Source organism: Diadema setosum, chromosome 10, assembly GCF_964275005.1.
Source record: "Diadema setosum chromosome 10, eeDiaSeto1, whole genome shotgun sequence".
NCBI classification, from domain to species: domain Eukaryota; kingdom Metazoa; phylum Echinodermata; class Echinoidea; order Diadematoida; family Diadematidae; genus Diadema; species Diadema setosum.
The window spans coordinates 24,930,097-25,002,185 of NC_092694.1; the positions used below are offsets into that span (position 1 = coordinate 24,930,097).

The following is a 72,089-nucleotide window of genomic DNA, read 5'->3' on the forward strand; positions in this document are numbered from 1 at the left end:
GAAGATCGACTTATGCGAGTTTAACTGTAGGTGTTGATATAGCTTGGTTAGTGTGTCCTTTGTCGTTGTGGAGCCTTGAGATGTCCTTTTGCAACCGCGAGCCGTGAAAATTTTCTTGGGGAAGATCACTCCTGCAACGAACTGAGAATTTATTCATTGCGCTATTATATTTTCTATAATAAGTCATGTAGCACGTGTTAAACTCTACTTCAAGTACTCGACACACAGAATAGCTACCGTGCAAAAAACATAAGAACAATGGGATTCGATCGATGTGGTACACCTAGTCATCATTTCATCACTCTAAAGTGCTGGAGGGATACTGTGTAAAATACAGTGTACTTTTTACAATCATTTTAACCCCTAAGTGTCACATACAGGTGAAGCCATTACGTTCAACATTCCATATCATGTTTTGTGCACAAATTGCCTAGGGTAATTTGATGTTTTTCAAAAGTTGATCACATTCTATTTTGAGTATGTTGCCAATATTTTAGGATGCCGCATAGCATGCTGCTGGTATTTGAGGATGTTGCACAAGAATTTTGGTATGTTGCAGCGTAATGCTCAAATTCCTCATGAACCATACTGATTAATGGGTTGAAAAAAGAAAGAAACCAAGAAAGAAAGAAAGAAAGAAAGAAAGAGGAATACCTTACCCTTGGTGACATGGACAAGCGGGAGAAAGTATGACACCAGTAGATGGACTTCTCTGCACCAGAATTCAGCCAGGAGGATGCCATACACGTATTGACGTAAATCAGCGCTCCATGAACTTGTACCCATGAAAGAAGCTAGCTAGGGGACAGCCTGATCGATGGTCATGGATGGACTTCAAGTCTTCTGTGGAGAAACCTTTTCGTGTCAGCCACTGGCACAATCAGTCATTGATTCTGATGAGGAAAAGAAAATAACACAACATAACGATAACAGTGATGACAGAGAGAAGTGAAATATTAGGTTAGGCAGAAAAATCACACAGGGAAATGAAGTAACATACAAAATACAGCATTGGATGATTTAAAGTTTGGTGCTTGTGCAAGTTCCGAAATTACTGCTAGAATAAAAGACTCCCAAATATTCTACAATGTCGCATAGCATGCTGCTGGTTTTTGAGGATGTTACACAAGAATTTGGGTATGTTACAGCGATATGCTCAAATTCCTCATGAACCATACTAATACTGGGTTGAAATAAAGAAACAGAAAAAGGAATACCTTCTCCTTGATGACATGGTCAAGCAGGAAAAAGCATGACATCAGGGCCCCGTTTTATCAAAAGATAAATTTAACGTTAAGTCAAGATAATCTATGATTAACCTCTCATATTAACTCTAAGTCCACTTAATCTATGATTAACTTCCAAATCAACTTGAAGTCCGTTTTATCAAGACACCCAGAGTTGAAATCAACTCCAACTTACTCCCAAATCAATTATAAGTTTTCTCAACCGCTCCAAATCCATGATAACTTTACAGTTGATAAAATATCAACTCTAATTAGAGACAGTTAGATAGACTCAATTGTAAGGCAATTTACAGAAGAAAGATGACCGTCACACTTTCCTAGTCTAGCTGGGGTCTTGTCACAAATGTTTGTCTGTTAAGTGCTCACTTTCTCTAACATTTAGTTGCGTTTCTTTCATGTAATTATGGTCTTTTCCTTGCATGAAATTCACGATCAGCACGCATTGCTTACGCGACTGCTGCACGCAAATACCCTAGACAGCAGTCTCAATCCCAGCCTGCGCGCCCGGTGCCTCGGCCCGCCAATCAAGCCATCGCCAGCAAGGGCAATTTAAAGTAAGGGTAACCGAGTAAATGGAACCGCGTCTGTGCGCAATGCATATCTTGCCACAGAACCCATATATGCGGGGAAACCAGTGATTTCTGTCGTGCGTCGGCCTACGTAGAGCTAGTTCGTCAATAAATACTAATTAAGAGTTCAGTAGGCCTACACAGAAAATAAAGAGTTTAATTCTAAGTGTTATAGCACCGATTACGACAGTAACTTAAAATCTAACCAGTGAATAGGCCTAACGTTTAATAGGCCTACACTAAGTAACGTTACACAGCGAGTCGTTTGTACTTACCGTAACACTGCATGACTAGCGGCATCTACTAGGTCTAGAATTTCGACATGTAGACTCGCAATCTATTCTTTACAACGCCGATCTGCGCCGTAGAGGTAAAAACAAGTTACTGTAGTCACCACACTCTCACAAGTTTCCATAATCCTACACGTAAACACACAAAACTTGTAATGCATAGGCCTACACGACCTTCACCCTGGACAGTCAGTTACTGTACGTTTTTTTTTTTTATATCCATGTCAATGAATACTGCGACTGAGATCTTACGAAGTGCAGTGTGCGGGATCTTTACGGTACGCGCGTACGCAGATTTTCGTTGAGCTCGAGATGTACTAACGTTAGATCTATCGACCTACTTTCGTCATACAACTGCATATTTTGCGGTTCTGTTGCAAACATACTGCTAATTCAACAGCTGTAGCGCTAATCATACTGCGGCGCACCAGTAGCAGACTACGCTCCCGTGGCTTTGTTATTAGGTGATCCGAGAATCCTCTCGGATCACCTATTGTATCTGTACGGATTCTTTATTCTTCTTCTTTATTTCTGGACAAAAGTTGTGCAGAGGTTAGCTCAGAAAGTGCATTGCCTATGAATGTCAAACTTATGCCATATATGTATCGCGTCCGAAAGACGACAATCGAACTAAAATCAAAGTGATCAGTCGAACGTGACGTCACTATGACGTCATTATGTGAAAACACATTATCATTCATATCTCATTAATGGAATGGAATTTCTAAATGAAATTTACGTCACATATATTTCAAGTCAAGCGCATTCCACTCATATTCTCAAAATTCATAAGTACGCTTAAGACGCGCGCGTACGCGCGCGTTGAAGTATTTGTATGCTCCAATCGAGCTCAAATTTTTTTTTTTGCATACGTTTTAGACCAATTAGAGCATTTTTTTAAAAATTGAAAAAAGTGGACGGACGCGTACGCGCGCGTACATATACGCATGCACAGATCATATGCAAGATAAATTTCCCGCTTTTTCACACGGATCGGATGTCTAAAATGTCAAGGAATATTTATACCAAGTTTCAAGTCAATCCGACTCAATATGACGTCATACGGGCCCGTCAAAGTTACTTGATCGGACACCATCTTGGGTATGTAAATTAGGGTCAAAGGTCATAAATGTTTCATCCTGTATCTTAGTGAATACATGTCGTATCTTTCCCATACTTTGCACACGTAAAGACCATGTTACAAGAATCATTTCACTAAATAACCACTTTTTTGTTCAGGTGCCATCTTGTCTGTGCAAAGTGGGGTCAAAGGTCATATGTACTTCTTTCTCTTTCTTCGTTATGACGTGTTATCTCTATGGGAGGGAATTTTTCTATATGTGAAAATTGACATGATTGTCTTTATCGAGCACTAGCTCACTTACCCTTCGGTGAATTTTTCCGAGATTTTAATATGTTGTAGCTGAGACTTTGCGCTATGGGATATGTGCCCTTTTTTTCATACGTTGTCGGGATTGATTATTCTTATTCTACCATCCCAACTTTATAGTTTTCTTATTTTTTTATGCTTCTTCTTCAAATTTCTATACAATACCTTATTTTTTCTAGGTGATCCGAGAATCCTCTCGGATCACGTATTGTATCTGTACGGATTCTTTATTAGGTGATCCGAGTATCCTCTCGGATCACCTTCTGTATCTGTACGGATTCTTTCTTCTTCTTCTTTCTTTATTTCTCCCCAAAAGTTGTGCAGAGGTTAGCTCAGAAAGTGCTATGCCTATCAAGTTCAAACTTATACCATGTATGTATCGTGTCCAAAAGACGGCAATCGAACTAAAATCAAAGTGATCAGTCGACCGTGACGTCACTATGACGTCATTATATGAAAACACATTCTCAATCATATCTCATTAATGGATCAGAATTTTTCAATGAAATTTACGTCACATATATTTCAAGTTATGCGCATTCTACTCATGTTCTCAAAATTCATATTTTCTCTTAAAACGTGCGCGTACGCGCGCGTTGAAATATTTGTATGCTCCAATCGAGCTCAAATTTTTTTTACACACGTTTCAGACCATTTAGAGCATTTTTTGAAAAATTGAAAAAATCGGACGGACGCGTACGCGCGCGCGCATATACGCACGCACAGCTCATATGCAATAGAAATTTCCCGCTTTTTCACACGGATCGGATGTCTGAAATGTCAAGGAATATTTATACCAAGTTTCAAGTCAATCCGACTCAATATGACGTCATACGGGCCCGTCAAAGTTGAAATTCCGCGCGCGCGTCAATGGCGATATACAGTGCAACTATGCCAAAAAACCGTCAATTTTAAATCCGATTTTACTCGTCAGGATGGACGGTGACCCCCCATTTTCTTTACCTTTTTTGAAAGCTGATGAGTTGTACATGTCATTTCATGGGGTGGCAATGCTGACAAAATGATTAAAAGATATCAAATTTCTTAATAAAGTAAAAAAAGTAAATTTTCAAAATGACGTCATCAAATTTCAAGTTCAATCGAGCGTATCTCACTTATCCTTTGCCAATTTTCACCTAAATTTCAATATGTTGTAGCTTATGAAATGCTCTTTCATACATAAACTAACAAAATTTTGATTGGATGACGGGATCACCTCGTAAAAATGGATTGAAAGTAATCTTGTCAAATTTGACCAGTTTACGTGTTATCTCTATGGGAGTGCAGTTTTTCTGGAAATGAAAATTGACATGACCATCTTTATCGAGCACTAGCTCACTTACCCTTCGGTAAATTTCTCCCAGATTTTAATATGTTGTAGCTGAGACTTTACGCTACCGTAAGTGTGCGCTTCGTATTTTTCATACGAGGTCGGGATCACGTCAAAAATTTTGGTTGAAATTAAAGCTTATCTTCGATGTATTGAGATATTTCTTTCTTTCTGCAACTTTCTTTGCAATAACTCCAGAAAAACAGCCTCTATCACTTCCATATTTTGCACATGTTTAGTTCATGTCACGTACATTTTTTTCATAATATAACAACTACTTGATCAGACACTATCTTGGGTATGTAAATTAGGGTCAAAGGTCATAAGTGTTTCATCCTGTATCATAGTGAATACATGTCCTATCTTTCCCATATTTTGCACACGCAAAGACCATGATACAAGGATTATTTCACAAAATAACCACTTTTTGCTCAGATGCCACCTTGTCTGTGGAAATTGGGGTCAAAGGTCATATGCACTTCTTTCTGTATCTTCGTTATGACGTGTAATCTCTATGGGAGGGAATTTCTTTAAATGTGACAATTGACATGATTGTCTTTATCGAGCACTAGCTCACTTACCCTTTTGTGAATTTCTCCCAGATTTTAATATGTTGTAGCTGAGACATTGCGCTATCTAAAGTAGTGTGCCTTTGTTTTTTCATACAATGTCGGGATCATGTTTAAAAACTTGGTCGAAATTAAAGCTTATCTTCGATGTATTGACAAACTTCTGTCTTTCTGCAACTTTCTTTGCAATAACTCAAGAAAAACAGCCCCTGTCACCTCCATATTTTGTACATGTTTAGTTCATGTCACGTACATTATTTCATGAAATAAAAACTACTTAATCGGACACCATCTTGGGTATGTAAATTATGGTCCAAGGTCATAGATATTTTATCTTGTATCTTAGTGAATACCTGTCCTATCTTTCCCATATTTTGCACACGTATAGACGATGTCGCGAGAATCATTTCACAAAATAACCACTTTTTCCTCAGATGCCATCTTGGGAGTGTAAAGGTGGGTCAAAGGTCATATGTATTTGTTGCTGTATCTTTGTTATCTATAATGTACACAGAATTCAGTACCAAGGTGGGCAGATATGACTCCCTTTTCTAAATGAGAATCCAAACATCACACGGCCACTCTCTCTAAACACAGATGAAACGTGTATGGTCATGCGTAGAAATTGCGATCAGGACTCGAATCATTGATGAAAAAAAAAATCGGATCACCTTAATTTGTCAGTAATGACAAATTACAATCTCTAGTGTGATTTTGTTGTTTGTTTTGCTTTATGTATTGCATGGTTTTTCAGCAGACAGTAACGGATCCAGTCTCGTCCTGTGTGTTTTGTTTTGACTAAATCAATAATTAAGTCATGATGATGAGCTATAACTATAATCGACTATTGAGTCTCTTCTTAAAACGGAAACTTACAGTTGATTTAAAGTTATAGCGGACTTCAAGTTGGATAAAGTTAGCGTTGATTCCAAAATCAACGCTAACTTTATCTTGATAAAACAGGGCCCAGATATCCACTTCTTTGCACCAGAATTCAGCCAGGAGGATGCCATGTACACATATTGATGTAAATCAGCGCTGCATGTGCATCATGTACTTGTACCCATGAAAGGAGCAAGCTAATGGACAGCACGATCAATGGTCATGGATGGACCTCAAGTCTTCTATGGACTGCAAGTCTTCTATGTTTCGAAACACCTTCTCACATAAGCCACCTGCACAATCAATCTTTGATTCTGATGAAGAAAAAAAAGCACACGACATAACAATAATACACGTATTAATGATTGAGAGAAGAAAAATAAGGTTAGCCAGAAAAATCACACAACAATCAGTCAGGTGAATGAGATACTGGTATAACATACAAATTACAAAATACAGCATCCTTTGCCATTGGGGGATTTTAAGATCAGTGCTAGTGGGCAAGTCCAAGCTATTTGATCACACATGACTGAAAATTCAAAATGGGTCAATCTACAAAAACGTGGTATCATTTTAAAGCTAAGAAGTTGAATTACATGAATTTCGAAAAGAAAAAGTAAAAGTCCTTCCGCATAATCAGCAATAAATTAATTAATCTGCAAAGATTAAAATTTAGAGTAACGCGTGGGACATTCAAAAATTCTGCATTTTAAAACATATCTTTTCATTTTTACAAGTTTTTATGAAAAACGTATGGTAAACTTAAGTCTGAATAACCAGTTATCATGACTGTGATTTTCAGTTTCTCAACTGATTAAGTATGCAAGTGAGTGATGGGCCAAAATTAGTATGTCCCACGCGTTACTTTTTTAGGTCATTATTTCTCATTTGCATAAAAGTTAATGATTTAATTCACTTGAAACTTTCAAAAGACCGAATTCACAATGGACCTTATCATATCCAAGAGATAAAAAGTTAGTCTGATAAATCACATACTTGCAATTTTTGATTAAATTTAGTAACGCGTGGGACATTTCAGTAACGCGCGGGACGATTTGTGTACAAGTCAATGGAAGTGTACTAAATCTTAGTCTTCTATGGGAAATATGTACATTATTGAGGGATTTTTTTGTAATTTTCTGAATTCTGACTTGAAATTTGGTAAAATGTTCCACTTTGGATAAATAATTCACAAAAGATCATTACATGCTATCTTCAAAGTCACATTTAAATCATAAATTAAATACTGAACGCGTGATTCTCATTATTTCTATTGTTTTGAACAAAGATACCTACTAGCTATCAAAAGCAGCCCAACATTTGAAGTTTCAATCTTAACAGTTCAATATAGGGCTAAATCTTCTGGTGATGTCCCACGCGTTACTGGTGCAAAATAGCTTGGACTTGCCCTAGAGCTAGCTCCAACACCGACGGTCGGATTAACTATTAAAGCGATACTGATCGAAGTTATTGATCCCCAGCAATAGGTGTTGAAATCGCAGCATCGCGAGGTCCGTGAGAATCGCACGACGAAAAGTGATGGCGCATGATTACACTCGAATATTAAAAGATGCAGGACTGCTTAGTTTTTAGAAACAAAGTGAGGAAGACAGATTAAAATGCCCCTAATTTCAACCATTCTTTAAAACACAACTAACTTTGTAGTTAATTTTATGCTTCCAGGCTCAGATTTATGTAGCCACATGCTTATGTAGGGCCTACGTTTCGTGGCGTGGGTGACCATTGCATTAGCATAAAATGTACATGTTACAGGCCTAACTCTACAGTGGCAACACTGAAAAGGCTACCCTGGATTAACAAGACCTTATTGTCCCCGCCGAACGAGTTCGAGCAGGGGACTATGAAACGGGATCCGTACGTGTGTGTGTCCGTGTGTCCGTCCGTCCGTCCGTCCGTCTGTCTGTCCGTCCGTCTGTGTGTGCGTCCGTGTGTGATCAAAATGTTCAATTTGCTACTTCTCTGTCATTTATGAGCCGATTTTGATTATGTTTGCTTTATATGATAGCACTGCATGGGAGCTTTGACACTTCTACACAGAATTTCAGTTGTTACCTTTGACCTTGACCTTTGACCTATATTGTACATTTTGCTTCAAAATGCTACACCTTCGCAAATTCTAACCCAATTTCGATTCCGTTTGCTTTATGTGACGGCACTAGGTGAGGGCTTCAAAACTTCAACACAGAATTTTGACCTTTGACTTCTTTGACCTTTGACCTTGATTTTTGACCTGTATTGTACATTTTGCTACAAAATGCTACTCCTTCGCCATTTCTAACCCGATTTCAATTCCGTTTGCTTTATGTGATGGCACTAGGTGAGGGCTTCAAAACTTCTTCACAGAATGTTGACCTTTGACTTCTTTGACCTTTGACCTTGATTTTTGACCTATATTGTACATTTTGCTACAAAATGCTACTCCTTCGCCATTTCTAACCCGATTTCGATTCCGTTTGCTTTATGTGATGACACTAGGTGAGGGCTTCAAAACTTCTATACAGAATTTTGACCTTTGACTTCTTTGACCTTTGACCTTGATTTTTGACCTGTATTGTACATTTTGCTACAAAATGCTACTCCTTCGCCATTTCCAACCCGATTTCGATTCCGTTTGCTTTATGTGATGGCACTAGGTGAGGGCTTCAAAACTTCTACACAAAATTTTGACCTTTGACTTCTTTGATCTTTGACCTTGATTTTTGACCTGTATTGTACATTTTGCTACAAAATGCTACTCCTTCGCCATTTCTAACCCGATTTCAATTCCGTTTGCTTTATGTGATGGCACTAGGTGAGGGCTTCAGAACTTCTACACAGAATTTTGACCTTTGACTTCTTTGATCTTTGACCTTGATTTTTGACCTGTATTGTACATTTGCTACAAAATGCTACTTCCGGCGGGGACATATACTCACCGCGTTATTTCTACTTTTCCTTGTTATCATTATTATTATTACACTAATGGCGGAGCTCGGTTCAGCAGACGACATTCTTTGATTTCAACACCACGCCCAGCACTTGACCGAAAGATTGGTCTGTATCTCGTCAACGGAGATATGTTCCACAGAGCAGAGACTGCATCTGGATTTACAGATCCCCTCCTATAGACATAGTCCGGAGGTAGAGAGCCATAAGTAATGTCAAAAAAAAAAATAAAACAAAAGACTCCTCCTCCGGACAGACGAATCTTTCACGAGTTTGCCCAGCACCAGCAACCAGAAATTTATGACATATTTTTGAGGTCATCCTACCAGCACCTATGGAGTTCAAGTTCACTTCAATTTTATCGCCAGTGCCAGTGGCTGTCAGTGCTAAAGTTAGTGCTGAGACACAATCAAAGAGTACAGAAGCTAAGAGGGCGTCTCTCGCGGTTTCGCACGCAAATGGATGTAGTACGCCATGGAGCCCCATACGGACCCCAACGGCAGCCATTTTAGTAATAATACCGCAAGCTTCTTAACACGTGAGGCTATGGAGCAAATCCTACCTTCCTTTCATTTTCTTCATTTTAAGGAAGCACACAGCGGTAGAACAGCGTTTCAGATCTCAAAATATCACAAAAAGGCTATTTTCTGTCGATATGTTAAAAAAACTGAATGTCATGACTTTTTAATATATAATCCCTCAAAGTTTGTGTTTGAGCTGACAAACGCCATCTATCTCTTTCTCTCTCCCTCCCGAAACATAGTTTGGTCTACCTACTTCAGCTCAAACTTTGTGGGACTGCAGATTGGAAAGTAAATGACATTTTTTCAAATACATTTCATGGTTAGACAGGAATGATACTTCTTTACGACAAAACAAGATCCTAAGTAGGCCTATATACATATCTTCCCCTGTATGCCCCCTAAAAAGGGGAAAAAATGAAAGGGAGACAAAAATATGAGGACCCAGTGATACGGCACTGATATTATGATCGCGTAATATACGCCCTCTAATCAATTTATTGGTCTGTTGCTTTCAGTGGCGCAATGGCGTCCGTATTTCGCCCATGAGCGTACTACGCGAATTGGCGGGAATAAGCCCTTAATAGCGTAGCTTCTACTAGTATACTCTTTGATTCACTGGACTCTAGCTGGAGCAGTTACCACTAGCAGAAAACTGTTGTTGATGTAGTTTGCACCGAACCTGATATCACCCAATTATGAGGTATGCCTAGATAATAGTAATAGGCCTAACGGTTAACAAGTTAGAACTACCACTACCGACTACCGTCTTGTAGAATTTACGTAACACATTAACACTAACAATTCAGTAGCTGAGTTAGAACAGCTCATTCCAAACTCTGGAGCTCTCAAAAGCTCATGTCATACTCTCACACTCACTCTCACTCTCACTCTCAGATACAGACCAGTCTAACTGGTAATGTAGTGTTGTCTGAACACTAGAGACTTCTAGTGTTAGACGGTCTAGCTAGCTACAGACGCTGTAGTGTAGTATGCTGGGTAGGTGGGGCGGCAGGCTGGGCTGTGTACCGGTACCCTGGCCTGGTATAGATATAGTTAACGGCAACTAAACGTTAACGTCGGCGTTAGACGAGTCCGTTAAAAATAGATAAGTAAATAAATAAATAAATAAATAAATAAATAAATAAATACCCCATATAGGTTTCTATATTATAGACTCCAATCCAGTTGGCTTAAAAGTAAAGCCAAACCCAAAGCCGTGCCATGCGAAGCATTATCCCCATCGATAGCTCACACTATCATTGATACGATCATGCGAAATTTGCACAGCAGGGCCGCGGCCGGTGTCACAGGCGATCCGTTCCGGCCAGTCGATAAGTTCCGCCAGAACTTATCGGCAGACTTTGGACGGTATATCGGATCCCCCGGATCCAATCGGCGGGATTTTTGCCTCACCGCCGATAAGATCCCCCACCGCCGATTCGATCCGGGTCTCTACCGTACAATGTATACAAATTGGTAATGGGGAAACACCCCTTCAGTAAAATGTACTCTTCCAGTCTCCCTCTACAGCCAATGAACTTCTCCAAATATCTCTGACCAGCCAACCGAACGAAGTTGCCAATTTGAAACCCGGACTACAAAGCGATTCCTTTTTTCCCCTCCCTTATCTCTTTCGTCGTCATGGTGGCCATGGTACAGTCACAGAACTCTGCTCTGTAGAGTTCTGCACGATGTGACGTTGGTCATGCCAACCTCTCTCTGATTTGAATCAATTTGAACAGAATAACCGAATGAGTTACTGTAATCGGGATGTTCGGCATGCTTCATGTTAACTACTGTAATACAAGGAGCTTCACATTAAACATACGCATGAGCTCAAATATTCCACCTTCATTTTAATGTTTATTTTCAGGGCACACAGTCTAATCATTTTAGTGCGATATAATGACCAATATAATCGCCAACGTCGTTACATGCATGCTCATTTGGTTCTCTATTTTTTCAGTTGTAACGACTAAAAATGACAGTATGAATTTTGTTTTGGTGTGTTCGGTTGTCTTTATTATAATCCGTGTGTATGTGTTTATGAATGTATGTGTAATTTGTGTGTGTGTGTGTTTTCTCTTTTGGGGAGGCGGTCTATCTATACACAGAGTTTACTTTAAACAGGCAAGGTATTCAAAAGGGATACAGTATAGTTTTGGTTGAGATGGGCGGTTGAAAATTTAACGTTTTGCAACATAATTATAAAGCACATTTGAAATAGAGAGCATACAATTCTAAGAGATATTGAAAGTACATTATACAAAATCGGTTTGGACTAAAAAAAAAAAATAAATACATGTGTAGTGGGCAGATAAGGTGGGTCCATCCTTTAATTAGAGTCTCTTTGTTTATACAGTGGGTGTCAAAAAAAAAAACGCAACAAGATTTGATTTCAAATTTGTGAAGATTGTGTTCACTTTACATCAAAGTAAGTAGCAACATCTCAAAACCATATATCTCCTCTTCAAAATATTTATGCATACACGGTCATGGATGGCTAAGTAATCATTCTTTTTAGACAATGGGTAAATTGGACTTGAGACCAAGTTTAGACACTGCAATAATCAATGCACCTTATCAGAAATTAACTTAACAAATGGAATAATGAAATTAATAATCACAACTTACCATTTTTTCGGATATCTCTTTTTAACACTACATCCCATGCCCCTCAACATGGCCACCATTCCTTCCCACACAGAGATTAGCTCTTTTCTCCATCTCACGCACTGCCCTGCGAATCATTGTGGCTTGATGGCGTAGAGCTTCAAATTCATCAGTGATTCTTTGTCTCAGAGTTGCAATGTCAGGTTGAGGGGTAATGAACACTTTGCTCTTGAGATAACCCCAAAGAAAAAAAAAAATCGCAAGAAGTCAGATCCAGAGATTCTGGTGGCCAATCCACATCATGATACAAGGCAATCACCCAATTTCCAAATACCTCAGCCAATCTGTTTCTTACTGCAACTAGTCGATGGGCTGGTGCGTCATCCTGTGCCCACCATAGGCGTCTGAACACATGCACCCCTTTGTTGCACAGGATAATTTTCCATTAATTCAGGAATCACATGTTCATTTAAAATTTGTAAGCATCCATTTTCGTTGCGGTTGTTTTCAAAGAAGAAGGGCCCTAGGTATGTCTCACCAGTCTGAACATTCAAAAAAAAAAAAGTGAATTTAAAATGATTTATGCTGGTCTCACTAACTGAAACTTGGTCCCAAGTCCAATTTGACCCATTGTACAAAAATAATGATTACTCAGCCATCCATGACCGTGTAAGAATAAATAAGATGTCATTGGAAAGAGGAGATATATGGCTTTATGATGTTGCTACTTACTTTGGAGCTAAGTAAACACCATCTTCACAAATTTGAAATTAAATCTTGTTGATTTTTTTTTATACGCACTGTAGCTACATATATCTCAGCAATTTGAAGCTAATTTGTGTAAAATGAAATCTGAATTCCTAAAAGAATTTAATGCTCTTTAGTATTGCAGGTTTCTCATTACTTGTTTGTTCTGAACACCATCTTATAGTTAATACTGTACCATCCGTTTAATCTTTTTCATGATAGGGACTGCGCCCCCCCCCCCCCAAAAAAAAAAAAAAAATCTTCTGTTAAAAGGGAATGGCTAGTAACTGATCATTGGAAATCAGTGGGAATGCTGGGGGATGATTGTTCCAATCCTTGGGGGATTCATTTAAGAGTGCATTTTTTGTTCTGTGAAAATTATTTGCTTCATAATGGTCTCATATTCAAGTAATGTGCAGTTTAATGTTTCCGGGTAGCATGCCTGTACAGTGACAGGAAATTAAACAGCACATTACTTGAATATGAGACCGTTCTGAAGCAAATAATTTTCATACAACAATAGACATATTAATGTACTCTTTAATGAATCCCACTAGAATTGGAACAATCATCCCCGAGCATTCCCACTGATTCCCATTGATCAGTTACTAGCCTTTCCTTAGAAAGAAATTAGAGTGCATGCAAAATATGGGGTATAACAAACTTACGTAAATTTTTGAATTCTACTATAGTGATACCCTAACTTGAATATCCAAACAGTGCACCTATGTCCGAAATCTGGTGTTCCACAAAAAAGTTACATTTTCTCTTCGTAAACATTAAGTTTCATTTATATAAACATGTACATTTTTAATGGAAATACATAATACATGCACACGTAAAAGGTGTGAAGCCAATAGTGGCGATGGGATAGACAGAAATGAAAAGAGATAAGAAAATGAAAAACATCTATTGTAAACTACATGTAACATGAATTGATGGGAAACAGACAGAAATATGGCCTAACGTACCCCAAAATGGAAACATTATTTAAATAAAAAGTAAAAAGGGTAAAAGCGGTAGGCTAACAGAGAGAGAAAAAAACAAACATAGAATTAAAAACAAAAAATAAAGAAGAGATTGAGAGTGCGAAGGAGAAAAATAAGGAGAAAGTAAACAAAGGAAAATGTTATTCATCTCGAGTTATAATAGCTTTAAATCAACAGCTTTAAATAAAGAAATTTTAATCCATTGTCTCATTATGGCATACGGGAGAAGCCCTTGGAGTGGTTCAGGAGAACTGAAAAACAATATTCTCTGAACGAGAATAACTCAAGTTTCAATTTATTTAATGTGGCGTCCCTCAGGGTAATAAACATTAGGTCCTTTACTTTTTATAGTCTATATCAATGACTTCTGCAAATCATCTGACATATTCTCATTTATGCATTTCGATGATTCAAATGTTTTCTGTTCTCATCAAAACCAAATTAATCTCGTAGACACCGTCAAATCTGATTTGAAAAAAAAAAGTAACTCAGTGGATAAGATATTCATAAAACCTTCAGAAAATTAAGTATACGCTTTTTTTTTTTAGTAAATCCTTATGAATATTAAGCACACATATTATTTTGATGATACTCGATTAGATCGTGTATCCTAAGTAAAATTTTGGGGTATCACAGTAGATGAAAAATTTTCGTGGAGGCCTCATGTTATTAAAATAAGTAAAATGATTACGCGTAATATTGGTATCACATTCCAACGTCTTCTTTGTTAACATTGTATTTTCTTTAATATTACCTTATCTCAAATACGAAATTTTAGCATGGGACAGCGCCCATCAAATTTTATTAGATAAATTATTGTTACTGCAAAAAGTAGGCCCTACTTCGTATTATCTGTGGTGTTTCGCCACTCACATTCATTATTCATTAAAGATATATAAGATTTAAAAAATTAAAGATTTGTTTCTTTTTCAACTGGGTCAATTCATGTTCATCTACAACACAATTGTTCTCCCCAATAGCTTTAATTCAATGTTTCCACGAAATCAATGGTTTGATGATCATCCTGCTAGGCGGTCTGAGTTTCATCTACCCCTTTTGAGAACCTTTAGCTCAGAATATGAAGAGTTTGTTCGCAAAAACCGATAAGTCCATATTTGCCAAATGGAGATATTTGCGATTAAAGGTCAAGAAAAATAAAGAGAATAATAAGATTATTTTTGCTTCTTTTGACCATAACTTCAAAAATGTACCTTTATATGTCGTGACCAATATATCATTTAAAAGGTATTATTTTGTACTTTATGACAGAGACCGTACTTCAAAATCTTAAAAAATGGACTTATCGGTTTTTGCGAACAAACTCTTCATATATTTATACACACCGGCTCTAAATTTTGATATCCCTTAAGTTCTGAAAAAAAAAAAAATCTCCATCATTAAACTCTTTAAGCGTTATTCATTTTTTTTTTTTAATTCTGGCTGAGATATTTATTTTTCATTATCATATAGGTTACAGCAAATAAAGATTCATCATCAGTATAACACCCTGACGCAATGAAAACATCACATTATAAAGTAATGACATTAGGCATTTCATTTCCATAATTTTTCCACAGCTGCATGCAGTCACGAGCTGCTGTCCGAAATACATCCTCAATCATCAGGCAATAATTGAGCAAACTGAGGCTGGACAGAACACTGATGGTTCTTTTCTACAATTCCTTTATCCAATCTATTGTCATGTATAACTTGATTTGTTTTTATGGCAATCTTACACAAAAGGACAAGGCTAGACAACATCTGTGAATAGCTTCAAGTCTAAGCTCAATCTGGAAGCAGAAGCATAACAAATTTCATCCAGATTGCATTAACTGATAATTCCGTGGATACAATACAACACAGAGATCTCCTCAGGCTCAGGATTAAATCCTCTGAATGGCCCTCTCCAAGTTTTCAACTTACTAGGCGCCATCTCAAGTAATATAAAATCGATAGACCGCGAAAGTGGTAAAAGATCATTGGGTTGGAATTGCCAGTGGTACAGGATTTACACGTGGAAAGAATGATGGTCAAAGTAAACAAGATTATGACCGATATAACACACCGTGTGTACTGTTAATATTGCCTGAACAGATCAGGTATCAGACTCTGTCCTCCTCGCACTAAGCGTACCCGTTGTGCTTTTGTCCCGGATTCCATTCACACGTATAATGCCAGAGTAATTAGATAAGTTGTTATGATTAGTTTTGGTGTATTTATTATTATTATTATTATCATCATACTCTCCCATATCCAAAGAGTATAAGAAGGTAACTATGAATTGTATGTGATTGGTCGGGCGGTCTGGCGGTTCGTCGAAAAGCTTACGTCGCGAACTTTTCTACAGCTCGCAGTTAATTCTGATGAAATCTGGGGTATATGGTGATATTGAGTGATTATCTTTATAAGTTGAAGTAATTGAGTTCAAATTTGGTGATGATGAAAGTGAGGTGTAGATTTGTAGGTATGTTTCTCGTTTGTGTTTGATAGAGAAAGCAATGTTGTGGTATTTTTTTTTTTTTTGTGTGTGTGGAGTGAATTATTCCCACAGTATCTAAGTTATGTGATTTTAAATTTGGAATATGTAATGATTTACAGGTGTACATGCAAGACACATTTGGTGTTATTTTGATAAGGCGCTGCCATGGTTATGATATATATATAAATGTATATATATATATATATATATATATTAATTTTTGGAGTGAATTATACAAATATATTGGGATATGTAGGTGGTAGTATATTGTTTGGTGTATAATGATGATGTATGAAAGGATATCATCAAATATATTTATGAGTGGAATGATTATATGAAAGTGATATACAGCCGTATATTTGTGAGGGGGTGTTATTAGTGTATGTAGAATAAAGTCACTTGTCAGGATGGCTTATTCTCACCCCGAATACATAATTTCATCCAAATGGATATATCACACAGAAACATTAAGCAAACTAAATATGTGGGCGTCAAAGCAGTGACAGACAATGTGGTACACATTGGATTACATTAATCACCTTGTTGGTGTTGAGATTTATTCAAAGTCAGGCATCAGAGCAACAAGTTTGATATCTTTTAACCATGAAAAATATAAAGAGTTATTATACATATACAAATGACTGAGATAAGAATGTACTCACATATAAGTCCACTCTGATATTCAATGAAGGGAATTGGGTTTCTACCATTCATTATTCACGCAAAATGCTCACAACTACAGTCCTCGCGGTCGACTTAACATGCAAACTGATGGCGAATCTCGTTGGAGCGCTCAGTTCATGAAGTGAAGAGGAGCCGCGAATGACGACTTGAAGACATCTCTGCGTTGAGTTGACTCACACATACAGTTGGGGGGGGGGGGGGGGTCCATGTCCAAATGAAAGTTACTTCGGGATTGCTGCACACTCCGAAAGCTGTATGTTTGGTCCTCAAAACACTAAGTAGTCATTTGACTCCTCCTTAGATCAACCAACATAATTATTACATACCGTTTCGAATGTACAGCAAAGCGTCCATAAAATATCATTCGAAACATCTATGCAGTTGTGGGGGGGGGGGGGTCCTTGTCCAAATGAAAGTTACTTCGGGATTGCTGCACATTCCAAAAGCTGCATGTCTGGTCCTCAAAACACCAAGTAGTCATTTGACTCCTCCTTAGATCGACCAACATAATTATTACAGACCGTTTCGAATGTACAGCAAAGCGTCCATAAAATATCATTCGAAACATCTTAACAACTTTGAACTGATGTACAGTAGACACGACTTAGTTATGTCAGGACGGATTTTGGTGCATAGATGCAAAAGGTTGAGTTTCTCCATTAAAGCATTTAAGTATAACAGCTCGGTCTCGGAGAAACTGGAACACGTCCTTCCACTTCACAGGGCTTGGGGAGGAGAGCAGGGAGGTGGGAATCCACCTCCCTGGGGAGAGAGACTGACCCGAAGTATCGACTCCAATATATACTACATACACTCTTTTGCTCCTACTATTCCATAATACTTATATCTGGTATCATTCCCAAGTTTTCCTGAAAAACCCTTCTCAAAGAAACTTTATACAAAAACTTTATACAAAAACTGACCATGAATGGTAAGGGAGAGAGAGAGCGAGACAAAGAGGCAGATATAGAGATAGGGAGAGAGAGGGGGAGATTGAGAAAAAGACTTAATACAAAGCATTTTACATGTATGCTGTACTCTGGTTCTTTGTACGGCATCACAGGGTGACAAACTTCAAAGTAACGTAGAACAATAGCAGTCACTTTTATGTGGTTTTCTACCTCTAAGTCACTGTCCAGTCATTGCCACTGTCCAGTCATTGCCACTAAATCCACTATTCAAGTTGGGTGGCAGTACCTCTTTTGTTTCATAAACTCATTCAACCTTTAGGTTGCGTGGTGGCACTATAATGTGTACCAAGCAGCTATTGTATCTTGGTGATGAATAGATTTCAGCTTTCTGGTTCTACAAACACTATGAACAGTAAAATGGGCAAGTTGCTCCATAAACTTATATTACATGTCTTGGCATGAAAGATACTATATTCCAACCTTCCACCATTACAATCTCTACAGTAAAGTGGGCTTGTTACTCCACCACTTTACATATTAACAGTTTTTGTATACATGTAGTTGTAAATGTCGGGCTAATGTATTATGTTATTATGGTGCATACGTTACTGTATGTTAATGTGAGTGAGTTTCATTTTGTACTCTATGACATGTCTGATTGTGGTGTTCCTGTGATGTATTTAATGTTTATTTTGTTGCGATATCCAATGTATAAAGAATTTCATCTCCTCTTCCGTTTATCCTGTACAGCATGCAGGCATTCTCTCTCTCTCTCTCTCTCTCTCTCTTTCTCTCCATCTTCCTTTAATTTTGTTTTTGCTCTAATCCTTTTATTCGTATATTCCCCTCAGTTTAGTCATGTCATTTTGTTGTGTCTCTGTTGTTTGTTTCATTTTGTCTTTTTTTCTATATTATGCATTACGTACTTGTAATTATAATAAATATTTTTGAAGATATTTTAGAGTGGTCTTAAATCTACAAGCAATGCTTTTAAGTGGACCTCTAAGTTCTCATTTCTACCCTGCAAACATAACTTTGTAATTCCGGTATGTGTGCATATCTTTATTAGTTTGTTAATTACCATTGAATGTCGTACTTTGTAATGTATATTTGCTTATGATTGCATTTTTGATTTACTTTGTGTTATGTTTAGTTGAAAAAAATGTGAATAAAATAAATAAATGAAATGAAATCCACATGCATAGCTCCATTTTAGTCCCCTGCATACACATTAACAATTTGTTTGCATACTATTAGACCAACATTCTTTTTTGTTTTGAAGTACAGCTGAACAATCATTTTCTTATCAGAACAAAGCTCACTGAAAAAAAAAAAAAAACATGTTTATCCACGCTGTACCCTACCAGCAAAACCTCCCTCTCTCTTCCTTCCCACTTCAAGCAGTCTCTTATAATGTAGGACCCATAACTATAGTATTATCATGCTCTTTCGTTGAACTATTCTTTGAAGTTTTGTCTATAAATAAAGGCTAATCGCACCACACTGTCTGTGCAACGGCTCCAGATGATCGACTCGTACGTATTTGTGCATGCTATTTAGCTAGTACATTGTAGGCCCTACATTAATTCATTTCTTGTACTTGTACGAGGCTATAATATGATTCATTTAAGAGAAAACTGTACTGACATTTTCTAATTGTCTGATAATTCTAATCTACATTTTTTTGATGCCTACTACTGGAAAGAGAGGATTGTAAAACCCAGGATAAGCCTGTAATGATTTTTTTTTTTAATGAAAACGAGCAAGCCATGGAACGATCCACACAATTTGGCCGACGTCACAGGTGCTCTTGGTGCACAACTCCGACATTAGGAAGACGAACTACATAATGCCAATTTACTGATGAAATCTCACACGAAGTACTGCAAAAGCTGTTATTTAGTATAATTGCAATATGGAGCTATAATAAACATGTTAAACAATATCTATTAATCTTTAAAAGCAATCTCTTCAACAGCTTTTTATTTAGATAAAACTTGTGGGAAAATTCCAGATATGCAAAATGAAATTGGCATCGTTATCCGAACGTGCTGCCTATAGAAGACTGTGTGTAAGTAACGTTACGCATTGATGATCATGATCGAGCGATGGTTCGCCAGTTCAAACTATCTAACGTAGATGAGGGCTGAGTGAATCTAAATCCAAATGTAGATAGACTCTCTTCAACGGCACGCACGATTTACACTAAGTGAGATGAAAACGGTACCCAGTACACATAGACTCTGAAGTACTAGAACTAGGACTAGGACTACTGAGCAGTCAAGGAGTAGGTTCTACGTGGCAGCTCCGTTTTGATGAGTAGGCCCTACACTCACTCACCGTCGACATTGCAGCTGTAGGCCCTATGTGCACAGCGCTAATAAGGCACAGCGTAACGATATACATACCCCTGCTGCCAGAACTTGAAGAAAGTCCTGACGAAAGTCCAAACGCCAGATCTAGATCTGGACCCTTGTCCTGCAGGCACTGTTGTTCCTGTGCTGGATTTTTCAGGTAAGGTGTCTGCTTTATGGATTTCCGATGTTTTGTAGTCGAGATAAATCTCAAAGTGGTGTCATTTCGTCGGCGTTTTCACGAACTGACGCTATTTCGATTTTGGTCAAAATTTTCAAAATCGAGATATTGGTACCAAATGAAAGTGCTTTCAAAACTCTACCGAATCCCAAAATTTTAGATCACAAAATTAATTATTCTTAATTTTATCAAAGAAAGAAAAAAACGACGGTACTCGAAATATCGAGAAATTGAGAAAAAGGAGTTTCACGAACCGACGCACGAAAGATACGCCGGTTCGTAAAACCCGAATTGCTACGGTGAAGAGCAATGCGGGTTTCACGAACTGTCGCAGTTGCGTTACTTTGAGCTTTGTTCAACTTACTGGCCTAGAATTAGGTTTTGGCCCTAATCCAGATCTCAGAGTGAGAACCAAACCTTCTGAAAGATGAATGACGGCCTAAGCCAGCCCACTGTCCACGAGTGAAGTGAATGGTAAGCTATAATCCTATTAAAATCATGCTCAAAATAACAGTTTCAGTTGGACTACCATAACCATTAATTGCGGTAGTGTGTAGTCCCATGTATTCAATCGCGTGATGCTTATGAAGCCTAGTCTGTAAACGCCATACAATTTCAAATTAGATCCCAAATCATATTATTTATTGTTTCTTTTCAACTTATGTCGTTACTTCTGAGACTACTGAGTACTGTAGTCGTAACGTCTGTGTGCAAGACATGCAGATTGCAAGATTTCAAAGTCTCGAAGACACTATTTAAAGCCTTGACTTTTGAGTTGAAAATGAAATCATGAGATTGACAAAGTAGGCGTAGGCTACTAAAAAAAAAAAAAAAGTCTAACAGTAAAACTCAAAGGAAGAGTAAAGAATAAAGTTAGACATGTTAGACTTTTACTTTCAATTCTAACTATTAAGTCTAAGTTAAGACTTTACTTGTAATACCGGTACCAGTTACTAAAACTAAGATCAGCTGAAGTCTAAGACCAAGTCAAATTAACACAGTTCAGAGCCATACCGGTACACGGTAGTCTAGCTCTAGATCTACATCTAGACTAGTGGTAATAGTAGGTAGAGTCCACCCATTTTTTCCCCCAATCTTTACTGGTCCATTCCTGAAAAAGTTACTGGTCAGTGTCCAACAGTGATTTTTCCTGGTCAGGGACCGTCGGACCAGTGCCAGTGTGCAGCGTTGGTGTAGATGTCATCTATGACAGTATGTGGTCTAGTGATACTACCTAAACACTACGAGTACTCTACAGGTTAGGTGGCTTTCCTGTACAGTGCAGTGTTAAAGTATACTTGTGAATTCAGCCCTAGTACCGTACTGTGTGTAGTGTATGTCTAACGTTAGTTCGAGTGGAGTACCTAAGCACAGCGGTGGGGCTTTTTTCCCCTAAAACTTGTGAATGTGGCCCAACCAAATGGCGTTTATATATTTACGCTTGATTGATAGTGATACAGTGGCGCTGTCGATTTCCACAGCAGCCATACATAATCTTTTGTCCTTTCTTCTTTCCTTATTTCCCTTTGTTCTTTCACACTTTTTATTCTTGGAATCGAAGGACTTCTAAGAAATGTCCCTCGACTGATTTAACCAGGACTCTTGAGTTCTGGTAAACCTAACCTAACCGAGTAACCGTTAACATTTGTTAGGCCTAACATAACAGTAACACTGACTTAGCCCTGTATTGACTTTGTCTTTGGCCGACTTACTGAGATGGCGAGTCTAACTCTTTAACGTTAGTCTAAACGTAGTCGTTCGATCTGTCAGTGTCAGTGTCACCGGCTTTTGTATATGGTGCCATCTCTAACGTACGTTAACAAGTTGATGTTAGTTATCTATGTCAACTTACTGAGTCAGTAATAGTGGTACTGTCATCCTGTTGGATATCGCCGCAATATCATCCGTGACGTGTTAATTTCGTGTCACAAAGACAAAAGTTGCCAAGGTCTAATAGTATTAGATGTCTAGATCTAGATGTAGTCTAGATCTATAATATAAATTTTGTGAACCACTGGTAACTTAAAAGTGAAAGGTCTAGACTTCACTAAGTCTATAATTAGACCAGACATTCATGAGGCAAAGGCCTATTTAGTAGATCTATTCTTATTCTATTTTAACGTCAATTCCTACTAACTCGCCACGTGTTATTTCTAAGGCCAAGGACTTCCAGGTTAGTGATTTTTTTTTTTCATAAATACCAAACAGCAGACGTGTTTCATTTGCATTCTTGTGCAGACTTCATGAAAATATGTGCAGTATCAAAGAAATATGATGCACATGACAATGCCAGTGTTTTATAGGTGAATGGTTAATACCTTTAAAAGCTGAATGATAATGTAGAGTCTAGGTCTAATTAAGATGTTACAGTCTCTGATAAGAAACAGGTTTGATTGTCATAGACTGTTTCCCAAATGCAGGTACATGTAGTAATATTCAGCTATTTCAATGCAATGCCTTGTTTACAAATACATGTAGATTTATATTCATGTGAATGATGATTCAATTTCTACATGAGACATGTACCAAGTGCTAAACATAATATCTTGCATCAGTAAAATGTGTAAATGAAGAGACAATTTGAATATGCATCAAATACGAACAGCAGCATTTTTTGACATTCTTTGATCCTGCATAGGCCTACCATTTTGTTTTATGTTTAATATAAATAGAGCAAAATAATTTCAACTTCAGTTTTGTTGGCTGATTTTTTTTTCTTCTCAAAATTAAAATTGTATCTTGTGCCATGATGTTTGATTTTAATCAAAAGTTCTTAATTTCTTTCTTTTCTTTCAGATGACTGGTGCCATGTAGTAGCGAAGAACTGGACTGTCTCAGAAAAGAAAAGGAAAAGTACAGGGTCGTGTATATCACCAACGGATGTGAATACAATGGTAATGTAGAGTCTAGGTCTTATTAAGATGTTAAAGTCTCTGATAATAAACAAGTTTGATTGTCGTACACTCTTTCCCAGATGCAATTAGTAATATTCAGCTTTTTCAAAGCAATGCCTTGTTTACAAGGACATGCAGATTTATTCATGTGAATAATAATTTAAATTCTACATGAGACTTACTAAGTGCTAGACATAAGATCTTGCATCATTAAAATATGTAAAATGCGAGACAATTTGAATATGCATCAAAAACAGCAGTATTTTTTTGACATTCTTTGATCCTGTATACCTTTTTGTTTTATGTTTAAATAAATAGAGCAAAATAATTTCAACTACAGTTTAGTTGGCTGATTTCTTTTTCTCAAAATGAAAGTTGTATCTTGTATCATGATGTTTGATTTTAATCGAAAGTTCTTAATTTCTGTCTTTTCTTTCAGATGACTGATGCCATGCAGTAGCGAAGAGCTGGACTGTTTCAGAGAAGAAGAAAAAAGTACAGCATCGTGCTGATCATCAAGGAATGTGAATACAATGGCTTAGGAAAGAAGACAATCTACAGATAGGATAGAAGGGAGAAATTGGGATGAAGGGCGACAACATAAGGACGGTATATCTACAGTGAAATGTGATTGTAAAGTGGAAACATGAAAGGAGATCCTAAGATTGAAGGTGAAAACAATGCATTCCATTCTGTGATGTCATAATTACAATTTTGCTACACTTTAATAACACTACAGAGAGACATTTATATCAAGGAAAGCTTCATGTGGATGTGGAACGTTAGATTTTTTTAAGTGTTCATTGGTATGTATTTCATGATAATAAATCTTGAAGGTTTTGTGTGGTAATCATAACCTTGTGATAAATCTTGATAGATTTCTAAGTGCACATTGGCAATATTTAGATGATGCTGTAATCAGATTAAGTTCTATTCTCCTTTATTCTTTTATTTATTATTTTGTTGTCTTCAACCCACTTTGAATGTGTCACGTATGATTCTTATAAACATGGGAACATGCACTCCATGTAAATGATAGGACTTTTCACAAATTGACATAATTATTCAACCATCACTAGACTGTTCTGTTATAAGATGTTCTTTATCTAACTAAAATTGTAAATTATGATACGTGTATGTTCCCATGCAAACTCACAACAAAATACAGAAATTTGAGTTCTTTTAATAATAATTCATTATGTCTCTAAATTCACGATTAAAGAAAGTGATTGCAATAAGGATGTCAAACATCGTATATTAAAATAATAGATTATTCATTTGTCTCCATCCGTAGTAACGCACGCAACTGCAGTGTGCAGTTTGTAGGCTGCTGTGAAAAAAAAATCACAGGCAGCCCAAGCAGGATTCGAACCCACGACCTCTGGATTACTAGACCAGCGTCATAACCACTAGACCACCAGAGTGCCCTGGCGCTACCTTTACACATGAATAATTAAGTATAGAAGGGCTTGGGGGCGCTTCGAAGTTTACTGCTCTTATTAAATATGTACATGTCATTTGCAACTCAACTAAAGATGATTAAACACACTGAAATTCTTACTTTAAATGATATTCATAATCTGTTTTTTTTTTTTTTCTTTAATAGCTTGGGATGTACACTTTATACACTGTATCGGTCTACATTTCGCCTACAATATGGAATTCTTTACTTCGAGACGTTTGTTTTTAACAAACAAAAAATTAAGAGTCCTTGAAAGGTGCTGTAAAACAGTGGTGTTTGTTTGTTTGTTTGTTTTTTGGTGGGGGGGGGGGGGAGGGGAGTCAAATTAGCCTTGGCCCCTCTCCGCCGTCTTTTTTTTTTTTCCTTTAGCTGCATATTTTTTAGTCATCACATGAAAATTCGTCTGCATCCACCCCGTAGTTTTGCTGATGACCTTTCTTTTTAATTATTTTAGCCACACACAATTTTGGCTGAATTTCCCCAACCCTCTTGTGAATTTGCTAGTACATGTACTAAAACACATTCTCAGAATGTGTTTATAGTACTGGTGGATTAAGGATTCACAGGGAGGGGGGGGGTCGGCCAAAATTTCTCTTTTCTCATAATACAAGCCTTCGGGGCGAAAGGCTGATATTATGGGCTTTCTACACACATTTTTAGATGCTAATTATTGGTTAACATGAGCATGATCATTTATGTTGTGATTAATTTGTTTCCTTATATATGTATGACTTCTATTAGAGACTTAATTGGCTTGGCACTCCTTACATCGACCTATTTTAGACACCCATTTCCCTCTCTCGTGCTTTTTCTCTACTGTCCTGTGAATAGTGTAACTACATGTACATGCAGTACCTCTTCTCTTTTGTATGATATACATCAAGTTTTTATCTGAGCATATGGGTGTTGCAGCACTCTCAAGCTTCATGCATATGCAGCAACATCTTTGAGTGGTCATATACATACATGTAGTTATGCTTGATATATTAATTTGAGGATGTTATTCTTTCTCTTGTATATGTTCCGTCCGCACTCTATAGATGTAAATGTACGATGTAAGATTTGGTGTGCATGTTCGAACTGTGTTCCTCTTTTTGTGAACACACAAGAACTGATATAATAATGAACTTGAATTACACATATTCTTGAATCTTGATTCCATCTCCATTTGCCATTGGATATGTATTGATTTATGGAGCTCTTCCACAATTGTTATCCTTCCCATTGTCATTACTCATCTCTGAATAATTCAAATTTGATATTCTATTGAGGACCTATGTTTCTTCGATTACATAATGTACCTCTTCAATATATTGCTGCAAAAGGCATAATAAAACATGACCATTATTATATATTTAAAATGAAGCTTGAAATTCTGATAGTGTTGATATTCATGTATTTTTAGGAGTTTATCAGTTTCGAAGAGTGCATGCAGGATGAGTTTATGTCTTTATATGATCAGGTGCAGCTATCATAGAATCTGTTGAGCAGGAAAGAGAAAGATGGAAAATGAGGAATTATGAGTGAATTCGCATGCGAGCCAAATGACAATAATGACACTGATAAAAATTGTGACAAAGTAAATGTCACAAATATGTGGAATAATAAGAAATAAAGAAATTAATATATTATTTCAGAGAAAGAAATAACAGAGTGCATGCATGAGTATGAAAGATGAGTAAATACAAGTAATTATTACTGACTGGCACGTCTTTTTCCCAAGATTTAGCGGTATCCTTCATCTTAGAACAAACATTCATAATTACAGTGTATTATGAAAGAAGTGAACCGAATTTGAATTAAAAATAATGTGAAAAAATGAAAAAGTAAGTTAATTAAGTAAAAAAAAAAACGGTAAAAAGTAAAAAAATATGAAACACAGTATACCGAATACATGTATTACCATAGATGTCCAAATGCAAAAGTGTTAAATAATAATATATCCACAAAAAAGGGGGGGGGGGGCAAAGAAATCTTTGGAACGATCAACCACAGCTATAATAACAATACATGCGTGTACTAAATGAAGATGAAAACAATGACAACACTCTTTTTAGAACAATTAAGAGAAACTGGCTTGTATTATCATCTTAATTATCACTAAATGTATTGTAATCATCACAACAATCATTACATGACAATTAATTTCAATTAATAAGGTTATTGTTGATAAGTAGGTATAGCCCTAATAGTATTTGTATGTAAACACATACGAAAATGAAATAGCGACGGTTCGTAGATACACGCGTATTGCACGTTACCTATTGTACAGGCCCTACAGCGCGGGTCTCACGAACCGGCGTAATACAACTTACGTCGGTTCGTGGGACCCGCGCTTAAGTACATAACCTATGGTGCGCGCAAGAAACGATGGATTTACGAACCGACGCAGTGAGTTTGAAGACAAAAATATCGTAAATTTTTTGAATTCACACTAAAATTACACTATGGATAGGAAGAATAACTTCCACTCTCATCACCCTGTCAAAATTTTCACACACAAGACAGGAAAAGTCATTGAAAACGTTGTCTAAAACTTGTGAGATCTTTAAACGCGATTTTCTCAGAACTGCATTTTCGCTCAAAAACGAAATAGCGTCGGTTCGTGGTAATGCCGACGATTTACACCAAGGACTAATGTTAGATCTAACAGTTTGTTTCAGTAGGCCTACGTACTAGGTCAGGACCCATATCTCGGAAGAGTGGCGTGACCACGTAGATTCTAACACAGTGTCGCCGCTTCGCGATCCCAGAGCTGGTGTAGGTTTAGTGCTAGCGTACTTCCGTATCCATGTAGATATCTCAAAATTCACCTTGCAAAATGGCACCAAACTCACAGGAAATACTTTATGATTCATATCCAACAGCTCACATTAATTGGAAACAAATCACATGTCGGGAAGCGTAAGTGTAAATGTCGACTTTCCTGTCGGCGTCGCTAAAAATAATCTGCTCTACGACTAACACGAGTGATTGCGGCCAGGCCCTAGAGTGTCTACCTGCTGCGCACGCACAGACTGAAGTTAGCCATTCAATATCATGAGACAAATCTTTCAAGTAATCGGGGGCAATAAATAAATTTACAAATTATTTGTGGTAAGTTGAATGAAACATATAGTTCCTATATCACACAAGTCGCAAAAATCAGTACACTTTTGAGTTTAGTTCTCGCGTAAATTCCCCGTTCGCACAGTACTAGTCGGCTAACTTCAGTTCTTGATTGTGCATCTTGCGTTCCCAGGATCTCTCGCGAAGAGTGAGATTTTTTTTTGAGTGATAACTTGAAAGTCGAGGTCAATATTGATACTTCTCGATTACTGATTTCGTTCAAATATAAGAGAATACTTTGAAATATGCTATGAGGTATATCCTGTAATTTTGGTGCGATTTGGTTTAGTGAAATTTGAGATATCTACATGGATAGAACAGTGCACAAGCGCCGCCTGCTAGCTAAATTAGGCCTAAGCGTCGTCTGCTACTCGATACGAATTAACGCACGCGTATGCGAGCACTTGTAACCAGTAATAGTGAGAGCACCTGTGACATCATAACATCCGGGCTCGTCAGCTCATTAGCATAATTCTCACCTAAAAAGTTCCATTTTTAACATTAAATTACGGACTTAATCGTTATGAAATTTTGATTCTGTTTGCACCGCTGGGTCTTTTAGAATTAAAAGAACAACATGTAGAAAAAATAAGAAAACCGGTAAAATGCCCTTTTAAAGGGAAATTATCAAAACGTAAAAATAGGTTTGTCCTTAATTTCATTTAAAAAATGAAAAAATAGCTTGCTTAGATTTTTGGGGTTTGGTATAGGCATCCACAATAAACAGATATTATTTTGTTTCTTATGAGGCCTACTCGCACAACCCGGACAGGATCGGCGGTTACGGAACGTTTCTGCGTACTGCCTATTGTGCGGTATATTCGTTCCGCGGAACTTATCGACTGGATTCGGCCAGTATATCGGTTCCCCCGGAACCCGGAACGGATCAACTGTGACACCGGCCCTAGGTCGGTCGGGACAATCAATGCAAATCTCGCTGCTAATTATTTTAGCTAAGATTAGGTCTACTAATAATGTATTAAAACTTATGTTGGCCAACCTTCCTCGAAGAATCCCAAAGGAGCAGTTCCTCTTTTTCTTAGGGGCCGTTTGCTTGCCATTTCTCAAAATATTAGATGGTTCGTACGTCGAGATGTTTGACTCAGAGATCATCACGAGCGTTTGGATTGAACAGCGAAAATCGTGCATTCACCGCAAAGCATACGCGCACCGTGTGTACTTTTTGAGCGGTCGCGGTCTAACGGTTCAGCAGTACATTGTACATACACGTAAGGTTCAATCAGCGACAACAACAACACGCACATGACATCTTACATTACATTATTATCAAGAAAACTTTTAATCATTAATTTTTTGGTTTAAATCAAAAAAATATTTTTTCTTTAACTTTTTTATTGCAAATGTGACCGTGCACTACAAAACGAACAAAAAGTCGCACAAACTGATTTTGCGTGAGGACTGTAAATAAGTGAAATGGGTCAACCCAGCCGATCTTGACTTTTTCATACTTTCTGAAAGAGCGAGTCTTCTTTTACATTATGCTAAAATTTGGGGTCATAAAACGGGCGGGAATTTTTTTTTTTTTTTTTTTTTTAGCAGTTTATGTCGAGCATTTTTGGTAGATACTGTGATTAAGTGTGTCTTTAGAGTCCCTATTTCATTTTTGAAAAGCCTTGTACACACTCTTCACTTTCAATAACTTTTGAAAGGATAGTGCTACTGCTTTGTAAGTTGGCATCAATTATGGAGAGAATGTGTTAATAAGGCATGCTATTTATTTAATCTGATAATCCCTTCATTGTTGTTGGTCAGGTTGTTTACTTCCTGTTTTATTTTTTCCCGTTCATCGCATAGCCTGCACGGTTTGGTAAAGATTAAGCGCTTGAATAGACACTGTACTTCAGATCCTCTTTTCTCAGTTCAGAATTTTCATGACGTAAATCTCTCGTTTGAAGAGGCTACACCCCCGTAAATAATGCCAGTGTATATCTTGGCAATCAATGACTTAAAAACCAAAGATATAAAACACCTGTTTCTTGACCCTGGCCTAATCTAAGCATCAGTCATCGCAACTGCGCCACGGGGGGGGGGGGGGGGGGGCACCGCGAGAGGAGGAAATTGTTTTGGTTTTGGCATGGGCTATGTAGCTCCATGGTGCGTGTGTCTGTACGTGTGTGTGTGTGTGAGTGTAGACATTTAGCGTATGCAGACAGAGCATGCCTGTACTGCAGCCCACCTCCCCAACTTGTGATCTTTGGTGCGAACGAGCCTCATATCAACAGCCCACGGGGGCGTTTTTTTTGTTTTGTTTTGTTTTGTTTTGTTTTGTTTTGCTTGTTTTTTTAGACGGCACAGATTGGGGCATGGCGCGTAGGGTTAGGGTTAGGGTTTGATGGTTAGGGTTAGGGCTAGGCTAAGGGTTAGGGTTAGGGTCCCCAATCTGTGCCGTCTAAAAAAAATACGCCCCCCCCCCCTCCCCCCGGTGGTATTCTGTAAGGGCGATCCTTATTTCGATCCTAGGAGCGCGCGTAGGACAGAAAATAGGATACCCTTAGGACAGGCAAAATCGGTGTTCTGTAAGCCTGTCCTAAGCCTATCCTAGGACAGTCATTTATAAATAATGAATATTAATGAGAAAAGACAGGACACGCCCGACGCAGTATCTATAACCAATCATCTGGCTAATTTTACGCAATGCGCGCACAAGATCTACATTGCTCAAGCATGCGCTTCACGCAGCTCTCCTGTGTGAGTTAAACATGTATTGTCAGTCTAATTTTACACTTAAAAATACAATTTTAATTATCAAAGCTTTAGCACGCACTTAGCACTGACACCATTTTTGCAAACAAACCCTTCAATTGGAACTCGTAATGCCTACATTTATTAATGTGCGCGTATGGATCGTTGCGTTACTTTATTCTTCACGAAACCTAGTAGCGCACTGCGTACGTTTCTATTTCTTTGATTACTAGATCTACATAGCAACGACTTCGAGGGTCACGTAATGTCGGCGGCGAACAGGATACTTGCACTGCGTCCACACTGATATGAGGTTCGGGCCGACGTTGAGCATAATAATAATGATAGCAATAATAATGACAATAATAATAGTAATAATAATAATAATGATAATAATAATAATAATAATAATAATAATAATAATAATAATAATTATTATTATTATTATTATTATTAGCTTTATTATTATTATCATTATTATTATTACATCAATAATAATAATGATGATAGCTGTTGTTGTTATTGTGTACATAATGTACTTTTGATTTATTTTGTGCCGAATAAATTGAATTGAACTGAATTGAAAATGGCGAAGGTGAACAACACACAAATAAACACATACCAGATAAAGAATACAGTTGTTTCGAACAGTATAGAATGCAGTTTTAGAATCTTCAGTATGAGAGGAACAGATAACACAAATAGGAGACTTATAGGAACATAGCGTAGCAACCCATTATGTGGCTAACATCAAAAGTCTTTAGGTCCGATACAATGGTGAGCCCCATTCTAAATATCAGAAAGTTACTCGAGAAAATTCATCAAATCACTATTTTTGTCCCACCTCACCCCGCTAGCTCTCCCCTATCTTTAATTATCACAGACTTACATGCAGGGCAATGATAACAGAATAAATAATAGATGTTATAAAAGGAGATTAATGATAAATCAAACAAAGATATAAACATGGAGCTACTATAGCTCCATGATATCTTTGACACGTAAGTTCACTACATTTTGAAAAAAAAAAAAATGTTAACGCATGCACATGGACTTTTAGGTCACCGCGTTGCGTCACACACCACGTACGTCTTAACCCGTTTAGGACGTGTCCCGAGTATACTCGGGCTGACGTTTTCCAGGCTGTGGACTGGTCCCGAGTATACTCGGGCTGAGAGAGTGAAATGAACACGCATTTTTAAACTTAGAATTTCACCAAAAATACGATGCCTATGTTGAAAATGATTTATATTTTGTGGGACTACATACATCAAAGTTGCCATCTGTGAACATTTTGTGATGATTGGTCATATCTTATGTCTATAAACAAGCAAAATATTGACAAACATGAGTGCAATTTTCACGACATTCAGACCTTCGCAACGGTCGGGAAACTGACCAATGACGAGCGACCAGCCGCACGCTCTGGCGATCTCATTTGCATCGGTATGCAAATTATCACACTCAAGTGAAAAGCGTGCGTGCGGCGGTCAAGACCATTGCGTGCACGCACCTACCTTATTAGCACACATTTACATGATAAAGTATTGTAGCATACTACTTCGTGTTATATCAGGAATGCAATGTCGTACTTATGGATCTTCTATGAAAGCCACCTCGGCATGACAACCTGCTTACCATTATTGGCATGAAATGTTGGCCTTCTTCTTCCGCTGCCGAGTCCTGGGATTTGCCAAAACTCGGCGAATTGAATAAATTCAAAAGTAAATCTTTTGCGTGTCCCTGCATGCATGTGATGTGTGTGAATGTTTTTGTGTCTGTTTGTTATCATGACAGCGATGTTACTTGTAGTTGTTTGAAGAGTTTTACCGTCATGAATAATATTCTGATTATGTTATAAAATCGTTAAAAAAAAGAAACCACTTGGCCAAGAACAAACCGAGTAGGGGATGTACTGCATACAAACAACGCAGTCGATTGTGCTACTTCATCGAAGTCGTAAATTCATATAAATTGCATAGACCAGGTGGCCAGAGTATCAGGTTACATTGTACCTCCTTGAATAGACAGGATGTTGATACAAAAACATTCCTAAGACGCACTCGTAGACGCCATCTGAAAAGTCGGGGATTATGAGCATAATAGAGAAGTTCAAAGGCCGATTACAGACAGTCTCTTTTTTCTTCACCGGTCCATAGAATGCATTATAGTGATGTGCTTCGTATGTATTACGTAACCACTTTTACGGACCCCAATGATTTTATGGTTGTTGGGAAGCGAATGTGCAAGTTCTCATGTGGTTGTAACCAACATATATGTATAGAATTTAAACGTCGACAACGAAATACGCTGCAATAAAGCGAGTAAACAAGACATATGGTATTTTTTTTTCTCTCTCATACGCTTAGCATTCGCCAAAAATTGTAGATATAATTATGATGTTCGGTATTTAATGTTTGCAGCATTTCAAAGAAGTAGTCAAAATAAAATGATATCCCATATTTCGATGATACCGACGATGCTGATGTCAACTGTTTAGTCTTTTTTGCTCTAGTTCTGCCATTCCTCATAATATGCTAATATTCGGCTATAGTCGCTCTGTCAATTACTTATACATTTAGAAGTCTGAGGTGTTTTCAGTCCACTTCTTTATAAGTTCACGAGTCAATTTTTTTTTTCGATCATTGAGTTCAATCCATTTATAATCAGTCAAATTATGACAACTTATACCGAAAAAAACCCGACTTTTCTTCTTTTTTTTTCTTTGTAGAAAGCGCTCCAAATTTGCGAAGTGGTGATTCAATTTTGCGAGAGACGGAGATGTGATAACCACATCGCTTCAATTGAACACTTTGTTTAGGAGCAAGGTATTTCGGGCAATAAAAACATGAAATTAATGTTCTTGTCTTATCTCATGTTTATCGATGTAATCAAATTTTTTTCATGTTGCTATTGAAGTAATTTATGCACTTATCGTGCCTGTGTATTTTTTTATGTCTACGTATATCTCTGCATTTAGGTATGCCTACATTCATTCATTCCATTAGACTTCGTGAAATCGCATTGAAGCATTTTCATATTCATAAACGATTGCAGCAAATGCTCGTTTTCTTTATACATTATGCTTATTGAATGAGATTGTTAGTACTTCATTTTTGTTTTTGTCTTTTATCTGGGGATGACTGGTATACACAATAAAAAGAAAATATTGAATTACACTCATGACATAAGAGAAAATCATTTCAGCAAAATTAGCTGTCTGTTATGAGATATCAAAGATTGCCGGGAGAAATGTCGTTTATTTCAACAAAAATATCATCTTTTCCTTATTTTCTGAAGTGATGTAATAATTGTAGGTCTTCAAGCCTGTGTGGCTTGTACTTGCCATACTTCCATGATCATGTCGGCTTCTTCTACAGCTGCCGGATGGCCAACCTTTTTTGTTGCTAAATTGAATGAATTTCTCCGTCGAACTCGGGAATGCTCACCTGCAACCCTGTTTGATAAGACGCTCTCTCATATTGAGACGAATTTGAATTCTCAATGGACATTCTAATTTGAATTGTGTTAAGGCTACGTAATTTGAAGTGATAGGATATAGTGAAAGGAAACTGAGATTGAATGAACATCTTCATTGCGCGATCTTTTTTTTAGGCGATTTTGAATTACCTAACTGTGAAATTAGAAGACAAACGTACACACACACACACACACACACACACACAAATGACTGCAAAATCTTTGCATAATGTTGAACCATTTTGAACACTCGAATATGCCGTTTTGCTCTTCCTTTGTAATACATTTGCCTCGATTAGTGCTGCTTCGATTTATCTCATTGCATCTCATTACTTTCCTTTCCAGCTATCCACTTCTTCATTCCCATCATCTACAATTAATCGTTTAGATTGAATATCCCCATTGATGGTGGCGATCACCTTTCCAAGATACTTTGCCCATATTATTATATATAATCTCATAAGATATCACCATAACACAGATTATAGGCAAACCTAGGCGTGTGTAATATTTCATTTCGTTTGCAAAAGTGTGTTCAGATTACCGTCCATGGAACTAAATTTAGAAGACCAGCCTATTTTTTATCTCTTTATCTCTCAATCTTTCTTCTTATCGCATAGACTCCGATGTTTCATTTGCAGACCGGAAGAGCTCATAAATGCTCCATCAACTGACTTGAATAGGTGTTATATATATATATATATATATATATATATATATATATATATATATATATATATATACATATATATATATATATATATATATATATATATATATACATATATATATATACAATAATCTATCCCGTTTGCTGATGATTTTCATATCACTGTGTGACATTTAATTTCAAGTGATGTGCAGTGAACAATACCTTCCCGCCATTACGGTAGAGTTGTAAGGGAATCATGATTGCACATAAAATTTGCAACATAAAACCCGACAGTAAACTTACAAATGCGCTCGTTGATCTCCTTTATTCATCTCATGGAAACCTAAGTCATATAATTATGGTCGAAATCTGGAGGCAGTCATGATGGATAATTTCACAAAGCAAACGTCTTTATACAAAAATGCATGAAGTTCGCAGGTTTAGTCACCATTAGCTGTCAAAGATTGCAAGAAAGATGCAACGATTTATCTGAATATTGAACATTCCATCAGGCTCTTGTCAACATTATGAAAATTGTTGAAACAAAACCAAGAAACAAACTCAAATGGAAGATTGGTTTGAGAAACTCAACTTCGATGTTGCTTGAAGCTTTTTTTTCTCTCTCTCTCATACTTATGAATGACAGCGTGATTATAAGATCGTTCAAAAAATCTACTCGGCCAACGAACCAAACAGAGGATAAATACTGTATAATAGTCATCATTTTCATACAATGCAAGAGCCGATATTGCCACTATGGGATCTTACAATTATGTTCATCATGGTGAAACACAGCGTAACATGTGCGCGTGTTATAGGCAAGAACACTTTGAATAGACCAGGTTTCCAGAGTATCAGGTTACATTGTACCTCCTTGAATAGACAGGATGTTGATACAAAAACATTCCTAAGACGCACGCGTAGACGCCATCCGAAAAGTCGGGGATTATGAGCATAATAGAGAAGTTCAAAGGCCGATTACAGACAGTCTCTTTATTCTGCACCGGTCCATAGAATGCATTATAGTGATGTGCCTCGTATGTATTACGTAACCGCTTTTACGGACCCCAATGATTTTATGGTTGTTGAAAATCCAATGTGCAAGTTCTCATGTACTTGATACGAACATGTATTACAGAATTTAAACTTCGGCAATGACATACGCTGCAATAAAGCGAGAAACAAGACATACACTCTTAGAAAAAAAGGTTCTTTTGAGCACCATTAAATGGTTCTCAGCACTGTCACAATAGCGACACCCTTTTAGGTGCTCGTGAGAACCTTTTAAAAATGGTGCTTGTCGGCACCTTTTGCAAAAGGTGCCCATTAGAACCTTTTTCCCGATGAAATGGTGCTCGTGAGTACCATTTAAAAGGTGCCCATGGGCACCTTTTTGACTAAAGATGGGCACCTTTTTGACTCTTTTCAAAAGGTGCTCATGGGAACCATTTCATTGGAAAAGGTTCTAATGGGCACCAGTGTTAAAAGGTGCTGACAGGCACCATTTACAAAAGGTTCTCACAGGCTCCAAAAAAGGTGTCGCTATTGTGACAGTGCTGAGAACCATTTAATGGTGCTCAAAAGAACCTTTTTCTTTTTTCTTAGAATGTAGTATGTGAATTGATGCCTGTGTATTTTTGGTGTGTTTCACATGCAGTGCTGGTAAGGTGCTTCACTGGTACAATTCTTTAAGGTACATTACCTATCTGCATTAAAAATGTGCATCACAAACTCATTTGAAATGAAATGAATTCATCTGAATTTCATCTCATTAGTGAAACATACTTTCAAAACATGTATATTAGCAATACATTAGCATGTCATACATTATCATTGACACTGGAAAAAAAGAGCAAGGATAACACGACCATGCACACACAGTTCACAAGCATGAATACATGTACATGACATTCACCAACATTTTTTTTTTCATGAAACATTACTCAATAACTGAAAACCATAGAAATTTGCTCTTTCACAAATTCGCAGAAATGTATTTATTCACCTTCACTTTTACAATCTAAAGGTGAGGTTTGTATTTGTCATGTTATAATCTGCCAAATATTCTCAACAAAATATTTTCATTTGTTCACTAATTTTTTTTCCACAATATTTGTCATTTGTGTACCGAGCAGTTCTTGAAACACCATCACACATCTCTGTACAGATGATATGAAAAAGCAAGAGGTGCATCAGGCTTTTGAAATACATAACAAAATTTCTAATTCTCTGTGAAATAATTCCTGCATGGATGAGATACAGTAATTGTGTCAGTCTTAAGATAGGCAGAAGTCAAGTACATTACTTAAGTAGTATGAGGAACTTTTTCCACATATTTGCTAGTTTGTTCGGTGTTGTTGTCTTTTTCTTTTAAAGCATATTTGTCCTAAAAGCAACTACAAAGGGCAGGAAAACAATTCCATCAAACAGGACCGTTGGTATTGTCACAGAAAACATACATTATATTGCTGGTATGATACTTGGGATAGGATAAGCTTTACACTTCTTCACATTCATAACGTCGAGTACTTGAATTAACTTATCTTTGTTTGTATACGAGTGACTTTTTTGTGGCGTTGTTCTGCAATTTGAAAGCACCATAGACACATCTATACAACTGCAAATACAAGAAGAGTATCAATTCAGGTTAATCATGACTTCTGACAATTTACAGCATGTCCTACAAACACACACACACACACACAAAGAAAAGAACACATTGTTTTATAATGTGAAGGATAATACGAATCCCAAGGGGAAAAGAGCTAGGATACCACACCCACACAGTTTCACAAGCATGAATGAACAAAATTCCTCAACCATGATCTAAAATATATAACATTGGGAATCAATAAAAATTACACATTTTTTTTTTTTTAAAGCAGAGCAACAAATTCAGAGTACTATACAATGCAGGCCTAAAGCTGAGGTTTGAATTTGCTGTCCTATAACCTGCCTATGACAATAATATGTTGTTAGCATTCGTCATTTTGTTCACCAAATTTGCCAACAGTCTTTTAAACACCACCACCACGTACATGTACACTTTCTATTTCTGTAAAAGCAATATGAACTGGTGACAAGAGGTGGATCAGTGCCTTGAAATAAATTACATAATCTTCAATTCTCTACACAATACGTAATTCCTGCATGGGTATAAATGCAATGAGTTTTACCAGTCTAGGTGCAAACTTTAAGAGTGTGCAGAAATCGACCACACAATGACTGGAGAAGTATAAAGAGCATTTTTCGTTTGTGCTTTTAAAGTTTAGAACTATGAATGACTCCACTTCTCAGATTGGCATCTGGTCTGATCTCATTACGTCTACCCCTCCCCCCCCCCTTCATACAGTTGATTCAAAGCTGTTAAATGCAAATTATAGTGAAACATTATCACTGGTACATTGTAAGTTGCAAATACTGTATTGGGATCATAACAAAACATATGTGACCCTCCATCACACAAACCAACAAAAAGTCGCCTGACATGAATATTTGGTTGACGGCAGATTCTGAAAGAGCAGCTATAAAATACACTATAAGTCAATGCAAACGGACTTACCTACCCTATCTACCGGTACATATTTCTCAAAGGTTTTCTCTGGCAGCATCAGTGTTTTTTCTTTGACTCAGCTCATTCTTGGCTAGCGTAGGTTTCTGGTCGATGCTGTCAACGGGCTATCGGGCTAAAATTGTCATTCTGATCGATGTATTCTTTTGGTCACCCAGCTCATTCTTGACTAGCCCAGGGTTCTGTTTGATGCTGTCACTGGGCTATCACGGGCTGTCATTCTGATCGATGTATCGTCTTAGCCACACAGCTCATTCTCGACTAGCCCAGGGTTCTGGCTGATGCTGTAAATGGGCCAACCCCGCCTCTTATTCTGATCGATGAATTCTTGTGGCCGCCCAGCTCATTCTTGGCTAGTGTTAATCCTACAGTTCTGGCCGATGTTGTCAACGGTCTGTCACGGGCTGCCTCTCTGATCAATGTAGAGTCTACCTTTTTCCCTAACCGCATCAGCGATCCAAACACGTACGTTCTGCTTCATCGTCCTGGCCGGAGTTACTTGTTCCCTGGTTTCTGTGCATGTTGGTGTGTCCACTTCCCTGACATATGAATTGAAAGATACAATAGACCTACACCGCGTTAATAAAACAAAGTCATTGCTATAATTCGATAAACAGAACATGGTATTACATGACGCGACTCCTTACTTATAGAACAAGCTAGCTGAAAACATACTGAAGAGATCGATTTTGACCTAACACTGACAGTTAGGCCTACTGGGCTGTAAACAGACCTCTATTGGCTCTAACGTTAACACCGACAGTTATAACTCATAGAACAAATTTCCTTATTGCATGTATGGTTGAGGGGTCTAGATATCGCGCACGAAAATTTGAAATGCTCTTATAATAAAAGTTATTCCATAATCGTACCTGAATTTCTCAATGAATATCACGAAAATGCAGAAAAATCACCTCCCAGAATCTCCTGATGATACGATGACGGAGTAGTGCGCTGTCGCCGTTTGTATGTCGGACTTTTTTTTTATGCGTTCAATTTCTCGGGGTATGTAAAGATCGCGCAGCTGCCCTCTGTAGTTTCATACGTGAAAGTGTCTACCCCTCTGCGGCTGTAACGTGCTCCGGCTTTCGTAGAATATTTTTTCACTTGATATTAAATTTTGATATTAAGTTTTACCTAACTTGTGTATATTATTGTTATCATTATTATATGTGTTATTATTATTATTATTATTATTATTATTATTATTATTATTATTATCATTATTACTATTATCACCACACCACCATCATCGATCATCATAATCATCATCATCATCATTATCATTTTCATTATTATTATTATCACTTCCACCACCATCATCATTTTATAATTCTTATTATCATTATTTTTATCATTGATATTTTCATAATCGTTAATGATTTTCATTTATAAAGTTTTCTTACAATATTTCTAATCACTAAACCAATTATATACACGTAATATAATATGGAAAAAAAAGTAATGCTATGAACATATATTTTGTGTGTGTGTGTGTGTGTTTGTGTGTGTGCTTACCCATTCGTCACCCTCTCATTTTCGTCACCCATTTGTCACACTCTCATCTAATTTGTTTTCTTCAGTATCATTATGGCCCTCCCCTGTCACAATATGTGATCGTGCACCTCAAAACGAACATAAAGTCGCACACACTGATTTTGCGTGAGGACTAAAAATAAGTGAAATGGGTCAACCCAGCCGAACTTGACTTTTTCATATTTTCTGAATGAGCGGGTCTTCTTTTACATTATGCTAAAATTAGGTATCATAAAACGGGCAGGAAAGTGTGTTTTTTTTTTCGCCGTTTATCTCGAACATTTTGGTAGAATAGTGTGATTAGGTGTGTCTTTAGAGTCACTTTTTCATTTCTGAAAAACTTTATCCAAACTCTTCACTTTCAACTCTAATAACTTTTGAAAAGATAGTGCTACTGCTTTGAAAGTTGGCATTAATTATGGACAGAATGTGTTAATGAGGCATGTTTAATTTCAGTTTAATTTAATAATCCCTTCATTGTTGTTACTCTGGTGGTTTACTTCCTGTTTTTTGTCCCATTCATCGCACAGCCAGCACGGTTTGGTAAAGATTAAGCGCTTGAATAGACACTGCACTTCAGAGCCTCTTTTCTCAGTTCACACTTTCCCCGAGTTTGTGCTTACTTTCCAATATTTAGATAGGTTAGGAGAGTCCATTTGATTTGAGTTATACATCATTTTAAAGCTTGAAGTATGCTCTTTCAGATGGTCTTAACTAAAAATTCATGTCTGGCGACTTTTTGTTTGTTTTGAGGTGCAAGGTCACATATATCACAAGTTAGCGCAAGAAATCACAAGCAAATTCAAATTGAAATCACACTTCAACTTCCATAGACTGAAATATTTATTCCTTTGTAATATTATAATCGTTGTGTTAAAATTTGACTTAAAACAACATTTATTAACAGTATTTCAGCGTAGCTGGCAGCATACATTGTTCTTCTGTATGATGACGTCACGTGGTAAACGATCGATCGAACAAATTACGAATTCTATCGACTACGAACGAGACAAGCGAGACGACACGACTAGGCTACAACATCCTTAGAACAGATTTTAAGGGAAGGTAGGTTTGTACAAGGTAAAAAATTGGAAATTTAGTGGAAAATTTGTTGGAAATCAAAATTTCTTACCTGCTTCCTTCTCATGTTGAGCGGTAAGTCAGGTATGTTTATTCCATGGGCGTATCGGCAAATTTTGCGCTTAGTCCTACGCGTAATATCGCTTGCTATACGCAGTTACGCTATGCGCGATCATTAGGTCCCTGCGCGAGACCTAGTGCCCTTACTATACCTGTAGGCCTATAGACCTTACCCCGGGGCGCTTCTTGTACACAGTTATCTTTGCGTTCGGCGTTCGGGCTGTGTTTCGGAGTTAGTGTTTTATACGTTACATGCAGGCCTAGCTAAGTATCAACTTAGCCCGGCCCAGTCGCTGTAAAAACATGACAGCCATGTCCATGCTCCGGCCCCGCATGGCTTCTGTTCGGGCAAGCCCATGGGCCATTGCTATGCCAAATTTCTAATTGTAAAGTGTTAGGTCTAACATGTTAGATCTGGATCTACTGTACCTGGTAAACATTACACAAGATAGCAGCTTCGATCAACGTTAACATTAGGATCTAGCTAACCGTTAGGTTAATCACTGACTGAAAACGAAAACTGAGTGATGAATCTAACTTGATTTTGTACCAATGAGATAAAACCACATTAAAACTAAAAATCTTACCTATTCTCCAAAATTGTGATGAGTGCCATGGCGAAAATGGAATTGACAGTGACACGTTTCAAGTCCACTTTGACAAAATTAATGTACGTCTAACGTTACCGGGTGGCGTTCGTTGTGGGTGATACTGGTGATGCATAGACCTACAGTGTACCACCACCATGTGTAAAGTGTATAGCCGTCTGCTGTGCTGCTGCGATGCGGTGCATGATATGCATGGTATTGCATTGACAACTCTCCTGCCGCTGTGATGGTAGGTTTGCATAGGCGCAGGCAGGCAGCACAGGGCTACATAGCCGCGGCGTGTGCCGCGGCGGTTACATAGTCCCAGATCCTACAGTGCAGTACTAGTATGTGTGCGTTTACACGTGCACGCATATCTGATCGAGCGCTAAAATTGGATGGTGGCAGCTGTCAGTTGGCACGCAGCCAAGAGAAGTCATTAGTCTACGATAAAAACAATTATGTACTTTTTATTATCACAACAGTAGAAACACGTACAATATTTTTGTACCAATACCACAGTTTTGGTGATTCTTACATCTGGCATTCGAATATAAAGAAAGGGGAAAAATGAAAGTGGACCTAAAGATATTGTTTGACCTGCAAGAGTACCACAAATAACACTCGGGGAGTGGATCGCATACTAGCAAATGGTGACGAACGGAACCATTTCGATTGGGAACCATTTATAGGTGCTCATCGGAACCATTTTGCGAGAACCATCTGATGAGAACCATTTTGGAGCCGACGAGAACCATTTGAGAACCTTTTTTTCTTAGAGTGTACGGCAGAAATTGTCTTTTTTTCTCTCTCTCTCTCTCATACGCTTAAAATTCACAAATAAAAACTATGATGTTCAGTATTTGATGTTTGCAGCATTTCAAAGAGGCAGTCAAAATGAAATTACATCCCATATTACGACGATACCGACAATGGTGATGCTGACTGTTTAGTCTTTTTTGGTTCTAGTTTTGTATGAATTCTTCATAATATGCTAATTTTCGGCTATAGTCGCTCTGTCAATTATTTATACCTTTAGAAGTCTGGGATTTTCAGTCCATCTCTTTCGGAAGTTCACAAGTCAAATGATTTCGCGATCATTTGAGTTATAATGGTTTTAGCAACACACTACCGTTTTGTAGCTCAATCGATTTATAATCAGTAGAATATGGTAACTCATGCCTAAAAAAAACACAACTTTTTTATGTAAATTTGTAGAAAGCACTCCAAATTTGCGAAGTGATGATTCAGTTTTGCGAGAGACGGAGATGTGATAACCCGTCGCTTCAATTGAACACTCTACTTTGTTTAGGAGCAAGGAATTTCGAGCAATAAAAGCCTGAAATGTTCTTGTCCATCTCATATATTGATGTGATCAAATGTTTTCATGCTGCTATTGAAGTGGTTTATGCACTTATCGTGGCTGCGTATTTTTTTTATAATAATTGCATTATACATCTCTGTATTTACGTAGACCTACTTGCATTCATTCCTTTAGACTTCGTGAAATCGCATTGAAGTATTTTCATATTCATAAACGATTGCAGCAAATGCTCGTTTCCTTTATGCATTATACTTATTGAATGAGAATAGTACTTCATTTTCTGTCTTTTACCGGGCGATGACTGGTATACACAATAAAACAAAATGATATTGAATTACACTCATGACATAAGAGAAGATCATTTCAGCAAAATTAACCGTCTGTTATGAGAGATCGAAGAATGTCGGGAGAAATGTCGTTTATTTCAACAAACATATCATCTTTTCGTTATTTTCTGAAGTGATGTAATGATTTTAGACCTTCAAGCTTGTGTGACATGTGCTCGCCGTTCTCCCATGGTCATGTCGTCTTCTTCTATCAGCTGGCGGGTGGTCAACCTTTTTGTTTCTAATATGAATGAAATTCTCCGACGAACTCGGAAATGCTCACCTGCGACCCTGTCTGAAAAGATACTCTCTCACATTGATGCGAATCTGAATTCTCGATGGGAATTCTAATTTGAATTGTGCTAATGCTACATTTTTTGAAGTGATAGGACATAGTGAAAGGCAAACGAGGTTGAATGAACATCTTCATGGCGCTATCTTTTTTTTTTTCCTTTTTTTTTTTTGTTGGCTATTTTGAATTACGTAACTACGAAATTGGAAGGCAAACGTACACAAAAAATGACTGCAAAATCTTTGCATAATGTTGTACCCTTTTGCCCTTTTTTGCCGTTTTGCTCTTCCTTTGTAATACATTTGTCTCAATTAGTGTTCCTTCATTTTATCTCATTACATCTCATCACTTTCCTTTCCAGCTATCCCCTTCTTCATTCCCATATATACAAACGTGTAGATTGAATATTATCATTGATGGTGATGATCGCTTCTCCAAGATACTCTGCCCATAAAATTTATGTGTATATATATATATATATATATATATATATATATATACATTACATATGTATTATATAAAACGTAGAAAGATATTACCAAAACACAGGTTGTAGGCAAACCTCATCTTGTATAATTTTACATTACGTTTGAAAAATCTTTTCAGATTATCTACCGTCAATCAAACAAAATTTAGATGACCAGCCTATTTTTCTCTCCTTTTTCTCTTCTCATCGTATAGACTCCCCTGTTTCATCTGAAGAGCTCATACATGTTCTGTCAACTGGCTTAAACAGGACCGGTGTTTTATTCTTAGTTTTTTTTTTCTATGTAAGAAATAACGATACTCATTTAGGTTGGTGATTACTTTTTATGATAATTAAATATATGTCTTGTATCACTGTGTGAAATCTCATTTCACTTGATACATAGTGAATAATCATTATCTTCCCGACTTTACGTCGAAGTTGTAAAGGAATTGTAAGATCGCACAGAAAAATAGCAGCATCAAACCCCGATAATAAACTCACAAATCCACTCGGTGATATGTTGTATGCATCCAATGAAAACCTATTATAAGTCGCATGATCGAAATTTGTAGGTAGTCACGATTGATAATTTCAGGAAGCAAACTTCTTTATACAGACTTCTTCAGGGGATGGCAGGTATCGCGCAAGCGTGGATTATGCATTTTTATTCGTCTCAAAGAAAGTTAGAAAGATGCAAAGATTTGTTTGAATATTGAACATATTCCAGGCTCTTGTCAATTTTATGGGAATTACTGAAACAGAACCAAGAAATAAACTCAAGTGGACGTTATTCTATTACGAAATTCGACTTTGATAAATCAGTATCACCAATTCTACTTGTAATATTACATCATTGATGGTTTGCCTAGTGTTGAAATAAAGCCACGTGCTTCTGTTACAGACACGCGAGCTTTGTATTTGGATACAAGTAGCGGGGACAAACAAGGTGTAACAGATTTTCAAATGTTGTATACAATGAACAAACTTCCTTCTGTTTCCAAAATTCATTGACTAGCTATGGTAAGGAATTTTGTGAACAACAGGAAGTCAAGAGTGGGTTCATGTGCCTTTGATATCGCCACAATACGAGATTTACTTGGTGTGTCTTACAGTCGTGTAAATGGAAATACGCAAGTCTGTACACAATCCTCCGATCGATCGCTTTTCATTGAAAGAGTTTGAAGGCTTGTGATCAACGGATTGCAGTTTACGTAAAATATTGCCTCCATGAATCAGTAAATTCAAGACAATTATGTAGTAGAAATTTGCGACACCCTCGACATAGCCTGGTGCCCAATAACAAAAGACGCTATTCATTTGAGTTGACGAGGGAACGTAAATTGACGATCGTACAGTACGTGAAGTTCAAACCGCGCGCGCGAACCCAGATAGCGAAGGGAAGCGACATTATTATTCATGAGCGGTCGTTATTCATCCAATCAGAAAGCGGATTCCTACACCGCATACACGGCAATTTGATGATTGGGTAAAGCGGGACCGTAAGTCACACCCCCTTAGTAACCCTCGGTTCGGGCTCGATTTTGGAAAACCTGTCCGTCTGTGGGGGTGTTCGCTCGCCAAAGCAAACCGTCCTAAACGGGTTAAAGGTACTAGCCCACATTTGCAAACCCACGAAAATCAAAACTGCATAAAACAGGTCCAACATGACTTCAAGTACAAGTTATAACAGTAACATGCCTCACCTGTTGCTCTTTGTCTATACCATTCGATAAAAGAGAGAAAATCATCGTTTTAAAATCAATTTTCAAACCGGGTCAACCCGACCCAAAATCGAATTACGAGCGCGGGCTAGCTACGTACTAACTGCGACCAGCCCTAACGTGCAGTGTTGGGGCTGTGCCGTTTTCGCATTCAGATCGAGGAGTTGTACAAAACGGGTGCCGTTTCGGCGCTATATTTCCTTAATTTTTCAACAAAAACTACTAGGAATACTTACATGGGTCGAATAAACCTAAATGATTAATTTCGGCGACTGTTTGATGCATTTCATTGCTTATGATGCAGAAAATGTTGTCTTATAACGCGAATATCTTCAGCTCACCGATGCTCACTGAAACTCACAATCACTTGCACAGGCGCACAGCATGCATGCAGTGCAGTGCATTGAGAGCATGCGTAATGGGTATTATAAAATGGGTTCAAGAACGTAGCCAATAGGAAGCGCTGAAATGAGTCACGAGTACGTGGGCTTTGATTACTTTAGTACCATTGCACTGCAGTACCAGTGCGCACTCAATCAGTTGTTACAAGTGCGTCGCGCGCTGCTATACGCGCTGTCAATACCTGTAAACAACTTCTAGTTCGGGCTGCGTATGCCGGCCGGCCTTTCTTGTGTGCATAACATATTATGTGGCGTACGTATACAGTACTCTTATACGTACAGTACTTACATGTGCGGGATTTCCGAGTGCGACGTGCATGCTTGACTCGACTTTCTCGAGCGAGTGCTACATGTAGCTGACTGGAGTATTGACCCACAAAGGTACGTGAAAATGCTGTTAGTTTTCGACCCATTTTATAAAACGAATGATGCACGTGATTATTTCGTGGCGTTAGTGGAGACGCAGCTCACTCTCGGGTATTTACAATGTAGTGCAACATGCACTCGGCTTCGCCTCGTGCATGTTTCACAATTGTAAATACCCTCGAGTGCGCTACGCCTACACTAACGCACTCTATCCTGTGCATCATTTGTATACTAATGGATATAGCAGCAAGTGTCTCCACTGTTGCACTAGGGCAGGCCGCTTATTACTCCTAAAAAAATTTGGAAATTTTTGCAGTTTCTAGATAAATGGGTGAGAAAAACCAAGTCGAAAAGGTAATGTATTAATTGTCACTGCGTTTATGATAGAAATTTAGCCGTGCTTTATTTGTGAAGTCGCCGTGAATGTGGCAGTGATTTTTGCTCCCGCTCAGCTGCGAGGTAGCCCCCAGGACCGCGCCTTGCGGCGCGGTCTCCGGGGCTAGCTACTTGTACGTACATGTAACTTACACATGTATCGCATGCAAGTAGTACGTACGTGGACCGGAGCTAGCGAGCGTTATACACATGCATACGGTGCATTTTCATTTATTTGTATGAAAGTAATGGACTAATTGGAACGAAATTTTGCACAGGTGTTACTGCAATCATACCCAAACTCCATGCTAACTATGAGACCAATTGCTGCAGGTTTACAAATGTGGGCTAGTACCTTTAACAATAATGTGCCCGTATGGATCGTTGCGTTACTTTATTCTTCACGCGACCTAGTAGCGCACTGCGTACGTTTCTATTTCTTTGGTTACTAGATCTACATAGCAACGACTTCGAGGGTCACGTAATGTCGGCGGCGAACAGCGTACTTGCACTGCGTCCGCATGACGTTCGGGCCGACATTGAGCATAATAATAATGATAATAATAATGACGATGATGATGATGATAATAATAATAATAATAATAATAAAAATAATAGTAATAATAATAACGATAATAATATCACAATCATTGCTATTATTATTATCATAAATATAATTACAACAATAACTATAGCTTTTGTTGTTATTGTGTACATAATGTACTTTTGATTTATTTTGTGCCGAATAAATTGAATTGAACTGAATTGAAAATGGCAAAGGTGAACAACACACAAATAAACACATACCAGATAAAGAATACAGATGTTTCGAACATTATAGAATGCAGTTTTAGAATCTTCAGTATGAGAGGAACAGATAACACAAATAGGAGACTTATAGGAATATAGCGTAGCAACCCATTATGTGGCTAACATCAAAAGTCTTTAGGTCCGATACATGTGAGCCCCATTCTAAATATCAGAAAGTTACTCGAGAAAATTCATCAAATCACTATTTTTGTCCCACCTCACCCCGCTAGCTCTCCCCTATCTTTAATTATCACAGACTTACATGCAGGACAATGATAACAGAATAAATAATAGATGTTATAAAAGGAGATTAATGATAAATCAAACAAAGATATAAACATGGAGCTACTATAGCTCCATGATATATTTGACACGTAAGTTCACTACATTTTGAAAAACAAATGTTAACGCATGCACATGGACTTTTAGGTCACCGCGTTGCGTCAAACACCACGTACGTCTTAAAGGTACTAGCCCACATTTGCAAACCCACGAAAATCAAAACTGCATAAAACAGGTCCAATATGACTTCAAGTACAAGTTATAACAGTAACATACCTCACCTGTTGCTCTTTGTCTATACCATTCGATAAAAGAGAGAAAATCATCGTTTTAAAATCAATTTTCAAACCGGGTCAACCCGACCCAAAATCGAATTACGAGCGCGGGCTAGCTACGTACTAACTGCGACCAGCCCCAACGTGCAGCGGTGGGGCTGTGCCGTTTTCGCATTCAGATCGAGGAGTTGTACAAAACGGGTGCCGTTTCGGCGCTATATTTCCTTAATTTTTCAACAAAAACTACTAGGAATACTTACATGGGTCGATTAAACCTAAATGATTAATTTCGGCGACTGTTTGATGCATTTCATTGCTTATGATGCAGAAAATGTTGTCTTATAACGCGAATATCTTCAGCTCACCGATGCTCACTGAAACTCACAATCACTTGCACAGGCGCACAGCATGCATGCAGTGCAGTGCATTGAGAGCATGCGTAGTGAAATGCGTACTAATGGATATAGCAACAAGTGTCTCCACTGTTGCGCTAGGGCGGGCCGCTTATTACTCCTAAAAAAATGTAGAAAATTTTGCAGTTTCTAGATAAATGGGTGAGAAAAACCAAGTCGAAAAGGTAATGTATTAATTGTCACTGTGTTTATGATAGAAATTTAGCCGTGCTTTATTTGTGAAGTCGCCGTGAATGTGGCAGTGATTTTTGCTCCCGCTCAGCTGCGAGGTAGCCGCCAGGACCGCGCCTTGCGGCGCGGTCTCCGGGGCTAGCTACTAGTACGTACATGTAACTTACACATGTATCGCATGCAAGTAGTACATACGTGGACCGGAGCTAGCGAGCGTTTATACGCATGCATACGGTGCATTTTCATTTATCTTTATGAAAGTAATGGACTAATTGGAACGAAATTTTGCACAGGTGTTACTGCAATCATACCCAAACTCTATGCTAACTATGAGACCAATTGCTGCAGGTTTACAAATGTGGGCTAGTACCTTTAACAATAATGTGCGCGAATGGATCGTTGCGTTACTTTAGTCTTCACGCGACCTAGTAGCGCACTGCGTACGTTTCTATTTCTTTGGTTACTAGATCTACATAGCAACGACTTCGAGGGTCACGTAATGTCGGCGTCGAACAGCGTACTACTGTCTTGCACTGCGTCCGCATGACGTTCGGGCCGACGTTGAACATAATAATAATGATAATAATAATGACAATGATGATGATAATGATAATGATAATAATAATAATGATAATAATATCACAATCATTGCTATTATTATTATCATAAATATAATTACAACAATAACTATAGCTTTTGTTGTTATTGTGTACATAATGTACTTTTGATTTATTTTGTGCCGAATAAATTGAACTGAATTGAATTGAATTGAAAATGACGAATGCGAACAGGAAACAAACACATACCAGATAAAGAATACTAGTACAATTGTTTCAAACATTATAGAATGCAGTTTTAGAATCCTCAGTGTGAGAGGAACAGATAACTCTTTTATACGATTCATGTTTTTATTTTCTTGTTCATGAACATACAAAATAAGAGACAGTAGGTCGTCAGTAGTCCTATATACGCAATAGCCCGGCACAAAACACCCGAGAAAGACTGCCTAGAGGCTATCCTTAATTTTGCTCCTAAAGTTGATCCTTCTTCCTTACAAAATACAACTTATCTTAAGATTTAATTTAAATCTGATTACATCTAATTAACATATCAAGTTAAGCAGTCAGACCGCAACGCTGCTGTTAATGAGCTCAAATCAAAAATTTATCGTACGCGCAGGTTTTTGCGCATGTCCTTCTCAGCACCCGAGATTTTACGAGATAATTCAGAGACAAAGTGCATGGTCTACGAGATTCACTTATTGGCGACATGAAGATCTACTATCCGTGACTAATTGACATGGTTTGTGAATATTTGAAATAAATCACACCTTTTAATGCTTACATTATACAAAATGAGCTTATGATACCATTATTCATATCTCTGCATTACATCGATATTAATTTCCAAACGACTGTGAGACAAATTAGAACAAGGCTTTCTATTTATTGCCAACCCGACCCGTTCATAGGTTGAATCACCACATGAATGATAGTCAACGTTTTAGATACACCTGTTATAATAGCACACTAAGAACTGAATTGGTCCCTCTCTTAGAAAACGATAAAAATTGAAAGTCTCGTCGAGTAAAAATCATAGTGTGGCAATTTGAGATACATAAATGATCATGCGCTCCCAGGGTATCATTAGATAAATTACTCAGCGATGTATACAGTGGATTAATAAGGAATAATTATTCTAATACCAAAACGAGAGCCCCAAAGAACTCATGTGTGCAAACAGAGTGCTAGATCTTTTATTATTGATTTGTATGTTATTTACTAATTAGTACAGTCTACTATGTCGAAATATTGGGTCCCGTGTGATTTTTGTGCCAAAATTGATTTTTTTAGCTAACTTGGTCAATTTTGGGGTGCTGAATCCAAAAAACTTTGGTTCCATTTTTTCCGACCACGTCTTCAGTCGCCATTTTGAATTTCAAAATGGCCGCCATACCAAACTGTATTTTGACCCAATTCTCATAATGTGAGCATCATAGAAGGTTCAGATATGATGCAAAAAGCATGTTTGTAATGTCAAACATTCTGATACACCATTTTCTAATATTGTAGATAGCTTTGATACAATTTTTAGGCAGCCATCTTGAAATTCAAAATGGCCGCCATAGGTAAATGTATTTTAACCCATATCTCAGGTTGTAAGGATTATGTAGACTATAGACCGATTCAATTTCGATGGCCTATTCACCTACCGCCGCTAGCGGCGCTATAACGGCCGCCATAACTGGGGGCCAACAGGGGCTTCCAGCGAGCTAGCTACCCAGCGAGTTGCACTGGCAGCTAGCAGCCTAGCGTACCCATCGCGCAAAGTTAGCCGGGCGCGGCCGCTGCGCCGCGGCCGGCGACCGCCGCGCTAAAATTGTGATTGTTTACTCACTGTGGAAAAGTCATTCAGTGGCATTTAATGCCTCTCTTATGGACAAATTGAGTAATTCAGACATATCGATCTAGAATGAAAGCTTCATAGGAAAGATCAGAAAAAAAAAAAAAACACACATATCGTGCGGTTGTTGGGTGCACAAATAACAGGAAACCGGAAATGGAAGCTCCACGTCAGTGTGTGAAATTCAGACACCAGTGACGCATGATAAATATAAACACTCAAGTGAAATACAGCGGTATAAAAAATGCACAGATTTTCGAAACAAACTTTGGCCTATACCTACTAGATTCTGTATTTAATTAGGCTATCACTGCATATTCGTCAAATAAAGTTGTTCATTTTAGAAGACAAGTTCAAATCAAAGATTTTGATAATTCACTGATTTTTTTTTTTTTTTTTTTTTTTTTTTTTTTTTTTTTTTTTTTTTTTTTTAATGCTTGGTGCAATACTTAGCAAAGTTAGATTATACAATACACTTCCTGGCTATACTAAACTGCAATGAATGGTGGCAAACATCCGTTTCATAATCATATTAAGAAAGTTTGATTTGAAAATCACTTTTGTAGATTATAATTTTAGGCGTTAGCGCGATGTTAAATGCAAGGTTACTTAGACCTAAACAGTAGAAGTTTTGGTTGACATCAGGCGAAGTAAATTAACTTCTTAAGTTTATACGGCTTAGAAACGCCTAGATTTCCCTTCCGTTTGGTTTACTTACTTATAGGCTTGCCGGAAGTTAGTGACAACCGAAAATGATATAGGATGTAGCTATGGTTCTAGAAGTCAGTATAGCCAGGTCTAGACGGGTCTAGATCTAGTCTGTTTCCTAGAATTCTAGACAAGATCTAAAAAACGTTAGACAGATTCTCCCCCCCCCCCCGGCCCGAGAAGAGGCAAAAGCCTAAAAAGGTTTAAGTTAACTGATTAGTTGCTATATTTATAGCGCCATATCTAGCTCAAGATTCTGATTCATTATTTGTATTTAATTATATCAGTTAACTTCTCAGCAGTATAAGCTTACTAGCAAGACGTCTGCCTTCGCCTAGCCATGTTTCTCCCCAGGTGTTTTTATCTTCTTACACAAATGTGAATAGATCTAGGCCTATATGGGGCTTTACACGCGAGTACTCAAGTCAGCGATTAGAGTCTACAAACATTCACGGATCGTACCAATATTTACCTTGAAATTCAAATTTTGGCTACAGCCGTATGTCGTCTACCCATTCGCTCATAGTCGGTATATTAAGTTGTTTAATTTTATTTATTTTTAATAAGCTAGCGAAAAAAACAATGTAGACTCTAGTTGTCACAAAGCCAGATGCGTCGATGGCTGCCAGCGCCAGAGATAGCTAGCTGGCCGGCTGGCGCCGGGTGGTAAAAGCACTGGCTGCCGCTGGCACCCTTGCCACGCACGCACAGCGCTTGCCGACCCGGCCTGGTTGGCCCCCAGTTATGGCGTCGCCTTAAGAGGGCGCACTTCCATGAACAGTCGCTTGAATCGGTCTATAAATTTGGGGTAAAAAGCATGCATATGATGTCAGTCATGCTAATATATACATTCTTTTATTTAATGATGGATCATTTTTCTTAGCGGCCATCTTGAATTTCAAAATGGCTACCACAACAAATGTAATTGGACCGGTATCTCACATCGTATTTGATTTGATTTGATTTTATTGGTTCCTGCATTATATCATTGCTCATGCAGATACATAAACATATATCATATACATTAATAGTACCATACATATAAATGGATACATGAACATTAGTTGCTAACAAAATGAGTTTTTTCATTACCTTTAGAATATACAGCAATACATTTCTTCATTGCCTGTACATAAATGTCCAACAGAACAGTGATGCAATGAATAACGCAGAAGGGCTACAGCTTAAGCATTGCTTGATTTGCATGCAGCCCTCGTACATAATACATAACATATATAGGAAAATAGGGAAGGGGTGACTTGCATAGAGATAGGGATAGGAGAAAGGAGAGAGGAGAGGTCTGTCTGCTTTCACTATTACACAAAGTTAGAACACCTGGATCTCTGATGAATAGCAAAGCATGGCAAAGTATTTTCTCACCGAGGTTCAGGTGAACAGTTACAGGTCATGGTCGGTTACATAACATTACGCAATAAATTCAGAACAACGATAATTCCACGAGGGAATTTCATATACAATATAATTGCAATGACATTATAAGATCACTAATATCCAGAGAGCAGCATTGTCTTTACAGCTTTCTTGAAAGTATACATAGATTTTAAAGTTCAAATTTGCATTCGAAAAGTATGCATTGTGTAAGGTTCTAATTTGGGGCAGAAAGCATGCATATGTTGTCAGACATTCTGAAACATCTTTTTCTGAAACGATGGTTCATTTTTATGTCAAAGGTGGCCATCTTGAAATTCAAAATGGCCGCCATAACTGAATGTATGTTTTGACCCATATCTCATGTTGTACGCAATACAGACAGTACATATTTCGGGCATAAACCGGGCTCATGATGTTGAACATTCAGATGCACTTTTCCCATCCCTAAAATTGCAGATCACTTTCAAGGCTACCTTCTTAAAATTAAAAATGGCAGCTTTTCAGCTAATATCTCTGGTTACAAGCAACTTTTAGACATACCAGTGTTTATGGTGGCGTACAGTGTACATTCTTTAAAACAAAACCACACACATAGGGCCTATACATTCTGTAATATTGGATTATTTGTATTGGTCACCACTCTTGAAATTCAAGAAGTATTTTGACCATATTTGGTGCTGTATTAAGATCTGTAATGACCCAAGCATGGTGAAACGATCATGTATAAGTCAATCACTTCATTGAATATTGCGTGAGCGGAAGTGTTTCCTGTCCTGTAGGTCCACTGTTGAGTTGAAATGCAAAAAGGCTGCCATGTGAAACATTCCTTTAAAAGCATAGCGTTTGGGTAAAATTTGTGAATGGGAAATCATGTGATTTTGATGTTAAAAACAAGTGACTTTCAAAGAAAAAACTGTGTCTGAGTGACTAAATAATGCCCCATATAGACGATTTGGTTGTAAGAACTTACAATGTTAGCCCTTTATACTCTAATAATTCATGGGATAGTCACTTAGATAATAAATGTTTTCTAGGCTCATTCCCTGCACGTGTTTTTAAAGAAACAGCACTCTAAAGCTATAAACATGGGAGAATTAGTTCTAAATTCTTCCAGAAATAATGACTTTTGCTTTTCTTGCTTTTCAGCATGATAATGAATTTTGTGGCTACCGTTGATGTAGGAAGCTCGAAGCATTATTCATACCCTTTGGAAATATCTACAATCTAATATATCATATTCATAGGTATTAGAGGCACAAGTGAATTAGGTTGTGAGAGTTTACGAGATTCGTTCTATGGATATACTTGGGTACCTAAGGGGGGGTCACCGTGCACCCCCCCCCCCAGGACTCCTCGAAACTTACATTTTCAGGATCCTCATGACATACCATAACATAATCAAGATGTTAACAGGAACGAAAAGTGGCTGTTCTAGGTGAAATTTAATGTATTCTATTGTTTTTCATAATTTATTATGTATTTCTTTGTTTTTCAACTTTTTCAACTTTTGTTTTTTCTTTGTTTTTCTATTGGAAATTGTCACTGACCACTTTTCTACCATAATTAGCACAAAACTAATCAATGAATGTGATTAATTGCAAAAATAATCAGGTTTTCATGACCTTCATGACAGAGCACCTGTTTTCCATAGGAAATGTACACAAAATCACAAAATTGTGCCCGTTTTGGGGGGACATTCCGTTACAATAATGGGCGTGACTTCGCAAAAGTAGACGCGGATGTTGCAAATTTGGTCTCAAAAGTTGTGCGAGACTTGACCAAACAAAGTCAAGAAGCCTCGCGACAGATTTATAGCGCGAAACTTCGAGGGGGGGGGGGGGTGGGTGGCGGATCCCCCCCCCCCCGTCCTTATGTATGTATGCAATATATATGTGCTTACATGTAGGGCCTACATAGTAGGGTACCTAAGGGGGGGGGGGTTCACCATGCACCCCCATAGGACTCCTCAAAACTTACTTGACTTTGTTTTGTTCAAGTCTCACGCAACTTTCGAGACCAAATTTGCATCTTCCCCGCATACTTTTGCGAAGTCACGCCCATTTTTGTAACGGAATGTCGTCCAAAAACGGGCCAATTTTGTGCTTTTGTGTACATTTCCTATGGAAAACAGGTGCTCTGTCATGAAAGTCATGAAAACCTGATTATTTTTACAATTAATCACTTTCATTGATTAGTTTTGTGCTAATTATGGTAGAAAAGTGGTCAGTGACAATTTCCAATAGAAAAACAAAGAAAAAACAAAAGTTGAAAAAGTTGAAAAACAAAGAAATACATAAGAAATTATGAAAAACTATAGAATACATTAAATTTCACCTAGAACAGCCACTTTTCGTTCCTGTTAACATCTTGATTATGTTTTGGTATGTCATGAGGATCCTGAAAATGTAAGTTTCGAGGAGTCCTGGGGGTGCACGGTAACCCCCCCCCCTTAGGTACCCGACTAATATACGTATTGTATCATGTCTCTCCGAGGGTAAAGCAGGAAATTGTCCTGATTGAAGTCCTCCACGCCAAACTTCTGGAGGCACAGACTGTGTCATGGCACATTCTGCATGATTCAAGGTTTAGATACTTCTTGGTCCATCTGCTCTTGGAGACATCCTCAAATTTTTCAATTTCAGCCAGCACCATGAAAGGCATGAAAAAGCAGACCTTTAGTTGTTCCTGTTTTTTCGCAACAAACTGCAGAGCATAATCTCTCAAAATTGTCAATTGTATCTTTATCATTTATTTTTCCAGTGATGGAGCAGACAACATGCAATGCAGTAAGTGAAGCAAACCACCAAGATCCATCAGGATAATTGAAATGTTAGAGTTTACGTAATAACCATCAATATCTCTGATTTTCCCGTTGCTCTAATACATACAATGGTATGAGGCTATCTGTTGTGAGTGACGGGTGACAGTAATTAAGTAATAGCGGGTTTTTTTTTGTGTGTGTCTTTTTTTTTTTTTGGCTATACGCAGGGGCGGATCCAGGAATTCTATAAAGGGGGGGGGGGGCGTGACTAATATTTCTGGTGCCACTTCCGGGTTTCATTTCATTTTTTCTTTTTATTTCCCTTGTTTTTAACGAAAATAAAGGGGGGCGTGCACCGGTTGCGCCCCCCTCTGGATCCGCCACTGATACGGGATGTAACGCTTACACGCTTGCCCACACTATCGGACAGTGGTATGCCCCCTCCCCCCTTACGCAGTTTTTGCCCCTCAGCATCTCTTGATGACATAATTAGAACCTCATCCTTACATTTTGAATGGAGAGATGGCTGTCATTCTGCGTGAACTGGAAATAAATTCAGTCTAACTAGGACAATTTTGGCACATTCATCTAAGGCGCTTACCACAGTATTATGATTATGTTTTCTATGGCGGCCATCTTGAATTTCAACATGGTGGCCTATCTAATGATCCACAATTAGGAAACAGCTGTACTGGACCGTTGGACACCACAAGCATGTGCATTCTTGAAAATTTGATGCTTCTACATTAATTGTGACCGTGCACCTCACTGAAAACGAACATAAAGTCGCACATACTGATTTTGCGTGAGGACTGAAAACAAGTGAATGGGTCAACCTAACCGAACTTGACTTTTTCATATTTTCTGAAAGAGCGGGTCTTCTTTTATATTATGCTTAAATTTGGTATCATAAAACGGGCAGGGAAGTGTGTTTTTTTAGCAGTTCATCTCGAACATTTTTGGTAGAATAGTGTGATTAGGTTTGTCTTTAGAATCCCTTTTTCATTTCTGAAAAACCTTGTCCACACTCTTCACTTTCAACTCTAATAACTTTTGAAAGGATAGTGGTACTGCTTTGAAAGTTGGCATTAATTATGGACAGAATGTGTTAATGAGGCATGCTCAATTTCACTTTAATTTGATAATCCCTTCATTGTTGTTACTCTAGTGGTTTACTTCCTGTTTTTGTTTTTGTCCCATTCATCGCACAGCCAGCACGGTTTGGTAAAGATTAAGCGCTTGAATAGACACTGTACTTCAGAGCCTCCTTTCTCAGTTCACACTTTTCATGAGTTTGTGCTTTCTTTCCAATATTTAGATAGTTTAGGAGAGTCCATTTGATTTGAGTTATACATCATTTTAAAGCTAAAAGTCTTCTTTTTCAGAATATGGTCTTAACTAAAATTTCATGTCTGGCGACTTTTTGTTTGTTTTGAGGTGCAGGGTCACAATTACAAACTGAGATATGGGTAAAAACGCTATGACGGCCATTTTGAATTTCAAGATGGCGGCCTACAAACTCTACAAAGCAAGCCACAATATTAGAAAATGATATATCAGAGTGTCTGACATTATAACGATGTTTTTTCCCCAAGTTTGAGGTATCTACAATGCTCACTTTATGAGATATGGGTAAAAATACAGCTTGCTATGGCAGCCATTTTGAAATTCAAAATGGCAGCCTACAAATTGTATCAAAACAGTCTACAATATCAGACAAAGATTTATCAAAGTGTCTGACATCACACCCACGCATTTTGCACCAAATTTTAAGCTTCTACAATGCTCAATTTGTGAAATATGGGTCAAAATACAGTCTGCTTGGGCGACCATATTGAAATTCAAAATGGCGGCTGAAGACGTTGTCAGAAAAAAACTGTCGGCTAGCGCCAGCCGTGTTACCATCCGTTCATTGGTCCGTTAAGGACGTGCGCAGCACGTGTGCGCGGTAGACTGAACGGAGATCATCAGCATAGAGCCGTAGCAATCACTTCGTCTATCTAACGCAACGTCATTGGGGTCAACTTGATATGAAAACGATTATAAAATTCTAAATATCACTGTATCATACCCAAGGAATCGATTTTCATCAATCTCTTCTTTCAACCACGGCCGCAATCACATGCTAACAGAATATGTTAAAAGATAATTCGCAGCATGAAACCATCAGTCAGTCTCCGTACTTCGCCACACACACACCGCACCCGCACGCACACACGTACATAACACACACGAAGCTTAGATCTGTGAACCAGTCGTTTTCCTTAAATACTCACAGTGCATTTTTCTTTTTTTCATGTCAGGCATACTGGGGTGGCAACGCGGCGGTCTCGTTATGTTCTATCTGTCAACGAGATGGCAACTCGGCTGTCTCTTAATCTTACGATCAGTAGAGTGCATTTCTGTCTGTCATTGTATAGTACGTTTTGATATGTCATTTTAGTACATTTTCATTTCTATCTGACATTTACATTTCTATCTGACATTGTAGATGGCAACACGGCTGTCTCTTGAAGTAAAGTGTATTTCTATCTGACATTGTAGATGGCAACACGGCTGTCTCTTATGAAGTAAAGTGCATTTCTACCTGACATGTAGATGGCAACACGGCTGTCTCTTATGAAGTAAAGTAAATTTCTATCTGTCATATTGTAGATGGCAACACGGCTGTCTCTTATTGAGAACATTTCTATCTGACATTGTAGATGGCAACACGGCTGTCTCTTATGGAATAAAGTGCATTTCTATGTGTCATTGAGATGGCAACACGGCTGTCTCTTATTGAGAACATTTCTATCTGACATTGTAGATGGCAACATGGCTGTCTCTTATGAAGTACATTTCTATCTGACATTGTAGATGGCAACACGGCTGTCTCTTGAAGTAAAGTGTATTTCTATCTGACATTGTAGATGGCAACACGGCTGTCTCTTATGAAGTAAAGTGCATTTCTATCTGACATGTAAGATGGCAACACGGCTGTCTCTTATGACGTAAAGTAAATTTCTATCTGTCATTGTAGATGGCAACACGGCTGTCTCTTATGAAGTAAAGTGCATTTCTATCTGACATTGTAGATGGCAACACGGCTGTCTCTTATTGAGAACATTTCTATCTGACATTGTAGATGGCAACACGGCTGTCTCTTATGGAATAAAGTGCATTTCTATCTGACATTGAGATGGCAACACGGCTGTCTCTTATGGAATAAAGTGCATTTCTATAATTGTCATTGAGATGGCAACACGGCTGTCTCTTATGGAATAAAGTGCATTTCTATAATTGTCATTGAGATGGCAACACGGCTGTCTCTTATGGAATAAAGTGCATTTCTATACTAGTATGTGTCATTCAGATGGCAACATGGCTGTCTCTTATGGAATAAAGTGCATTTCTATACTAGTATGTGTCATTCAGATGGCAACACGGCTGTCTCTTATGGAATAAAGTGCATTTCTATGTGTCATTCAGATGGCAACACGGCTGTCTCTTGTGGAATAAAGTGCATTTCCATGTGTGTCGTTGAGATGGCAACACGGATGTCTCTTATAAAGTGAAGTGCATTTTCCCATTTTTTTTTTTTTTTTTTTTAGATGTGTAGCTTGATGTAGAATAGTTGTAGAGTAGAATAGAGTAGTTAGCAGCTTGGTGGTAGAGTGGAAACTGTAAGCCTTCATCAGTCCTTAACCCTCCCATACTTCGAGGCCAGGTGACTTGATGGAGCAAGGAGTACCCCAGGACGACCCCACCTTATGCTGTAGCAAAGCCAATTTAGACAATGAATTGAAAAATGATATGCACATTGATGACTTTACATAATACATGTACCTCCGTTTATTTTATATTTGAGAGCATCATATTTTATCCGTTTATTTATAAACATTTATAAACATAATTTTGCTTTAAGATGTGTTGCTTTTTGCTATTCTTCGTTAATGGCTATGCTTGATAAGTAGCTTGTAGGCTTGTGGCTACATTCAGCTATATGAAAGCACTGAATTTCTTGATGTGCTTGCAGCCTGTAAAACAACTAATGTTATTCCAAGTTTTTATCTTAAATGCTGTTTATTCCAAATGGATATGTTTATATATTTCATTAATGGCTATGTTTCATACTAAGAGCTTGTATGCTTGTGGCTACATTCAGCAATGTCAAAAAACTGTGATTTGAATGATTATGCTTGTGGCATGTGGCAGATATCTCCATGAAATTCAAAAGATCTTTAACTTGAATGTTTCTTCTCTTAAAGTTAGTGGCTATGTTCCGTACAAATGGCTTGTGGTTACATCCAGCTATATGAAATCACTCTGATTTGCATAATGTGCTTGTGGCTTGTGAATCAAATCTAATCAGATCTTAAACTTGAATGCAAGTGTCATTTATTTTCCACTGTTTATTTGATAAGGGAAAGACTTGCGATTATGTTTTCATTGTAATTTCAATATCCTGCATGTGAACTTGAAACCATACAGCGTTATATACTTTGTCTCATGCACTGGCGTAGCCAGGGGGGGGGGGGGGGGGCGATGGGGGCGGTCGCCCCCCCTAAGATTTGGACCGGGGATTTGGGAGGCGGGAAAAAAAAATGCGTGTATACTGTATGCATGCACATGAAGCGGGTCTCCTTTGCAACCTTTAATCAAATAAGATGTTTTTTTTTTTTTTTTTTTTTTTTTTTTTTAATATTTCACTCAAAGTGTGCACCAGATCGTTGAATTTCAATTCAAAATATGCAAAATCTCTCGTGCTTGCGAGGGGGTATCCCCCTCCCAAACCCTCCCCCTCTGTGCCTCTTTCCCTAGCCTAGTACACTTTTTAGATTTACACACACAAACAAAATATGAATAATTCTGAGTGCACAACTCAAGGTTCCCTCATGTATAAGGGGAATTTCCCCTTTTAATCGACCCTTTCCTCCATCAGCCCCCCCCCATCAGTTTTTTTTTTCTTTTTTGTGATTTCCCAAATGTTGATTCCATCAAATATGCGTATAGGAGATATCTCAATTTCAGGCAAAAGCTCCATCGGAAGGGAAGGGTGGAGATAAGACTCGCCCACGTCTTCTCCCTGCTCGCCCGCCCCTCCCCCCCCCCTTCCGCCATGCATAGAAGTAGACTGTGGCTATACCCAGGTCGCTTTATTTCAATTCTAAAAACGTAAAAGCTCCGCGAGCGGGAGGGGGAATCCCCCTTCCCCTAAGCTGTACCTCACTGGACTTTATACATACACACAGATGGTGCACATTCGGAATAAGAGCTAAATTTCGTGATTTTAACACTTCGATGAAAAAGTATTGCACCAAAAATTTGCACCAGATCGCTGAATTTCAGGTCTGAAAACGCAAAATCACCTTCGTGTGGGATGGGATATGCCCCTATCTACACCCTCGTGTGCATGCCTTTTCTGTTTGATTGCTGAACTGCAGACAGCGTTCATGATATTCAGCGTAAGAATTAATACAAGAAGATTATCTAAATGATATACCATTTTATAGGCAAATTGTTCAATAATAATCTACGCTAAAATATACTGCAACCTTAAACAAGTGGGACTGTTTCAACTCGTTAAAACACGCAAAAACATACATCAAATTGCACCATTTGCAACATCAAAATGCAAAAAGTTCTGACCGTGGGAGGGGGGACACCCCCCTCCCACACCCTCCCCTCCCCCTTCGCTCGCTCCGCCCGCTCGGGTTCAGTCGCGTTCATGATATTCAGTGAAAAGAATTAACACAAGAAGTGTATTTAAATTGTTCAATAATAATCTACATCAAAATATACTGCTACCTTAAACAAGTGGGACTGTTTCTCGTCGATAAAACGCGCAAAAACATGCATCAAATTGCACCATTTACAACATCAAAATGCAAAAAGTTCTTACCGTGGGAGGGGGGACACCCCCCTCCCACACCCTCCCCTCTCCCCTCGCTCGCTCCGCTCGCTCGGGTTCAGTCGCGTTCATGATATTCAGTGAAAAGAATCAATACAAGAAGTGTATTTAAAATTATACCATTTTATAGGCAAATTGTTCAATAATAATCTACACTAAAATATACTGCTACCTTAAACAAGTGGGACTGTTTCACGTCGATAAAACGCGCAAAAACATGCATCAAATTGCACCATTTACAACATCAAAATGCAAAAAGTTCTTACCGTGGGAGGGGGGACACCCCCCTCCCACACCCTCCCCTCTCCCCTCGCTCGCTCCGCTCGCTCGGGTTCAGTCGCGTTCATGATATTCAGTGAAAAGAATTAATACAAGAAGTGTATTTGAAATTATACCATTTTATAGGCAAATTGTTCAATAATAATCTACACTAAAATATACTGCTACCTTAAACAAGTGGGACTGTTTCACGTCGATAAAACGTGCAAAAACATGCATCAAATTGCACCATTTACAACATCAAAATGCAAAAAGTTCTAACCGTGGGAGGGGGGACACCCCCCCCCCTCCCACACCCTCCCCTCTCCCCTCGCTCGCTCCGCTCGCTCGGGTTCAGTCGCGTTCATGATATTCAGTGAAAAGAATTAATACAAGAAGTGTATTTGAAATTATACCATTTTATAGGCAAATTGTTCAATAATAATATACACTAAAATATACTGCTACCTTAAACAAGTGGGACTGTTTCACGTCGATAAAACGTGCAAAAACATGCATCAAATTGCACCATTTACAACATCAAAATGCAAAAAGTTCTTACCGTGGGAGGGGGGACACCCCCCTCCCACACCCTCCCCTCTCCCCTCGCTCGCTCCGTTCGCTCGGGTTCAGTCGCGTTCATGATATTCAGTGAAAAGAATTAATACAAGAAGTGTATTTAAAATTATACCATTTTATAGGCAAATTGTTCAATAATAATCTACACTAAAATATACTGCTACCTTAAACAAGTGGGACAGTTTCACGTCGATAAAACGCGCAAAAACATGCATCAAATTGCACCATTTACAACATCAAAATGCAAAAAGTTCTTACCGTGGGAGGGGGGACACCCCCCTCCCACACCCTCCCCTCTCCCCTCGCTCGCTCCGCTCGCTCGGGTTCAGTCGCGTTCATGATATTCAGTGAAAAGAATTAATACAAGAAGTGTATTTGAAATTATACCATTTTATAGGCAAATTGTTCAATAATAATCTACACTAAAATATACTGCTACCTTAAACAAGTGGGACTGTTTCACGTCGATAAAACGTGCAAAAACATGCATCAAATTGCACCATTTACAACATCAAAATGCAAAAAGTTCTTACCGTGGGAGGGGGGACACCCCCCTCCCACACCCTCCCCTCTCCCCTCGCTCGCTCCGCTCGCTCGGGTTCAGTCGCGTTCATGATATTCAGTGAAAAGAATTAATACAAGAAGTGTATTTGAAATTATACCATTTTATAGGCAAATTGTTCAATAATAATCTACACTAAAATATACTGCTACCTTAAACAAGTGGGACTGTTTCACGTCGATAAAACGTGCAAAAACATGCATCAAATTGCACCATTTACAACATCAAAATGCAAAAAGTTCTTACCGTGGGAGGGGGGACACCCCCCTCCCACACCCTCCCCTCTCCCCTCGCTCGCTCCGCTCGCTCGGGTTCAGTCGCGTTCATGATATTCAGTGAAAAGAATTAATACAAGAAGTGTATTTGAAATTATACCATTTTATAGGCAAATTGTTCAATAATAATCTACACTAAAATATACTGCTACCTTAAACAAGTGGGACTGTTTCACGTCGATAAAACGTGCAAAAACATGCATCAAATTGCACCATTTACAACATCAAAATGCAAAAAGTTCTAACCGTGGGAGGGGGGACACCCCCCTCCCACACCCTCCCCTCTCCCCTCGCTCGCTCCGCTCGCTCGGGTTCAGTCGCGTTCATGATATTCAGTGAAAAGAATTAATACAAGAAGTGTATTTGAAATTATACCATTTTATAGGCAAATTGTTCAATAATAATCTACACTAAAATATACTGCTACCTTAAACAAGTGGGACTGTTTCACGTCGATAAAACGTGCAAAAACATGCATCAAATTGCACCATTTACAACATCAAAATGCAAAAAGTTCTTACCGTGGGAGGGGGGACACCCCCCTCCCACACCCTCCCCTCTCCCCTCGCTCGCTCCGCTCGCTCGGGTTCAGTCGCGTTCATGATATTCAGTGAAAAGAATTAATACAAGAAGTGTATTTAAAATTATACCATTTTATAGGCAAATTGTTCAATAATAATCTACACTAAAATATACTGCTACCTTAAACAAGTGGGACTGTTTCACGTCGATAAAACGCGCAAAAACATGCATCAAATTGCACCATTTACAACATCAAAATGCAAAAAGTTCTTACCGTGGGAGGGGGGACACCCCCCTCCCACACCCTCCCCTCTCCCCTCGCTCGCTCCGCTCGCTCGGGTTCAGTCGCGTTCATGATATTCAGGGAAAAGAATTAATACAAGAAGTGTATTTAAAATTATACCATTTTATAGGCAAATTGTTCAATAATAATCTACACTAAAATATACTGCTACCTTAAAGACCTAATAAAATGCTTGCAAAATTTTTTAATATGCAAAAGAAATGTAAAATATATGTCATGATTATCAATGTAATTATGTTGTCAGTGTCGTTCCGGTTTTCATTGCTTCTAGAAACTCCCCCAAATATCACATTTTTGGAGGACCCCGTTGCAGCTTTTGCGAAAAAGATAGTCACGTGACCAACACCCCTGAACCGATTGATGACGTATAAGCACGGAGTTGTGCTCAGTTTGCAGACGCCGCTCAGCACAAGCACTCAGATTACTAGCTTGGTACACGCGCGTACACGATAGCTAACCCGGCCGCGCCCGGCCAGGCCCGGGCCCCGCGGGATGTGCGCTCCCGGTCGACACACTGACTGTCGACATGTACGCATTACCACGTACATTATCACTAAGTTAGCTTGCACAGATACCTGGTACCTCGAGCATAATGTCTTCACCTATATGGGTAAACTTCGACATTGATGATGATGATGAAGACTGCAGCTCTGACGATAGCGGAGAGGAAGAGGAGGCACATGAAGTTGAAGGGGAAGATGGGGAGGGAGAGGCAGCCGATGAACCAGAACGTTATCGTGGGGCTGCACCTTACCGATATGAACCAGCTGCATCTCCCCCGCTGCCAGTGCAAGAGCGTATGAACATGGCACCAAGCCCGAGAATAGACCTCACGGAAACGATCGCCTGGGAAATACAGAGTGGTATGTCTGGTATGCCCCCATATAGTTTAACGTTAGAAAGGATACACTGTATTCTACATGACTGACATTGTAAGTTGTAACTGTCTAGTAAGTAGATTAGAAGAACAGGCCCAGCTCGCTCACAAAGTGAGCGGCTACTCCGGCCGCAGCAAGCAAGCGGGAGCGTCCCGGCCGTGGCCTGGCCCGTCGGCCGGCGCTTACAAGTTAAACTACCACTGGGTACCAGTAGTAGTCTAGACGGTAGATCAAGTAGCAGTCTACTAGTAGTTATAATAGTCTACTAGTAGTAGTAGTAGTCTACTAGTACTACTACTAGTAGTGTACTATTACCACTACGGCACTAGGTCTAGTAGACTAGTAAGTAGTAATAGCAGAATCTTTGGTAGTAGTACAGAGGCTACACTCTAACGATTAACGGTTAGGGGGATATATATTATGTTGTTACAGGGTGGGTCGTGGCTAAAAAAAAAAAAGGAAAAAAAAAAAGCCTAACACGTTGACCAGTTTCCCATAGTCAGTTTCTGCAATATGATCAGTAATTTAGATGCGTCATTTTCTAAGAAAAAAGATACCAAGAATGATCGTCAATTTTGGTCGAGTAGTTTTTGTTTTATGCTAAAAATCATACTGTGGAAGGAAGCCCAAACGCCGTGACCGATGAATGCCACGGTGGGGCTGGATTCACGAGTAGGTCTAGGCCTATAAAGCAGGCGAGTCGCCGTAGTATTAGTACAGACACGCAGTGGTGGTGGGGCTATCGTGAAATAGGCCCCATCGCAGTCACGCGTGCACCGTACCCGTGCGTTTATAGCAAGCAAGGGTAGGTCCTCCTAGGGTTTAGGGTTAAATAGGTAGGGTTGTATTTATGGTTAAATTAGCCGTTAAATTAGTCGAGCCGAGGGCCATATTATGAAGTCATTTTCGCCGCATTCACGAGTATTCACTGTGGAAGGCAGCCCCACCGCCGTGCTTACCTACCGAGATGAACGCCACACGTGGGGCTGAAACAGGCGAGTCGCCGTACACGCAGTGGTGGGGCCTATTTCACGAGTTTGCCGAAAATAATGGATATCCAAGCGTACCACAGTTGTAACCTGTATTATTGGCAGTATTAAATCCGATACAGTTCATTAAATATTCTTTTGTCTAAAGGCTTAGCCAATGACAATAGTGCAGCGCAGCACCTGCTATGCGCTCGCTAGCTCGCTCCCCCGCCAGCGCTAGCCAGTGCAGCCGCCGGCCGCGCGCCGGCTGTCGCTGCGCTGCGCTAGCATAGCCTTGCCAGCTCGCTGGCTACGGCTAGACTGGTCGTGAACGACTCCGTTCTTAGACGTCATCACAATTCAGAAGTGATAGTGCGCCGCATGCGGTGAAAGTATAGCAAGTTTTCCAAAACCGAGGAAATTGCATCCATTATGTTAACAAATATAGAACAAAATTCAGAACAGTAAAAAACCCCGCACAACCATAGAATTACTTAGAATTTAACATTTAATATTATTACATCATTGAGAAAAAATGCCTAAACCATTTTATTAGGTCTTTAAACAAGTGGGACTGTTTCACGTCGATAAAACGCGCAAAAACATGCATCAAATTGCACCATTTACAACATCAAAATGCAAAAAGTTCTTACCGTGGGAGGGGGGACACCCCCCTCCCATACCCTCCCCCCCCCCTCGCTCGCTCCGCTCGCTCGGGCTCGGTCGCTTCGCTCCCTCGCAGACTAACCGCCCCCCCTAAGATCAAATCCTGGCTACGCCGTTGGTCTCATGGCCAATGTTTATCTTAAATCAGTTTTGCTATGGTACTTAGTCTCAACAGTTGTTATTATTCACACCAATGTTGACACTAGGTTGGTGCGGAACACCATACGTCTTGAAAAGTCCTCCCTCCCAATTCTCAGAAGCAAGGAGTTGCGATTGCTGGTAGCCTCATCCCGATTTTGGGACTGATTAGAGCTGGTTGTTCCCCAACCGGGTAAGAGGCAGGTTTTTACCGCTCTTACTTTTATTGTTTCTTGATATTATTCTTTTGTCATCACTAACTTTTGTTTGTTTTCTTACTTTCTTAATTATGTTAACCCCCAACCTTCAGCTGTGTTATGCAGCTTTTTATTAATTCTTTTTTTTATTATTTATTGTTACATGCTGATTCGTTTCAGTATTGTCTCTCTTAGACCGAAGGCTCTCTTGCCTTGCTCTGCTAAGCAAGCCAAGAATAGTTAAGGTTTCTCTGTGTTCCTTATTTTTGAGGCCAGGTTATTGCAGACAGCCTCGAATAGCAAGGAGCTGTGACAGTTGGTGTATAGCAATTGTCGAAATGAAACAACTCTACTGTGCAAGGCATGCATGGCAAGAATGGTATGAAGTTTCTCTGTCTTTCTTCCCTATATTGAGGTCAGGTGTATTGATAGCAGACAACCTCATATAGGCAAGGAGATACAACAGTTAATGTACCATTGTTGTAATGAAACAAGTTTTTTTTTTTTTTTTTTTTTTTTTTTTCTGGGGCCACAGCAGGAGCGTTCTCGTCGCGGTCCCTGTCAGTTTCTAAATGAAACTGCGAATCCTGCTAAACTACAAATGGGTTGAATAATCTTGTATTTGAATGCATATGGAAAATACATTGAATGCATTGGGATAGCACCATGACAAAAAGATACTGGATCTGATAGATTTTGCATTTTGTTAGCTCTTTTGAGATTGGGGAAAGTATTTTTTGACCAGCCTTTTCCTGGTTCAACATAGCTTACAGCTATTGAACAAGGAGATTGCATCAGGAAGTGTGTTCGATGGATCTCCCATTGCCCTGGGAGCATTGACAGCATGAGCAAATCACCACCAGAGACCAACAGGTCTATACTGGCAAATGCGAGTATATACTATAGGCAATGCATATTGAACGCAATGAGTTTTTGAATGTAATCGACCAAAATCTGACCGTGCATTGTAAAACAAACAATAGCGGCACCTCTTGATTTTATGTGAGGACTCGGGTCTAATAAGTATTGAAAGGATGAGGCTACTGCTTTGAAAATTAGCATTAATCATGGGCAAAATGTGTTACAGAGACATGCTCAATTGCACCTTTAATCTGATAATCCCTTTATTAAGTTGGTCTGGCGGTTTTACATCCTGTGTGTTGTCCCTTTCATGGCACAGCTAGCTCTGCTTGGTAAAGATTAAGTTCTTTAATAGACCCTGTAACTTCAGAGCCTCTTTTCTCCTTTCAAGGTGTGCACTTTTCTAGAGTGTCCAAGTGCAACATTTTTAGGGGAACCCAGTTCAATCTGTTCACAGACTATTAGATTTGGTTCTATACAGTATTTAGAGAGGCTTCATGATAAGGATCCTATTCTTCTTACCACAAGTACTATGTCTATTGTCCAAGTCATTAAAGGATCCCTCTTCTGCCTCACTGGGATTACCTCCTCCCACAAACTCAAAAGAACGGGGGCATCCTTTGTTTCATAACTATGTGGCTGTGTTGCCATCTCAATGACACATATGCACTTTGCCTCATAAGAGACGGCCGTGTTGCCATCTCAATGACAGATAGAAATTTACTTTTTTTCATAAGAGACACCCGTGTTGCCATCTACATGTCAGATAGAAATGCACTTTACTTCATAATAAGAGACAGCCGTGTTGCCATCTACAATGTCAGATAGAAATGCACTTTACTTCATAAGAGACAGCCGTGTTGCCATCTACACTGACAGATAGAAATTTACTTTACTTCATAAGAGACAGCCGTGTTGCCATCTACAAGGTCAGATAGAAATGTTCTCAATAAGAGACAGCCGTGTTGTCATCTACAATGTCAGATAGAAATGCACTTTACTTCATAAGAGACAGTCGTGTTGCCATCTACAATGTCAGATAGAAATGTTCTCAATAAGAGACAGCCGTGTTGCCATCTACAATGTCAGATAGAAATGCACTTTACTTCATAAGAGACAGCCGTGTTGCCATCTACAATGTCAGATAGAAATGTTCTCAATAAGAGACAGCCGTGTTGCCATCTACAATGTCAGATAGAAATGCACTTTACTTCATAAGAGACAGCCATGTTGCCATCTACACTGACAGATAGAAATTTACTTTACTTCATAAGAGACAGCCGTGTTGCCATCTACAATGCCAGATAGAAATGTTCTCAATAAGAGACAGCCGTGTTGCCATCTACAATGTCAGATAGAAATGCACTTTACTTCATAAGAGACAGCCGTGTTGCCATCTACACTGACAGAGAGAAATTTACTTTACTTCATAAGAGACAGCCGTGTTGCCATCTACACTGACAGATAGAAATTTACTTTACTTCATAAGAGACAGCCGTGTTGCCATCTACAATGTCAGATAGAAATGCACTTTACTTCATAAGAGACAGCCGTGTTGCCATCTACAATGTCAGATAGAAATGTTCTCAATAAGAGACAGCCGTGTTGCCATCTACAATGTCAGATAGAAATGCACTTTACTTCATAAGAGACAGCCGTGTTGCCATCTACAATGTCAGATAGAAATGTTCTCAATAAGAGACAGCCGTGTTGCCATCTACAATGTCAGATAGAAATGCACTTTACTTCATAAGAGACAGCCATGTTGCCATCTACAATGTCAGATAGAAATGTTCTCAATATTAGAGACAGCCGTGTTGCCATCTACAATGTCAGATAGAAATGCACTGTACTTCATAAGAGACAGCCGTGTTGCCATCTACAATGTCGGATAGAAATACACTTTACTTCAAGAGACAGCCGTGTTGCCATCTACAATGTCAGATAGAAATGTACTTCATAAGAGACAGCCATGTTGCCATCTACAATGTCAGATAGAAATGTTCTCAATAAGAGACAGCCGTGTTGCCATCTCAATGACACATAGAAATGCACTTTATTCCATAAGAGACAGCCGTGTTGCCATCTACAATGTCAGATAGAAATGTTCTCAATAAGAGACAGCCGTGTTGCCATCTACAATGTCAGATAGAAATGCACTGTACTTCATAAGAGACAGCCGTGTTGCCATCTACAATGTCGGATAGAAATACACTTTACTTCAAGAGACAGCCGTGTTGCCATCTACAATGTCAGATAGAAATGTACTTCATAAGAGACAGCCATGTTGCCATCTACAATGTCAGATAGAAATGTTCTCAATAAGAGACAGCCGTGTTGCCATCTCAATAACACATATAGAAATGCACTTTATTCCATAAGAGACAGCCGTGTTGCCATCTACAATGACAGATAGAAATTTACTTTACTTCATAAGAGACAGCCGTGTTGCCATCTTACATGTCAGATAGAAATGCACTTTACTTCATAAGAGACAACCGTGTTGCCATCTACATGTCAGATAGAAATGCACTTTACTTCATGAGAGACAGCCGTGTTGCCATCTACAATGTCAGATAGAAATGCACTTTGCCTCATAAGAGACGGCCGTGTTGCCATCTCAATGACAGATAGAAATTTACTTTTTTTCATAAGAGACACCCGTGTTGCCATCTACATGTCAGATAGAAATGCACTTTACTTCATAATAAGAGACAGCCGTGTTGCCATCTACAATGTCAGATAGAAATGCACTTTACTTCATAAGAGACAGCCGTGTTGCCATCTACACTGACAGATAGAAATTTACTTTACTTCATAAGAGACAGCCGTGTTGCCATCTACAAGGTCAGATAGAAATGTTCTCAATAAGAGACAGCCGTGTTGCCATCTACAATGTCAGATAGAAATGCACTTTACTTCATAAGAGACAGTCGTGTTGCCATCTACAATGTCAGATAGAAATGTTCTCAATAAGAGACAGCCGTGTTGCCATCTACAATGTCAGATAGAAATGCACTTTACTTCATAAGAGACAGCCGTGTTGCCATCTACAATGTCAGATAGAAATGTTCTCAATAAGAGACAGCCGTGTTGCCATCTACAATGTCAGATAGAAATGCACTTTACTTCATAAGAGACAGCCATGTTGCCATCTACACTGACAGATAGAAATTTACTTTACTTCATAAGAGACAGCCGTGTTGCCATCTACAATGCCAGATAGAAATGTTCTCAATAAGAGACAGCCGTGTTGCCATCTACAATGTCAGATAGAAATGCACTTTACTTCATAAGAGACAGCCGTGTTGCCATCTACACTGACAGAGAGAAATTTACTTTACTTCATAAGAGACAGCCGTGTTGCCATCTACACTGACAGATAGAAATTTACTTTACTTCATAAGAGACAGCCGTGTTGCCATCTACAATGTCAGATAGAAATGCACTTTACTTCATAAGAGACAGCCGTGTTGCCATCTACAATGTCAGATAGAAATGTTCTCAATAAGAGACAGCCGTGTTGCCATCTACAATGTCAGATAGAAATGCACTTTACTTCATAAGAGACAGCCATGTTGCCATCTACAATGTCAGATAGAAATGTTCTCAATATTAGAGACAGCCGTGTTGCCATCTACAATGTCAGATAGAAATGCAC

General features: G+C 38.5%; 1 long non-coding RNA gene across 1 annotated transcript; it reads left to right on the top strand.

Moving 5' to 3' along the window:
* Positions 1 to 20,835: 20,835 nt before the first annotated feature.
* LOC140234107 (uncharacterized) lies at positions 20,836 to 26,426 on the top strand. Its single transcript, XR_011901576.1, has 3 exons — positions 20,836 to 21,179; positions 23,502 to 23,599; positions 24,039 to 26,426. It is a non-coding gene; the product is annotated as an uncharacterized lncRNA (long non-coding RNA).
* Positions 26,427 to 72,089: the final 45,663 nt, after the last annotated feature.